This window comes from Falco punctatus, assembly GCF_963210335.1.
Source record: "Falco punctatus genome assembly, chromosome: 9".
NCBI classification, from domain to species: Eukaryota; Metazoa; Chordata; class Aves; order Falconiformes; family Falconidae; genus Falco; species Falco punctatus.
Window position 1 is genome coordinate 24,869,346 of NC_137589.1, and position 72,089 is coordinate 24,941,434.

The 72,089-nt window shown below is 43.5% G+C and overlaps 1 long non-coding RNA gene across 1 annotated transcript; it reads right to left on the reverse strand.

Annotated features, from left to right (window-relative positions):
* Positions 1-9,328: 9,328 nt before the first annotated feature.
* LOC308069475 lies at positions 9,329-48,463 on the reverse strand. The gene is made up of 2 exons (XR_013930401.1): positions 41,798-48,463; positions 9,329-16,007 (listed from the first exon to the last, which is right to left on the reverse strand). It is a non-coding gene; the product is annotated as an uncharacterized lncRNA (long non-coding RNA).
* Between the last annotated feature and the right edge of the window lie 23,626 nt (positions 48,464-72,089).

Genomic DNA, 72,089 nt, shown 5'->3' on the forward strand with positions numbered 1-72,089 from the left:
GGGCTGGTCCAAGCAAATCACCACCTGTAGCCTTGTTTGGATTCAAGAGATCCCAGATGAATGTTTATTTAGGAATAAATTGAAAATGTAATTGGATCTAGAGGCTACATAACTTGATTTGGCCTTGGAAAATCTGTGTTCCTCTCTAGTGGTCCATAGACCAGCAGGTGACTTGTCCAAGTGCCTTTGGCTGTGATACCTCCCTGCCTCCTGAAGAGTCAGAAAAATCCTACTGACTCTTCAGCTTCAGGCAGCAGCTTGTGCCTGATGCATGAGAAGTACCACCTAAAAACTAATAGTTGATTACAAAGAAAATGCCCACCTCCAGGATGCGTCCCTGTGCCAGCACAGCTTACCTTCTCAGGGAATGAGCAAAAAGTGTGGCACAGACAGTAGTTACGTACCAGCTTTCTATGAAGATTGGCCATGTTTTTCCTTCTAGTTTTTACTTCTCAGAGAGGAGCTGTGGCCATCACTCAGCCTGCTGCCCTGCACAGGTGACAATCATCGGTGCAGCCCCTTCCTTGTGCCGGCTCTGCCCGGCTGCAGGCTGGCAGCAGGCAGGGGAGCCCTGAGCTGGAGCATCTGTCGGCTTCGTGGGATTTACACTGTGAACCGGAGCTCGGGAACTTGTCTTGGAGCTTGCTCACATCCTACTGGGCAGGATTCGCTCCACAGACCACCCGATTTTTAATATCGGGTTGGGGATTTAACTCAAATCAGAGCAAATCTGGGCCTGGAATCTGTCCTTCCATAAATCCTCTAGGTTCTTGGCGTTGCCATGGCTTTGCTGAGGGTGCCAGTGCGGGCCTGCCCTTGTCTGGCAGAGGGCAAAACCGTGGCACCTCATGGTACAGACCTTTTTCCCCTTATTACATCAATGCAGAATTTTGCTGGGCAGTCCACCTGGCTCACTAGCCTTGCTCCAACCTGCCAGAGAGCACAGTGTCACATGGGAGGGCGTTTTCTATTAACCAGCCTTAATAGCTGCTGCTATAAAGGCAGGCTGACAGCTGTTGGAGAAGCCTCTGCTTTTGCCCCCCTCCCCTCCACTGTGGGCTGGCTGCTTGCTGCAAGGAGCCAGATTTATTCTATTAAAAGTGTTTTCCCGGATGGAGGGAAGTTCTCATGCACTCTGCCCTGGCCACCCCTGACCCACACTGGCTCCAATGTGAGCAGCCTTTTATTCAGCACAACTGGGTGATTGGAAGCAGACCTGAGCAGGAGACCCACCCACGCTCACCCCAAAATAAATGAGGGTACTGAGCATATTTGGGTCAGGCAGAGGTGGTCTCAGTACTGGGGCTGCATGGGGAAAGCTGCCATCCCAGCTCCTTGGGGCACCAGGACCCTTCAGACACTTTTTGGTGAACATCTCTGGGCCAATGGGCAGGTTGCAGCCTTAGGAAGCCTCTCCAGCTGCCCACTAACTCTTGTAAACAGCAGTTGTATTAGCAGGTGAATTTAATATGGAGTTTTTCAAGGTCTTAGGGACAGAAATTTAAAGTTTTCGCAAAAGCATGGATTTAGCTCTGTGGGTTTTGCAGCCACCCTGGTGTGACCCTGGGTGAGAATACATTCTGCTGTGGGCTGTATGAATGCTGCCACTACTCTCCCACACTCCAGCCCCTGCAGTAAGCCCATCCCTGCTTATCAACATAGATGGGTGCATATCAACACCCACCGTAGCACAGGGAGGCATCAAACGCAGTCACAGAGCTGGCACCTGAGCTGCTTCCCTTGGTCTGGTGAAGAGTGGTGGCCCCAGCGGGGAGCATCAGGCTGATGCACTCCCCTCTTTCACAGAGCTCATGCGTTACGAGATGCTTGCTGGAAGCAATTTTGCCATGGAAAGCCCACTGGGACTTTTTGAAACAAGACTTCAGAAGAAAACATCTGGCTATGCTGTTTTAGACAGAAGGATTTGAAAGTAACTATAGCTCTAAGCTTCAGTTAATAAAGAAAAACTTCCAAACACTAACAAGAAATTAAGAAACCTCCCATTTAAAACCAGCAAAATAGTGTGTTAAAGTGTCAAAACAAATCTGAAATGTGTGAATTATTTATGAGGCAATGCTAGGCAGGCCACGTCACAGGTAGTAAGCTCAGCCAGGTACAAGCTGATGCTATACCAGGATGGAATACTACTCTCTCTGGGTCCCATCACTGCAACTGAACTCAAAGAAGTGACATTCAAGTGTATAAGCTATGTCCCCAGTAACACTTTATTTATGGAGCCAGTGATGCATAATTTTAGCAGGAGGAACTTAGGCGTAAAAGGGAAATGCTCCAGCAAGCATCTCTCAGCTGGCCGGTGAGCAGCAAATCTAGCAGGAGGCAGGAGGCAGCGGTTGGAGTGCAGGGCAAGGTGCCAGGAGCATGTGAGGTCTCACAACAGAGGGAAACGAAGTGATTTTCTCAGTGTCACAGACTGCTGTGGCAGTGAGCAATCACTTCATTTCCCTGCGTCTTTTCATAGCGAGGCAGAAAGCTTTGCTAGTTTCTGAAGCCAAAGTATTTTGATAGTAAAATGTCTCATGTTCTCACATAATTTTGACAGGCTCTGGATTCTGGGAGTTATTTTTCAGAACCCCATACAAAAGGCAGACTCAGTTTCTTCCCAGGGAAGGCTTTTATCAGGGCAACACCCCTCCGATGAATTTCCTGTGCAGAGACATATCCTGAGAAGTGGATTTAATTTTCCCATTGTTTGTGACATTTGATTTAGAAAAAGAAGGAACATTTTCCGTTTACCAGCATTTAAACATTCCTTCACCTGAACGAATCCCTCTGGCCCCTTTCCAGGACTGCCCTCTGATTCAGGTACCTGGTGAGCAAAACTCTCTCCATGTAAAAGGCGCCTGAACCCCTCCAAGGTGTCTTGCATTGATCCTCACTTGGAAGGGGAGCCAGGGAGCACTTCTAGCACTGGTTTACACTTGGAGAATTGGTGTACCAGGTGGTTAAAGAACTTGACCAAGGCCACATGGTGAGTCTATGGCAGAGCAGAGGTTGGCATTCAAGGTTCAGATTCCTGCTCTAATTTGTGGTCACCTTTCCTTCTTCATACCCTTGGTCATTGCTGTCTTTTCCTCCCATATAATAACGACTGGGTTAACTTGTCAGATAAATGTCCACTGAAGTAGCACCTAATTTCGAGTGAGAAGTCCAGGATGTGACACTTACTCCATGAGGAATTTATGGGCAAAATTCCAGGGAAATTCTGCACTCTCTTCATTCCTACAAGAGCACTCAAGACCCATTCTCTTCCCAAGGACAGCAATGTCTACCTCTGTGGGAGACGAAACCACCCCCAACCCCACCACATCCCTGGTGACCCAGAGCTATTGTGGCAGCTGTGGCTTAGCTCGCTCCCACAGCCCAGGTTTAGGGTTAGTAACAAGCCATGAGCTTGTGCTTTCATGACAGGGGACCTCTTCATTATGTCATTTGCCAGACATCACCCTTAACAGTCCACCCGTTACCCATAATAACTGCACCTCATGCGCCCCTACAAATTGCAAATGTTTGTCTTAGGTTAAAAATGTGAATCCCAGGGCATTTATATAAAGACTTTTATGCATCCCTTGAATGAAAAATGGTGCACTGTATACTCATTAGCTTTATTTGTCATATCAAGTGAACGTTTGACAGTCCGAGCAAATTCCTGCCTGTTAGCTAGGAACACGGTTACTCCAGCAGCGTTTTATAAACTTCTTTTGGCAATGGTACAAAACACAGAGAAGTTATCAAGGCACATTCCCTGCAGCTGTTGTAATCTTTACAAACTGATTTCTTATTTCACCAGGGGGATGAAAATAATGATATTCACAATAATAACAATGATGGCGATGATGACATAGTTATTACATTTTCATCAGAGGATCTCTAAGCACGTTATAAACCATAGCTAAGCTTCAAAATAAATAATCCTGCAGGACATATAAGTATTATACTGTATTTTGCATGGTCCCATTAGGCTACAGAAAAGATAGAACAAATCCTAACTTACAGGCTACCTTAACTTTAAATGTTTTCCTATTATATTGTTAAAAATTGAAATATTCCTCCCCCCAATACTTTTCACAATTAGAATTTCTGTCTTAAAATATTTTGAAAAAGTCTAAAGTTGAGTCAGAAGGATGTGAGAAACCCCCTCAAACCTGCTTATGTTGTTTTCAACATATCTACTTCAAGGTGTGAAAAATGGGAATTTTCTTATTTTTGAAACATTACTACTGTGTTAAATAAAAGCACCAAAGTGCTTGAACCCATATGGGCCACTCTGTTTATTCAGAAAACACTTTTATTTAGAACTATTGTAAAGTTTATATTTTTACAAAACTCTGGAAATGATTTCTGCTTAATGCCTTCACTTTGAACAAAATCATCTTAAAAAAACCCTTTCATTATTAATTCCTCTCACCCTCAAATCCCTGAGGGTTCTTTTTTACTATCTCTATTTAAATTATTAGATAGGGTAATATTTCTCATCTTGCCATATATTTGTGCAGTTTGCTTTCCCTTTACTGTTCCTTTAAGCGCTGATCACACAATGATGTACATATGCCATTATGTACTATACTAATTGAAGACATGGTATTCAAATTGAGTACTTAAGAATATAGCTTGAAATATATGCAGAACTCCTTGTAGAATCCATATTATTAGTTTGTTGGATTGTTTAGCTATTCCATGAGAGAGAATAAAAAAACTCTCAAAACCTTTAAAACATGAAAAAGCGTTTGTAAAAAAAGAGACCCCCTCCCTCTCAATCATTCTAATAAAAAATAGCGATTGCTATAAAGCCATAGACAGTAAGTGAGCCTGGCCAATTGAAACTAATAATTACATATTTCCCTTTAAATGACTTGCCCAAGGTCACACTGCAAATCAATGGCAGATTCGATAATTTAACCCAAGAGTCCTGAAACCCAATATCCTGCTCTCACCACTGCACAACTGGCTTCCAATCTGGGAATGATACATGATGTAAGGAGAAAAACTGTAGATGTTTCAGTTTCTTCCCCCTGTGTGCTGCTCATTTATATAGAATTTATGTTTTCCTTGGTCTAGGACCATAAATACTTAGACACATTTTCTGTAAAATACAAGATCTGAGAGTGGCTCTATAAGTGGATGAGGAAGAGATTTTTGTCACTTTGCTACCTTTCCCCACATCGGTGGCCCAGGACAGTCCTAAACCTAATCCTTGCAAGTTGAGCTGGGTCAGCGTTATCACTGTCGCAAAACCAAAGAGAAAATCCTCCCGCTCTGTCCTTTGGGATGCTCTGCCTTCATGACCCTAAGAGCCTCTCAGGGGAAGGAGTTATTTGGCCTCCAGAGACTCTCTGGTGCAGTGAATCACCAGGGACAGATGGAGAAAGCCTGAAGGGAGTAGGAGGTAGGGTACCAGCAACACTGATAATCAGCATCATGTGTGCTCCCAAAGGGTAGGAACCTGGGCTCTGCAGAAGATCAGCTTGCTGAAGTGGCAGTAAAAGCAGAGTCTAACCACGCAGAGAAACTGGATAAAGTGGGTAATGGTAATCTAGGAAGGTCAGGTCATCCTGTGCCTTGAGGGGAAGAAGAGTGCCTTCCTGGCCTCTCCAGTGAGAGGCAGTACAATGCTTGTAGTTTGTAAAGATGCAACAAGGAGCCATGACTAACCATGCTTCTCCAGAAGAATTACTTTCTGTGCATACTTGCCTTGAGACATCTTCTGCTGGCCTGGTTTTACAAAGGCAGTGAACACACAGGCTTCTTTAAGATGTACGGGTGCAAGATGTCTTGTGACTGAGAACCTGAAATTACCCGTCATTTCTTAAACTCATGGCTATGCTGAAAACTATCACACTGGAGATATAAATCGGTAGCATAGCCCAGGGGCAGAATCCAGAGCAGACACAGGACAGCAGAAGAGCCATGCAGATTGCACTGAGTGGACGTTGTCTGCCAGTGTTAAGATCTTCATATATTCCACGGGAATTTCCCACTGTTTGTTCTGTATGAGCCAACATCACTGATTTCTTCACACCAGGTTCACTCACACCAAGCAAGGGTGTGTGAGCTCGTTTGGCTGCTGGGTCATGGGTTAACAGTAAGCCATCAGAGGAAGACCTCTCTCAGCCTTTTGTTGTTAAAGATGGTTTTCAGTGCTTGCCCATGCCTGGTGTATTGGAGGACTGCGAAGCAGCCCATGGTGGACCTGGTGAACACAGCACATTTTTTTGCCTTCTGTAACTAGATGTATGTCGAAAGAGAGACCTGATTGCTCCTGTTGTCTTCCAACACTGGCTACATTAGCATTAGCCATTATATTACTCCTTTTAGTACCTTCCCACTCTTCCAGTTAGAACAGCCATTCCAGTGCAGTACACAGTATTTTCTGCAGAGCATTTAAGTGTTATGGTAGGGCCATTTGAGACCTAAGATGATAGGAAGTAGTGCAGAGCAGCCAGCTCTGGGCACACTCTCTGCCAACACATATATTTTGTTGGTTTTCAGAGTAGCAGGAGAGTCTGGGAAGCAGAGCAGAATTGTGGTCCCTCATCTAAGACTTGTGTGTATGTGGACTTGATATCATAAGTAGTAGGATGAGGACTGTTATTTCTCAGTTTGGCTGTAAGATTTAAAATAGACATTTATTGTTATCCCAGTCTCATAAAATTCATAAGGGCAAGTCTTGCTCTTGGATGTGTGTAAAGTTCCCACTGATGGTAGAATGGCCAAAGGTCTAAACAGGAAGCTGTGAGCAAAAGGTTGGAGATAAAGACCTACCCAGAGCACAGCCTTCAGAACCAGGACCTTGCTCCTCTTTTAATCTGCTTATTCACAAAAAAAGAACTGCAGCCAGTCAATGAAGGTACACTGCTGTAGAAATCCTGGCTGGGAGTGGAAGATCAGATTCCTGAGTTAAACTTCATGGCTTCACAGTTTGGGGGTACTTTGATCTGGGCTGTCAGAAGAGCCCAGACTAAGACACTGTGATCAAGCATTTAGTCTTTGCCCCAGGGGCATCTGGAGCTCAAATCCTCTTCAGGCTCTGTTCTTACTTGAAATAAAATCAGATATGTTTATTCCACAAAGTACAATGGAAACCTCTGAAACTTAAACAGACCTACGGCCCCTGCATGTGTCCTCTAACATGCTGCACATTATGAGAAGGAACACCATGGGCAGCTCTCCTCCCATTGCAATGTGTCTGGCTTGTGTCAGGTGTGCAGAACATCTCACCCCAGGACTGCACCATTTAAACTTCATCAGAAATACAACACCAAGGACAAATTAGCTGAAGTCTCATTAGTTGGGGCCTGCTGTGATATCAGTAGGAGACATCACTAAGATAAGAGGCTGCTTTGCAACCCCATCCTGTGTTTCTCTTTATCATGTGTCTAGGTGATGCTTGGAGAACATGAATCTGTTAGCAGGCAATTTACTTGTGCCTTGCCAGGTCCATCTGCAGGCTTCTCTTTCTCACTGTGAATTATTATAACATCAAAAGTGCCGCCTGCTCCTCCTTGGGAAAAAGCCAGCGTGGAGTAAGCAGCCAGCAAAGCTGTCTGTGATCCATCAATCTTCCTTGTAGCAATGGTGTCCTAAAAGATGTGAAAATTGGGAGATGAATGCCTAAAAGTGGGATGTGAGTCCCTTGGCTCAAGTTTTGGAATATCTTTCCTTAATCGCTTGTAATTGTACCACATTTTCCATCACAAGAGATGAAAAGCCTGTCCACACCCCTGACACACTTCACTACTGTAATGAATTTGGAGAGCAACAACTAGACAATCAGTGAAGTCTGGAAATTACTCTAGAGGTAAGAATGAAATTTAATCAAGGATGGTGAGGATAGATGTGGACTGCTAATAACACAAGATGTTTAATATCTGTGGTTCACACCTGTTCATCTCACCTCAGCATCACCATTTGGCTGGCTCTTTTGCAAAAAAGCAAAAAAACACCCCGGTCATCTTCCCTCAGGTTACATGATTTCTCAGATCCAGAAGTATCTGCAACCAAAGAGCAATTTTACTGCAAAGGTTTGATGAAAATAGTGACCCTAATAATGGGGAAGAGGTTTTGAAGCTAGCACCTTTGAAATGAAATATTTCGTGTTGCTATTTCAATAAGTGTCAGCTTCCAGCAACTGCTCAGGCTCAATGTCTGCAGTATGGTGTGATACTAGCTTATCTTGCACACTTTGATGCAAAATTGTGCTTATAAGAGAAGCAGACAAAAGATTGCTTTGGTCAGACTGTGTTCCATCAGGGTGGTATGCTGGAACTGTAGTGAAAGGTGATTGTTGCTGTTTGTTTAATACAAGAAACCAAACTCTAACAACAGATTTAGGTAAATTACAGCTTTTAGCTTTAAGATTTATTGTTTTGAGGGAGAAAACAGGAGTTTTTCCCAGACTAAAATTTGCTACTGGCACAGCATTCTTTCAAAACATAACTATGGAGAGAAAGCTTCTCTCACTTAGTCTTTGGGATGTTTGCAAGCTATGCTCAGCACCATCTTCTCCTGATGAGCTGGATCCCAGTTACAATGGGGTCCCATTTGTCTCCTAGAGTGAAATCTTCCCTCCTGCAGCTCCAGATTAGGTCTCTCGGGTCTAGACAGATGTCTGCTCATCTGGCTCTAACAAACACTTCCCGTGTATACTGAAAGGGTGCAGCTCCTTGGTAGAAATGGTGCCAATGACATCTTCCTCTAGGCAGCAGAAGGGCTCATCTCCCTGACATAAGCACTTTGCTGTGCTACAAGCAGAACTTTAATTGCAGCATTTTTTAGCTTTCCCTTCTGCACAAACAGCAAACCTTTTGTAAACCTAGCTGCACAAGCAGGGTTTGCTATAAGTTCCCAAGGGCCACCAGACAGGATACCTCATACCAAGGAAAAGGGTAGGGAGCTGAGAAGCTTTTGCAGAGAACACCGTCTTTTGATTCACTGTTGAAAAATTATAATAAACTCTTCTAATAGAACAATAACAATGCAGGCTACCTGGGGAAGCTCTATCAGGAAAGTGGGGCTAACCACCAAAAACCCATGAGGATTCCCTCCGTAGCCAATTTATGCTCTTTTCATTTCACCCTTCTGTTATGAAGCTGATGGCAACTTCCATTAATGTTCCATTGGAGCCTGATTAGCTCCAAAAATGTTTCATCTGGCACAAACCAGGAGTGCTGTAGTAGAGAGCTGCTGATTTACCCTAGCTGAAAAACTGGCACTGAGCGTTATTGTCCCCTAGGACTGATTAAATTGTAGTTTCAGGGAGTATGTGTGGGATGTCTTTTTTTCCTTTAATATTTTTTTCCCCTCTTTCCTCTTTTGTTTTGTTTTGTTTTTTTTTTTTTCCTCTTGTTTTTTCCCTTTCCTTTTTCAATATGGTTGGGAATTTCATTTTGAAAACAAACCAATCTGTCTACTTCCATTGGAAATCATGTGCTCTGCAGAAATCCTTATAGCTTCATCTGCTAGGCAGTGAGCAGCAGCACTTGTATTTTTCCTTATTCCTTACTAATTCCCTTTACTTTGCCCCAAGGAATTGCCACCTATACGAAAACAATTTCAAGATAAGGGAACACTCAGTTATTTCTGTTTTAACGTGAACTGGTACCTCACCCTCTGCTGCTGTTTTCTTTTTGTCAGTGTTTTTGCTGCTCTGAAACCAACATATCAGGTGATTTTTTTTTTGTTTATTTGGCTTTCTTTTATTCCTTTCTGGAAAGGTAAGAAGCTGTGCAAGAAAAGTCTGAAAGAAGTAGAGTTGTGAAGCAGAGGAGCTGTTCTTCGTGGCTGGATCCTGCTTCCTCTGTGCTAATTGGTACAGAATGGGAATGAATGTGGATGCTAGGGTACAAGAAAAAGAGCTGAGTGACCTCAAATCCAGACAATATCATGCTAATTATTTCACATAAATCAGAGCATAAGAAACTTTGGCACACTCTGTTCAGTCAATAGGAATAATTTGTTACAGTACAGGAAAGAAAACACTGGCCAAATTGGAGCCCTGGTTCACACAGGAGTGAACTCATTGATGAAATACAATTGTGTCTGGTTGTGCATGATCTGAATTGGAACTGTTGTTCATAACTTTGTGGTCGCCACTGCTAGACCAAAGTGCATCCTTCAAAATGCAAACCGTGGGGCGCTTCGCTAAGCTGTTGTGCTTCGTGAAAAATTAAAACCTTCTCTCACGTGTAGGCTAGAGACTTTGTGACAGCAGGGTCTCCTTGAAGGGGTCCAGCATTTCGTGCCTCTGGTCACAAAGGGAATACTGAGTAAATTGTTTTCTTGGGCACTCTGAGTCTTTTCCACTGAGACACCCACAAAGTAGTGAGAAAAATGGCCACCCAAAATAAGGACCCTGCTGGGTGTTACAAGCAGAGAGGAGATCGGCAATGGATTCAGGCGCCTTTTCCCCAGTTCTGCTCATTTACAAGGGTGTACAAACCCTGCTTCCCTGGGTGCAAGAGAAATCACACCACTGGAAGCAATGTCTCTGTGTGCAACCTCTGGCAAGGTCCTCAGCCAAAAGCCCATCTCTCCTCTTGAGACAGTATCTGGTTGAACTTCAAGCTGGAAGAAGCTTTTTTGTCAGCCTTTGGTTTCTTGCTTTTCATTCATCCAGACCTTCATTCCAGAAAACCAAAATGAAACATTCACAGCCTTCTGATTTAGAGCAATCAAGGAACTGCATATGATCCAATTTCCCTGTCCTTTGCCTTAATAAGGAGAAACATATAAATCTAGTATTAGTGAAGTTCAGTTAACATGCCCCAAAAACATCACTTCTCTTTTCTTTGCCTCTTGCATGTAACTTGGTGCTTCTGCAGATCAGGAGCAAACAGAAGCATAGGCCCAAGGCAGTGTTTCACAGTTGAAAATCCAGTATTTACTTCTTGTGAAAGGAACAAATATTTCCACCCATCAGCATTTTAACCTCAATTTATTTCATTTTGGAATCCAAAATCGCAGAGTGAACATTCCACTCTGGCTTTGCTGATGTACTCCAGTTTGTATAACTCTTCCCCAGGCTGTGGATTGTTATGTTGGTAGCTTTCTTCCTCACCAGCTGATCTTTTTCCCAGTGTCATGTTGATTTATTTGTCTTCGTTGGGATTCTGATAACATTTCACCAATAAATTAGTTACAAACTAAACTTTCTGTTGTGTCTTTTATGCTGGGCCCAGCACATATGCTGGAAAGGAAATTTCATTTCAGAGATACTTTATTCTTCTTTTTATCACCATCTTCAGCTACAGAATCACCAGCTGTTGCATTTATTTTACTTTGGGTGAAAGTTGTAAAAGCACTGCATAAATTATGAATAAAAATTTGCTGCTAGTGAAGATGAGCAATTGCAAGAAACATTTTAAATAGTCATAAACCAGAAACAGTTGTACATACAACTGAGGGTGCAGCCTAGCAAGGGAACCTGTGCCTAGTTTATGTGACACCTGATAGCAGAATGATACCCCACTGTGAGTGTCACTCCAGGCTTTCCCATTGCCTTGCTGCTAGACCAGTACAAACAGTAGGAAGCAGCGCTGCAACAGTCTGCTCACAGCCTGAGCCCACGCGTGATTTGTCTTTACCCATTTACTTAGGTACATCACTGTTGCCCCATGAGCAGTGAGCACTCTCCCTGAGCAGCTCAGGCAGGGCTGGGGACACTGGCTTTCCCGGGTCCTGGTGGGGTGGGACGAGTAGGAGGTCCCAGCAGGACTGCCCCCCTTACCTGCCAGCTGGGCTCCCCAGCAGCCTGCCCTGCCCAGCATGCCCGTCCTCCCCAGTATGCCCTTCCCACACTTCAACCTCTACTTTTCCTCTGCTGACATGGCTGAACAGCTTTTAGTGGTTAAGCTGAGAGCAGTTTTTCACCTGCTGGGGGATCCTGGGGGAAGCAAGATCCAGGCTGACACACAGCAATACAAGAAAAAGTGTTTTCCTTTACATAAATCTAACAAAAAACCATGAGCAAAGCAAAGCTCTGCAGCTGTTTGTTACATCCCAGCCTCCACAGCACTACAGCCCCACTGCAAGCATGGGCAGAGGGGAGGAAAAGAGGCATGAGACCAGATTTTGTTGTGATTGTGCCAGGCAAGGCTGTGTTTGCTTTTCCTCAACATCACGCTGGCCACCTCCACGCTTTTAAACAAGGCAGGAAATCACTTCCTTCCACAGCTCGTCCGCATGGTAGCAGGACCTCCACTGCTGCACGGGGCTGCTGGGCACCTTAGGCATGCGCCAGAGGGACAGCCATGGGATGCTCTGAGGCTGGGAAGCCGCCCCGTCGATGGGAGACTTGACCTGCAGGTTGGACTGAGTTCCTCCCATTTAAGCAGCACTCTGCAGTGATGAGAGGAGATGAAAAATGCATGTTTGGCTTAACTTGGATCTTCCAAAATGGAGGATTTTATGGTGTACAATATAAAAGCACTGAGCATAATTTCTGTTGTAGTTTATTTTTGTAGCAGATGCCATTCATTCTCCCCTTGCCCTGTCTTTTCAGCGCATTGTAAGTAGTAATGATGTATAGTCTTCTTGATGAAGCACTTATCTCGGGCCCATTACTGTAATGACAGAGTGCTCCATACTCTTTGAGGTTTTATTATCAGAACACAGATTTTCATAAATCGTCATTTTCTCATAAGCTTAAAGGAAAAAAAAGGTCTTTTGGAAACCTGTGACCTACTTTATTGTGTGATTCCTCACCACTGGTCCAGCTGCCAGACCCAAAGGCAGAGTCACAGCAGCTCATGGTTTGCTTCCAGGAGATTATTTTATATTATTACATTATTTTATAATCTCCTGAGTTTGAGTGTTCTTGCTTGCAAGCCTTTACAGTGCCCTTTGCAGTACTGTAACCTTGATTTCTGTGCAGACTGGAACTGCTGCCAGACCCATGCACACAGGAACTGGCTGCCTAAATCACACCTCCCGTCCTCAGATGTGGCTTCATGTTCACAGAGGGGTGACCTGAGGAACACCTGCCTTGGCTACCTTGTCCTCCAGAGCAGGAAGGTCAGCTGGGAGGTGTCTGGTCAGAGGAAGGAGACCCATGCTCCTCTCCTGAGGAGGTGCTGGGAGGGAACCCTGGGAGGATGCACACCTCCCACCAACTCAGTGACTCTTGATCAGCCCACTCAATCTGTGCCTCAGAGCAGAAGAGGCATTCATGTATTTTCCTCTATAATCTCTTATTATTTTTGGATAGGAAATCCAGAGGAATTCCTAACAGAAGCGTGGAGAAAAAACAAACCTCTTTGTTCTAGTCCCCAGGATAAACATTTCCAGCACCGGAAGAAAATCAGGGCTTCTGAGGTTCCCAACCCATGCCTGCATGCCAGCACCCATGTGCATGACACCCCATCCAGCTCTCCTGGTGGTGGCATTTCCTAGACCAGATTTTCTCCTTATGTCCCAACTACTTCTCACCATCTTGTCTGCATATGCCACCTCTCTGCCATAGGGGACTTCTTGAGACTCCTCCTTTCTGTCACACCCCCACCGCATGGAAGGCTACATCCCAGAGGCCCGGGGTCACCTCCCTGCTGCCAGCCCCACGGGATGGAGCAGACCCTGCACCCACCTCCCTCCTGCTGTGGGGCAAGAACTTCATCCCACGCTTTCCGCTGGGCTGTGTTTTCCTAACAGATAATGCAAAGAGATCAGTTCGCATTCCCTGTCGGCTTCAGCGGAGTCACGGGAGTTGTGCAACTCTGTTTCACTCATGTTTTGTGTCTCCTGATGTCCTCTCCTGGCTGGTGATGGCAGCAGTCTCCATGCCACGCAGGCTGCTTTCCTCCCTGGCCGGGCTCACTGTCAAGTGCTGCTTTGGGATCAGCAGGGATCCTGCCCGTTCCGGTGACTGCTCTCTTTCCCAGGCATCGGGTCATTCCTGTATTAGATCTTTGTTAAATGCTTGGCTGCAGTTCATGTCTGAGTGACAATTTGGTCTGATATTTTTGGATGTTAGTTATTATAAGATTTAGGGAGGGTTTGTGTTTTTTTTTTTTGGCAGATGAACTTATCCCACTGTACAAATAAAGGGGAAGCAGAGATATTTATGAATTTGCGATAAACACAAAAAAATCCTTTTCTTTAAGAAAAAAAAAAGAATCTATTTAAATGTTAAGCAATATTTGTTTTCAACTTTTTCTAAACAGAAGCATTCTTTTGCTTCTGAGCTACATGTTCGTTTCTAAATTGGCATCAGTTATAAAAAGATTATTCAAAAGCTTGTATAAAACTACCTAAATGGCCCATTTTTGGTTTCAGTCAGTCTTCATGATTTCTTCCTGCCCCCTAGTTCCTTACCAGAGCTGAAACAAGACCTTGGGTTTGCAAATCGCTGTGGTGTGAAGAGCTGTTCCTCCTCTTTGCCACAGCAGCTTTCTTAGCTTTGGCATCCATTTCGTTAACTCTTCCTTAGCGTGTGGCAGAGGGACAGCCTTCATGGCTGAACTGACCTGGAAGGGTCCTTCCAAAGATGCCTGTGTCCTCCACTGAAGCTGCTGTCAGCCACAATTCCTGGGAAAGAAGCTCATTAAATTTCTTCTCTTAGTCTTATCCAGTGGGATTTTGTTGTTGTTGTTGAGTATTTTTTGTTTTGCTGACATGCTTCTTACATCTCATTTTTTATTAATATATCTCTTTTTTTTAACTTATGCCTTTTTTGCCTGGCTCTATGCCAGGATTTACAGCCGATGTAGATCTCCAGAGCTACACCAAACAGATAATGGAGACACATGAATCAAATCTACTACTGGTTTACTTCATTTTGCTTTTTAGATTGTGGACCACTGCAAAATTTTTAAAGGAATGCACACCTTCTCAAGGAAAGCATATAGTCCTGTGTAGCAAATGTGAGCCTCCTGTGACAGTGGACCCCTTTGAAATTGTGGGTTTTAAGCCCCTTAGAGATTTCTAGGCCACAGGTTGAAACTGGTGGTTTAGTGTGTTGTGTTAGTGATGGAACAAACCAAGGGTGATGTTTGAGTGAAGGGCACACAAGGTCCCACTATTTCACTATTATTAAGAGCTCTATTGCCTCAGGTTCTTCTGCAATGCCTCTTAAATATATGCTGGATCAGTGGTGCTGAGAGGAGCCTCTTATACACCAACCCAAAATACAAAAATTTTAAAGAACTGGACAATAAATGTTCTCTTGATACATCCAGCCCTCTCCAATTCCATGGGATTAATGAATGTAAATTGTCACAGCCAATGGGATTAGCATGTGCAAATTCACTCTAGAAGAAATGATTGGATGAGCTTGGTTGAAGTCACAGTATTTCCTATCTGCAAGCAGTTACAAAAATTTTTAATTGCAGATTAATTTATTCAACTATTGTCTGTGTGCAAAGTTTCAATGAATTTTGACTAGATGGAACATTTTTGTAGTCTGCATCATTTCATTGTTGAGATGTTTCAAACAAAGGAACAATTGGAACAGATTTCTTAAAGGACCAACTTTCTAATTAATTGCAAATCACAAACTAAAAAATTACCAGACCATTCATCTTGCACCCAGAGGGATAAGTGCTGCCAATTTGAGGAGGAGACCATATTTTTCAAACATAACAAAGAAGCTGAATTCCTGTTTTCAGTGCAAAACGGAACTGTGCTTTAACTGTGAAATCCAAAATCGTGTCTGTATTAGAACAGTTCTAATTTAACTATAAAATTCAATTATCCGCTGATGATACTCTCCTGTTTGATTCCCTTGCAGAGATTGCCATCATTTCCCTAATACTATCTTTGGCCATCACCTGGAGGCATCTGTTCTAATGACTGCTGCCACTTCTCCTCTTCATTAGTTTCCTGACGCCCTTAGATTTTGGCACTGATTTAGAGCATTCAAGACAGGAAAGCAGCCTGAGTACCTTAACTCAGTGTCACTTGCAGACCGGTACGGTGACAGGACAAAACACATCATAGCCTCGCAGGAAATAGATGGGCCCCCACAACACGTTGCTTGTTCACCAGATGTTGTAGACCTGAGCAGTTAAGAAAACAAAAGATGGCACTGAAATAAATTAGCAGCAAAATTCCAGCTCTGAAATTTAAACAAAAAACAAAACCCCCAACAGGTTACATTATCAATTTTAAAGAAATACACAGAAGCATATTAAAAAGGGAGAGGGGAAATACATTTTCAATTGATTTAATTTACTCCATGTTTTCTGAACACTCTTCTTCTGACATAGGGAATAACAAGTGCTGGAGTTAAATTATGCCTGGCTGTGTATATGAATTATGGATTCTTGAAGGTGGATGATTCTGGCAGGGCTTTTTTCCCCCACCACTTTTTACCATGCCTGGAAGGTGGTATTAATTTCTGGACCCCTCTGTGTGCAACTGGGCATGAAAGGCACCATCCTGTAAAGTACAGAGGATGGCTGGGCAACACTGAGCCCTTTCCAAGTGGTGGGAGCTGACCAATGCAGCCGCTGAGAGGCTTAGCATCTCAGGGGGTTCCTCTCAGGATCAATGGAGTGATGGCCACGTGAGAGGCTGCAACAGTGCAGGGATCTGCCCACAACCCAGATGTGACCATGGCCACACTGTTGCTTCCCACAGGCTCTGTTTCCTTCCCTGCTCTTGTCCAGACAAGCCCTTGAGGATAAGGATTGCTTGGCTGCCTGGGTCCACCTGCCCTTGTCTGCCAGTGCTTCACCCGAGTCCCTCTGCGGTCCTGGCAGTGCAGACTGGTGGTTTAACAGAGCACACTGTGAAACCTGGCCAGGATGCAGCCCAATCCCTCGCATTGCATTTGGGAAAACTGGAGGCAGAAGTGTACCTGGGCTTTGCCCTAGTATGGATTTGGCATACCGATGGGCTAGGTACCTGGGGCCATAAAAACGGACATACGCTCGGTGCTTATACAGTAACCGACACTGGTTTTTTTTTCTGCCAAGACCTCCTTGTGCTAATATAAGAAAAACCGCGGGCATTAGTTTAATTACTTATATCTGTCTTACCTCCTCAGCAGCAGCAGAAATCTGATAACCAGGAGTATTTGGCAGGGGAGAGCAGGGCTGTTCAGGCTGATCATTACTATGTATAAAATCATTGCTATTAAAGCACTACCGGAGTTACGGCATTATAGTATCAGCGATTACACACCTGCATCCTCAGCTACTAAACCTCAAAGCTGCAGGAACCTCAGGCAGGCTCAGGTCTCCAGAGAGAGAGGTCTCCTGGGGCCCAAACTGGTGTACCTTCTCCCTTCCTAGGAGGCATTTGCCTAACCTGTACCTCAGCCTCTCCAGTAAAGGAGATTGGACAATATTCTGCTCCGCTGCACTGAGAGTTTCCCTGGGCTCCAGCCTAAGCAGACTTTTGCTGCATGTTTAGCTGATGTCTTCTCGTCCTTACTTTCAACCAGAACAGTTGCTCGCTGTCATCTTTAGTAGTTTTGTGTGCTTTTAGGAACCAGAGTCTTGCCTTGCCTTGATCTTCTCTGAACTAAACAATCTTCTCTAGACTAAACAAATGCAGTTCTTTCTACCTCACTGGCTGTGTTTTCCAAATCTCTGATCGTACTTGTTGATCTCCTCTGGCTTGTCTCCAATATATCTAGATCTTTACTAAAGTACAGTGCCCAAAACTTCAAACTTCCAACTGAGACCTCCACACTGAAGTGAGAGCAGAATGATGGCCTTCTTTTTCTTTCATGTGATGCTTCCATATACACAACTCAGGTGTTTATATTTTTTGACATGGCACTGCACTGTCAACACAAATCCAGCCTGTCATGGGCTACATCCCTAAGACCTGCTTCTGCTACCCCACTGCTTATAATTTCTTCCAGCTTTATATTTGGGAATTTGATTTCTCCTTCCTGAAAGTAGCACTTTAACCTAGCGGTTACTTAACCAGGTTGGCTGCGGACCATCTTTCCGCATCATTTCTGCTCTTTGATCCTCTGACTTTGGTTCTCTTGTAGCCTCTCCAAGTGTAACGGTAACCACAGATTTCATTATCTGCATCATTAATGAAAAGAATGGAAACAGGCCCAGAGAGTATCCCAGAGGAATCCCACTTGAAGAATTTCCTATTTGATCGGAAAAATTGGTAACTGTTTGTGGAGTGAAGTTCACCCAGCTGTGCACCTGTCCTGTTATGATTATGTTTTAGATCGTACCTAATGTGACCATATTGGGAAACTACAATAAATCACATCCACTTGCTCTTCTTTATTCACTAAGCCATCCACTCTGTTAAAAAGGGAAATCAGACTGGTTTGACGTGATCTGTTCTTTACAAACTCAAGTAGACTGTTTTTTATCACCATACCATTTTCTAGTTATTTAAAAACTGATCGTTTAATAACTCATTCCAGATCTTTTTGAATTCAGGGTGAGTGTTTTATAGCTTCCTGGGGTCTCATTATTCCTTTTCAAAGATCAGCACTATAGTCACCCTCCTCCTGTGCTCCAGGGCTCATCCTGTTCTATGCGACTCCTTTACAATAATTGCTTTACAATAATTGTTAGCGAGTCACAGATTACTTCATCTTATTCCTTGAATAAGTTCAGGTGAACTTTATGAGGCCCTGCTGACTTGTATGCAGTTGGCTCATCCAAGTGTTCTTTAACTGGGTCTTTTCCTGTTTTGGCCTGAAGTCCTACCTCATTTTAAAAATAATCTAGTTAATTAGCTGGTCACAAACAGCTTTTTTTTAAATAAAGGCTGGATCAAAAGACACACCAGGCTTCTCTGCATCATTTGTTATTTGCTCTTTTCCTGTTTAGCAATGGATCAAGACTTTCCTTTTTCTTCCTCTAATTAAAATGTATTTATAGAACTTTTCCTAGTCCCCATTTGTGTCCTTTCCTAGTTGAAATGCCTTCTGTGCTGTAGCAGGTCTGCTTCTGTACACAGTTGTTTGTCTTATTCACGTGTACTTAACATTAACTATGTGTTTGCGTTACTCCTTTTAGTAGTATCCACTTTTTAAAGTCCTCAGAAAGCTACTGATGCATCTGGAATTGTACCCCTATGTGCCTGGTGTTCTCTTGCATAGGGGTAGGTTGCTCTAATGTTTTTAACTTAGTGGTCTTTTAGGATCTGCTCACTCTTCTATCCCTGCTGAAAACCTTGGTTATTTACTTGAGAGATTTTAGTTAACCTACTTTTTTTTCTCCATAGTTTTGGGTAACTAAAATCTATTGCTACCATATCTTATTGCTTGGATATCTTGTATAAATGCTTGTAAAAGCTGTTTCTACTTCCTATTGGTGGTTGGATGGCCCATAGCAGATATCTGTGCTAAGCTTCTCCAAGGTCAGCTGTGTCACAGCATCCGAACAAAGACTTACAGTTCTTTCTGTTACCCTGGCTCCCTGCATTTGCCTGCAGTGGTCAACACATCACTCCTGTATTTACATTTTTGTCTACTTCACAACTGATGTTTCCGATTCTCAGGCTACAGCTAAGGACGACACATTTTTCTGTTAGCTGAAGGCTTCTGCCACTGGACTTCTCCATGTGTGCTTAAGAGGCCACTGTCAGATCATTGAATAGTTTGGCATAGTTTAACCCCAGTTTGGTATAATCTCAGCCACAGGCACTCCTCCATACCTCTGTGGGGCTGTTTTGGATCAATGTGCAGTGCAGCCTGAACGATTTGATCCCAACTTGGACTAATGCCTTCTTGAAACTGCAACAAGATGCACAGACTCCTAGAGCAGGATGTAATATGACTGCTGGCAAAACCAAAGAGCAATCCACTCCAATGTGTAGCAGCCTTACCTTAAAAAAAATACCCAGAGACACCATGAGGCATGAAATTTTGATACCCATCATTTTATGCTGTCTCATGATGTTCTGCTGGAACAGCAGCTCTTTTTGACCTCGGAAAGAAACCATGACTCCCTCACTTCCACCATCCCCTTTCTGGTAGGTCACCCCCTAAGTCGTCACCAAGCCCACGGAGAAACTAAATTCTCCCTGGGCAGGACACCAGCATGACTTCAGAGGTACTCTTATGCTTCTCAAGTTATGTCTTGATATGTCTTGCAGATCTGTCTGTGCAAGATGGTTTCATTAGGGCTTGCTCTTGCTCGTCTGAGCTTGGGGCCCTGATGACATAATCTGTGCAGGATCAGGCCAGGGGAGTTAGAGTTAAGCACAATGCAGAAGCCCTTGAAGGGCTGGAGCCAACACTGCGATTCTTGTTTTGCCTGGCGCGTCATTTGTGACCCATCCCATTGTTCTGAGCTTAATGCTTATTCACTTCCTCTTCACTTGTGTTTTTGTATATTATTATTTTTAATTTTGCCTTTTTTATTTTAAAGAAACAATAAAAAATAAACTCCCTTGTGGGTCAACACAATCAGGTCAGGGGATCAACAGAATCAGCCAGCACTGACTCTGATACAAACGTGAATTTCAAGGTGAGAGCTTTGCCTAGAAGCTTTTCAATTAGTAGCTTTAGTCCTGGTGCGAGTTCTGGGAACGCAAATACTCCTAGCAGGAATTCAAAAGGACCCTTATTTTAGAAGGAAGAAGGGTCCTTTTAATTATTTTAGACCATTATTTTAGAGAGATGTTTAGATTTATTTTAAACCTTTATTGACCATTATTTTAGAAGGAAGAAGGATCCTTTTGAGATGATAGCTAAGATATTCAGGGGGTCTTCCTCATTGCAGAAATAACAACACACATCCTAAAAAACCCTATATTTACTTCTCCTGTATATGATCAGACTACACTGACTTATTGCAATTGAAGCTCAGACATAAATTGAGGTTCTTCCGTTCTGCCTTCTGTCACTTCTCTGTAGTGGAAGTGAAGTTTACACTGGGAAGGGACTGGAAGGGGTGGAGGAAGAAGGGAATACTCTTGATTTCGTAATGAAGAGAGAATAGCAGTAACATAATTTCCTCAGATTCTTCTCTCCTTCTCTAAAGAGGGAACTTTAGGGAAGTCTTACAGTGGAACAGACAAAGGTGGCTCTGCAAACTGAAGCTATGGTCCAGGCGTATAACTTTTTCCATTAAAAGGCTGAAATACTGTCTCTTTGTAAAGCAGCTGCAGTTACTTAAGAGTCAGGCTGAAAATTAGCAAAGTTAATAGTATTTAAACAATGGCAAGGCACTTTGATAAAAATTAAAGACTGGAAGGGCCATGAAATTATACTTTCATTATTGCAGTTCCACCAAAAGTGTAAAAAAAAGTGATGTGATTTCCCTTGGGCAGAGGCAAAACATACTTGAAAGCTGCTGTTTTGAATTATGATGGCACACATGGAAAACAGACAATGTTGATACCACAAAAATGTCATGGGTACCATTACCAGTGAGCATCGCGCAGCAAATCATAAACTCAAGTGCCTTCAAAATGTAAAAAATTCAAGTCAAAGGATTTGTTCAGGGAAGGAATTAAAAGCATGTAAATAAATTGTGTTCCTTTAGTCCTTACACAGTTTTCCAAGAGCTCTTTAAATAGAAGCTAAAAAAGCTATTTATGCTTTTGACAATAAAACATATGCCCTTTTGTACAGTATATAAAAATAGTAAAATTATGCTACAAACAGAGACAGAAGATGCTGTTATAACACTTTCCTAAGTCATTTCTGTAGCCACATTGAAAGAAGTAGTGCTTGATGCCATTACTGATGTGGAGAACAAGAAAACTTCCTTAGGCAGAGACTGAAAAAAAGTTGAAGGAGTTTACATTCGAGAGGAGATTAGTAAGAGTAGACATTACAAATGTAGGAAGAGAGTGGGTGGGATAGATAAGAGAGGGAGGGATTAATATTCACATTGTCTTTAAAACAAGAGAGTAGAGATTCTGTGAAACCAGGCAGCAGGAGCCACTGTCATAGTGATAAAGGGAATCACTTTTTCATACAATATGGCAACTAGACACAGGAGCCCCCAGTTACAGGATGTTTTTGAGGTTAGGAGTTTATCAGGATTTATGTAGAGAGCATGAACGCACCAAGTCATCACTCTAAATATATAGAGCCAGGAACCAGCAGCTTCCCACCACGATGGGGAAGCATCGCTTCTCTCCCACAGGTGGTCCATCACCCACATCGTGCTGCCAGCAGCAAGACCCCTCCCCAGAGGGGCCCACGGTGGGATGGAATTTGGTGGCTTCTCTCTCCCACTTGGCTGAGTTTGGTGGGATTTCTGGGCTTTGCTGAGTTCCCACTGCACTGCGGCTGGTGCTGGAGCAAGCCCCTGGCAGGGTCAGGGACTGTATGGGCCATGGGCACCATGGTTCCTTTGGCCTGCAAGATACCCTTCTTCTCAAAGAAGGCAAAAATACTTCAGGTCTATACAGGCAGAAGACCTGAACACCATTTTATTGGAAAACTCTTTCTCTGAAATAAGAAATGAAACGGGGTTCCACTCCTTTCCTAAAGGTCACTGATGCAGGTGCTGGTGCAGACACCTTCAGGCTCCAGCCTCTACTTTCCATATTGAAGTGCAGCCGCCTGGGAGCCGTAGGAGAGCTGTGTGGGAGTGGGAGAGGATCCCTTGCTCCTGGGAAGACCCATGATGGACTTTGCATTCCGGGAATCTGTGACCCATTTCCATGACATTGCCCTGTAGTTTACTATTGGGAAGCAATCCTTCACTCTGGAATCCCTTATCTTGAGGGGGAATGTAATATTTATGATTTTTTCCCTGTTTACTGCACATGCTGATAAGCAGCTCTGGGACCAAGGAGCTGTCAGAGTCTATCCCTTTTTCTTCCTAAGGGCTGACTAATTAAAAAATAAATAAATCATTAGTTGAACTTTCAGTAACTGTTTTAAAAAATTCATGCAGTGTTGGAAAGGTCAATGTCCAAAGTAGTTCAGGATTCAGATCCCAGCAGGTCTGATGGCTGCCTGGTTTCTCCAGGGAAAAGCTAAGTGGGACACCTGAGGAGAGGAGGTATTGGTCATTAATCCGGGAGTCAGCAGCTGGCCAAGTCCAGTGAGCTTAGTAGAAACAAAGCATATGCAGAGTGTGTGGTTTCTTAAAGCCTGGTTTGCCTGGCCTGCCAGTCTGAAGAATTGCTTGCTTTTCCAAGTTTAATAATAAAATGGATGCTAAAGGTCAGGGAAAAGGCCAATGGTATACCCACCCAGCTGGGAGACCTAAGGATGCCTCACAGGAATTAGCTGGACAGGAGGATTTTGATCAATTTTATGTGAAACTGATGAAAAAGAATTGCTTTTAGAGAAAGGTCATACGCAAAGCCAATGCAGGCAGTCATTACCAATGTGTCTTCTCCCTGGAGAAACACAGGCAGGGAAGGAAAGGGCTCTGATTTTGACTAATGATCAGTAAGAAGGACTCCATGATGGGGCAAAGTGTGTTCCTGAACATAGCACAATTGCTTTAGGGAAACATTTCTTTTATTTGATGAAAGCAATACTGTCACAGTATATATTGGTAGCTTCATCCTCCTGATTCTCCACTCACTGCAATTGCTACTTGTTGTACAGGGAAATCTAAGAGGAAAAGCAAGCTAAGCACATGAGAAGAAAAATGTTATCATTACTGGGATTAGACCATTTTGTATGAAAAAGGATGAGAAGCTGCAAAGAAATTGTGATTAATGGTCCAGCAGGTGTGCTCTTCTTGCTAAACTGCCATCTTAGTTAATCTAATCTGTATTTTCCAGCATTACAGCAAGGTTAGAGTAATTCAGTGACTGCAGTTTAACAAAACTTTGGCTGTGGCAGCAGTCTGTGAACACGTCCTTTGCCCGCCACAAACAGAAGGTAATCTGGGTGAGTTTAGCTATCTGTCCTTGGAGCTAAACTGATTTCAGTTGCCTTGTATCTGCTGTGGAGTCTGAGGTCCATGACAGCACCGCACAGGAAAACTCATCTGTACAGAGGACAAACTGTTCTCCACCAGCCCCTGGGGACATCTCACAGCTCAGCATTTTGTTTCCAAGTGCCAGGCATTTGGCATAAGCCACATTTTCTACAGTGAACAACGAGCAGGCAAATATTAAAACAAGTTATTTCCTGATCATGTGAATTGATGCAGCCTAGTGTTCTATGGGATTTCTGTATTTCATCCATATAATGACAACCAACGTAACTGTTTCCCATGACCTCATGTTTCCATGCGTTGCCTGAAATATCTCAGAGACCCTCCTCTCTTCTCCAGTAGTCCTCTAACGCCTGGGGAGCCAAAAGCAGTATGTGCCATGGCCTGTTGTCAGCCATGTGGTGCCAGCTGGCTTTCTGGGATAAGTTTGTTCCTTGCCAGCTGGCATTGAAGCAGGACAGATAATTACTGCTCTCACCTTGCAGTTCTTCTCTCACTCAGGACACTAACTGGGGTCTCTACCTTCTACCTAGGCCCTGGTTTTCACCTCTTTATAGGGGCTTCTTACCTCTGATATCTCTCCCACTTTATCAAATGTGACTGAAAGTGGCAAGTAGTTTCAGAAATTGTAGGGGGGGAGGCAACTGAGGGAGGAAGGAACTAAGTGACAGCATATGCAGCATGACAACTGTGAAGCATGACTGGCTGCAAAAATTCATGTCTCCAGAAAAATACTACCCAAACATGTTGGCTTTGTGCACACAACTTTCCCCAGGAGAGGATGTGAGGAAAGCAACCTCACATGGGATGGATGAGCCACATGGATTCATGGACAACTGGAAGATGTTTGGGTTCCTTCATGATGAAGGTATGGGAGTTTGTGCTGAACTTCAGGCTTGTCAGTATGGCATTTGTCATCAGCCCTAAATTAACTTGAATGTAAGCACATACATTCAAGAAGAGAACAAGATATAACAGTCGTATGTGGCATTTGAGTGAAATATTCTGTTCCCTTTCAGAGCTGTTAATGGACAGACTGCACAGTAGGAACTGCTTGGAATTGCTTAGATCTGAAATATTGTTGACTGGAGACGGACAGACGTAAAAGGGTAAATCAGTGCCACTACTGTCTGTAAGACAAGAACAGGAGATACTTAAGGCTTGGATTCTGATCAAAGCTGTGTGAAAAGTCCCAGGGCTCTATAGAAAATTTGTAAGAAAAAAGAAAAAAACTCTTATAACTGCTTGCTTTCTTCTGATTCCTGTTAGCTGTGGCCTACTGACCATCTTTTGCTAAGGTATGAGGCTCGCAGGCTGGCTGGTGGCATTTCTGTGCGCAGGTAACCAAGGCATCTGTCAGCCACCATAATGCCTCTTTACATTTACGTACATGCTTAGCAACAGGAGCTTGCTTCAGAAACTGCAAGCTTGAAAAAAACACTTATCCCAAGCATATTGAAAGAGAAACATTTATTATTTCTGTGTAGAAGAACCTGTAGTATTCAAACCATGTGCTGTTGACCATGATATAAATTCCTGCAAGACTCAATGTTGCCTCTATTCTGCTGGTAAAAGAACTACTACTTTCTTTTTAGGCATTTCAGGTCAGTACATCCCATTAAGAATAGGCTTGCATGTCTAAGTTTTGAAGTAAAATTAACAAATGATGGCATTGCTATTTTTATTGCCATAATTTCTAGGAGCCAAGTTCATACAAAAGCCTGTTGTGACTATCTCTTTTCATCAGTCAGGCAGAATATAGCCAAGTTCTGCTTTCAGTTACAGACATATAAATCTAAACTACCTACGTATTCCTTGCCAGTAGTACTTGTGTATGCTGGAGTGATCGTTCCATAGTATTATTTTCCCAGAAAAAACAAAGCAATAATTCATCCATGTGACTTAGGAGGGCAGGTTCCAAATAAGTTGCAAGCACAGCTAAAAATGGAATATGAAATGAATAGGAAAAATACAAGGAAATAAGAAAATAATTTTAAGATGTCTTGAACATCGGTATGTGTTCACATGTACACATACCAGAAGATCTGTTTGTGATCAACTCCTTTGTCACTTACTGCTTAAGTGTTGGATTTAGAGTCTGCTGCTACGAGATGATGTGTGAGGAGCAATACAGAATGAGGAAGCGGATCTGAGAGCATCCAGATCTAGAAGCCCTGGGGAGAAGGCTTGTCAGGCAGCTCTTCAGTTTGGGAGGTGCTCAGGCACTTCAGTGCAGAAAACCAGAGCAGGACTGATAATGGGAAGGAGACATAGAAAGCAATAAGGTTCGTTTCTTATTTATTTAGGCCCTCAGACAGCATCCCAGCACAGGCAGAGCTGTTCTGGCCTTGGCAGTGAGAACACCTTGTAGATGGGAGGCAATGTGGGCTCAGAAGCTGGCATGGCTGGAGCCCGTGGCACTGGGTGGCTTTGCCAAGCAGCTGCACGTGTGGCTCTGCTCTCGCAGCACGGACACATTTGCGAGGCAGGTGGATGAAAGCCAGTGCTGACTCCTTGCTACGCAGCTGCCATGTGTGCTTTGGCATGGTCCTGAGGCTCCCTTGTTCATGGAGCACAGGTGCCATGGAGGCTTTCAAGGAAAAGTTATTTGAAATGGAAGCAATCCCTGCCTGGAGGGATGCCGTGTGGGGAGGTCTCCAGGACCTGGCCAAGCCAAGATAACACGTGCCAATTTGGCATTTATCGCATATAAATACATGCGCATCCTCTTTTTATATTAATTACAAATATTAGAGGGTTGAAAAGATGTGGCTTGATACCAAAATGGAAGGTAGCTAAAGCAACCACATTGGAAGTAACTGCACACAGAATACAAGCCAGCCAGCAAGAAAGAATGCAGCAAATGGAGAGGTTTGAGAGGAAACATTTCCCATGGATTTGCAAGAGTTACAGCTGGAAAAGACATGATGTTCCCTCCCTTTGCCAATACTAAGCAGTTTTGCAGCGTTACATGACTACATCACGGAGGCTGTGCTGTGGAGGGCTGGTTGGAATGTTCACTGAGAGCACAGCCCTAGCTGTCGTTATGTTTGGTATCACCAGGTGCATTTCCACAGTACATGGGTAGATGGAAGTGACGGCACAGAGCCCAAAGCTTGGCATCTGGTAGAAATGTGATCACTTCTTCTGTGTCCCTTTGCTTGCAGTTTGTGAGCTGACCCTGCTTTCTGCCAGCACACTGTGCATTTCTCATGAAGCTTCACTGCACTAACTCAGTCTTCCCTGACTATTCAGGATGCTGGTGTCTGGGTCACATACTGCTGATTCTGCCTTCATTGGAGGGTTGAAATATTTACAGCTGTAGTATACCAGCCCTCCAGAGGACTATTGATTCCTTTCTGAAAGTCTAATCAAGCCTTTTCCCACTTCTCCCTGCTACATGCAGTCAACATGTTTGAGAAGGCCACCTGCAATATGTCCCTCCAAAAATATCTAAAAGAAAGCAACAGTGAAAGAAAGCGGGGGCTTTAGGTTGTATTCTACTGCTCTCAGTCCCCTGGCTCAGACCAGGAATGTATGGAAGCAGGAAAGGGGGTAAAGTAATATGTATACATCTCATTTTCCCCATTGTATTCACCAAGAGGAGGGTGTGTTTCCCCTTTCCTACTGTTGAAAAAAATAATCCAAAGAGGCCCCTCTCCCCTGTTGTCCCTCGTAGACTGAGACAACCACTGCTGTACAGGATCACCCCAGAGGCTCCTGGTGGAATGAGGTAGCTTGCAAAGGAGGGGCTGGCACGGGCCTGTGGGTCTCTGAAATGTGCTGCTAGGAAAGTGAGTGGAGAAGACAGCAGTTTCTTTTGGAAACTGGATCTTAGGGAAGCTAAACTGAGTGGGTTAGTGGCTTAGCTGCTAGTCCTTGCATTGCCTTGGCACCTGGGGCTGCTAAGCAGCTCTACAAGCAGACATCAGAAAAGTGATTTCTGCCCCACAGAAGCTGTCACCAAAGCCATGAAAGTTGTGTTGCAGCCCAAGGATGAGGAAGGCAGTGCATCTCCTCTGTGGAAAAGTCACCAGGGGATACTTTTTCACAGCTTCTGTGTTTGCACTACAGAGCCCTGACACCCACTGGAGCAACCAAAATGTCATGTCAGCAGAAATGGGGAGCATCTGGGAGGAGGTATCTTTCTGGACACCCCAACAGGTCAGGCTGCAAGTCATGCAGTCCTGGGCTAAAGAAGTTGCATGTACATCACACAGCATCTCCTGCTGCTCACACCACACAGGAAGGCGCATCCTTTGCCCAGTGGCACCTTCATGCAGCACAGATACCCACAGAGAGAGAGTCCACACAACTCAGATCACTTCCCCAGGCTGCCACCCTGGGCTCAGCTTCCCTGGTTCCCCAGTTCTGGCTACTCAGAGATGCTGGTGATTCCTTGCAAATGAATCCTGAATATTTGAAAAGAGACCGTGAATTCTCCCTGGTTTGTTTTAAGTCCTCCAGTGGTGCTTGGTTATGAAGACTTCCCAGAAAGCTCAGTACAATCTGCCAGAGAGACACTTCTTGGGAAAGGGGCCAGAAAGCCAGCATGCTTGGCCCAGCATGAGCCAGAGCATGGCAGGGAAGCTGGGGAGCAATTATGGAGAAAGTCTGGCTCCTTTCCTCTTGCCCCAGGGTGACACATAGGTGCTCAGTGCAGGCAAGATCTCCGGGATAAGAATGTGATGTTAGGCAAGTCCCTGCTCAGTGGAAGGGAACTGAAACATTTCAACACGTCATAGCTTGCCAAATACAGACAAAAACTTCCTGAGAGCCCCAAAAGTTGCTTCCCAGTATCTGTGATGAGTGGACAGCCCAGTTTTGAGACCTTGCTTCCAAACAGGGAGATGCTAAGTGACAAAGTGGTCTTCTGGTAAGAGCATTTAAACCATCCATTTCTTCCTTTTTCCTCATATTTTAATAAATAGCTGAATAATTTAAGGTGGCAGTCTCCTCTCTCTCTTTTCAAAAAAAAAAAAAAAAAAAGAAATGCCATCCTGAGCTGACATTTAGCTTCCCAGCACGGACAATACCAGCTGGCTGGTCCAAGCACAGCAGAGTCATTTCAGACACATTAAAGAATACCTCAGACTCTTCTAACTACATAAAACATTGCTTGCATTGTGCATGCTACAGAGACTCTCAGACATACGTTGCTGAAGGCTCAGTATAGAATAGGCCATCAGCATCCCTGGGTGGAGGGATGTGATTAGTAGCCGAGGCCCAAGAAACAAAGCTCTGGAAGTGAGATGTTGGGAAACACATACTTAGAAATGTATTTTGAAGACTCCCTTGGCTATAGCAGAAGCAACAGTGGCAATGATTGTATGTTGGTTTATTTTATTCCAAGGTTTGTAATTTTCACAGCTTGACTGGGGATAGCTACGTTTCTGATACAGCGATAACACTCATTAATCAGTCATGTTTACAGTAAGTGACACAGCGAGGCTGGAGACAGGGAGCAGCTTTTCGGTGACCAGAGCGTTGCAGGCCCATATGGAGGGATCCTGGGGAAATTTCACACCAGGCATATGTGAGTGGGGGACAGATACTGCGAGATACTGAAGATCCTTCACGTCAGCAGAAATGTCAAGGTGCTGAGAAAATTCAGTGTTTTAAGGGTTAAGACTGACAGGTTTTTCTAGATCTCTTCTTTATTATGGGAAATTCCAGAATTAGGCTCTGAAATAATTTGTTTCTGCATTTTAGATTTCCCTGTTTATTCTCTTTTTGTACCCTTCTTTTATCAATTACATTCTCCTACTAATGGAGTATGCATTTTATTATGAAGCAATTTTTTTAAGTGTTCAATTCCAATAAATATTTTTAGTAAATAAAAGTTCAGCATTTTAATTCAGTGTTGCCTAAGAAGTCTTTGACTGTAGTTAGCTTTTCAGTATTTGGATTTGTGAACTTTTAATAACATTTCATCTAGTCTCTTCCTTTCTTGTAAAAAAGAGGGGAAAGAAATCAAACAAGAGGAGCTAAAAGGAAGAAGCCTTTGCTCCTTCCCAGAAAAAAGGGAGAAACAAAATATCTGAGAGGATATGGAGAGAGAGCTAAAAACTGGCATTTTTCTCCCATTTCTCTCCTCTCCACTTCCTTTATCTCTGGGAAAACAGGAGAGTAATATGAGCCTTCATCCCTCCACCTCCCTTTCACAATGATCAGAGAAGTTTAACAACAAAGTGAAAATCAAAACCTGGGATTGAAAGTCAACAGAATTTTTTGGATTATTTTGCTTCAAATATTTTTGGCAGAAAAATGTATTACTTGGCAGGAGAAAAATGTGCCCTGTTTCATTTATTGGTCAGGTCTATTCATTATCAGTATGTTAGGAATTAGGCACTGCTTGTATAGACCAGATTATGTCCATGCTGGCTAATTACTCCCATCCTACTGAAACTCTTGGGATTTTCTGATTTTAACCTAAAACAAAAGGATTGTCTATCACAAGAAGGGAGAAAGAAGGGTTGAAAGATCAGGTGAGACTGAAGCTGGAGGCATTAGCTCTGGCAGGAGGAGTGCTTGCAGCCTGTGACACCCCCCATCCTCCAGAAGGACTGGGCTCTTCTTCCTCACAAAGCTCCTGGCAGCAGAACTTTAGAAAATTCCTTTATTCTGGGAGTGAGCTGGATGCTGTATGCAGAGGTTTGTGTTGCAGACAAGTATTTATTTTGCACAGATGACTTCAGAGGTCCCTGCCACCCTTGCTGGCCACAGGGTCTGGCAGGCTCTGTGCAGCTCTGCCCAAGGCTAACACTCTTGTTGCTGGGCACAGAAGAACCCAAAATCCATGTACCAGAATCTTGCTGCAGGGTCTGGAGGGCTCTGTGCAGCTCTGCCCAAGGTTAACACTCTTGTTGCTGGGCACAGAAGAACCCAAAATTCACGTACCAGAATCTCACAGCAGCACATCATTTTTTCTGCATGCTTCTCACACAGTAAAGAAGATAATTTATAAATCTCTGGATAACAACTCAAACTGGCTAGTCTCACTGCATCTGTTCTCACTTCTGCATCCATAATGCAGAACTACCGAGAGGCACTGGGAGGAAAGTTCCCCTGAACTATGTCCTCTTCAGCTGACCCCTGCTGTGGAGGGACCCCTGGGTGCAGCAGGTGCCAGTGTGAAACAAAACTGGTGTTCAGAGGAGAGGAGAAATCACATTAAGTCCCATCACCTCTTTGCTGCCGTGAATGTCAAATGCAGGTTTCCTGGCTCCCAGTGGCATGTGCTGTAGCCATGGGACCACGTCACCTCCCGTTCCTAACTTTTACTATGGCATCACATTCTTCTGTGCCCCTGGGCAGCTCATTGAATCTCCCTTTTCCAGTTCCTTCCACTATAAAAAGGTGACAAAGAGACTTGCCAGCCCCATGACTGGCACAGGATTAAACGTGCAAAATGTGATGAAAAGACAAGGTGTGAATGCTGACTGCTGTCAGCAAAGGAAACAGGGTGGGCTAGTGGGTTAGGGTACCACCTACAACTTCTGTATTTACTGCAGCAGGGGACAGGGAGTGGCCTCTTGGTTTCAGGGCTATATTCTACTCATTGAAGTACAATAAAGTATGCGAGCAGTTTTGAAATACATCAGATGTATAATGGTGGTAGCGATGAACACAACAAGTATCGAAGACAATAACTTAGAGTTGGGCTAGCCATGTCAAATTCCATCCTGCTTCAGCCGCTTTCCAGGAAAATAGATTTCTGGTTTTAAATACAAGGATTAGCAGCAGCAGATTTAGGGCTTAAAATAAAGTATGTATTTTAGATTTATTTAAGGGCCTTTGACTCCCAAACACTTTGCTTTAATATATCGCTTTCTGGGCTGACATGGCTTTCATTTTTCATCACTACTTTACATTCCAGCGTTTGAATGGTTTATACAGGGGAAACCTGAGTTTTCAAAAGCTGAAATTCTGCCGCCACTGCTGATGTTTAAGCAATGATTTCTTTTCTTCTCTGCCTGTAGCAGGTTCTTAGCAGAGAGAACTGTAATTCAGAACAATTCAATTTTCCATCATTTAAGAAGCAAGACACAGTAATGGCTTAATCCTGATTATACACAGCCATTTGTGAGGACTGACTTCCAGATGTTAATGTTTTTCTTTTTTTTTTTTTTTTTTTTTTTTTTTGAATGTGAATGTTATTCATTTCTTTGGACTTGGTGCTAGGAAAGAAATCTCTGAAATTCCCAGGATAGGAGCACTGATCAAACTTCAATCCAATAGAAGTCAGAACGTCACCCTGAAGTTCTAAATACTTGCTGGACAGGTCCAACTCAGGCTGCAGCAATGGAAATTTTTCTGTCCCAAATCCTACCCTGGAGGGAATTTCTATTTGGAAAAGCGCGTGTTCACTCTTTGTTTTTCCTTGGACTCTCTTTAGAGATTTCTAAGTATGGCAAGGTCAGAGCTCTAGGATCTGGTTTGCATCCAACCAGCTTTGACCTTCTGAAGGCATTTGATGCACTACCAGCCAAGATTTCATGGTTAAAGGTCAATTAAGATTACTCCTTAAGTTCCAAAGAATTTGAGGAGGGAAATGGGGAAGAAGACAACGACAGTGTTTGAAAGCCAAAAATTAATTTGGTAGCAAATGTTCTGTGTATACCAGATTTTAGACCACATATCTTCTCGAGTCAAATGTCCAAGTCATGCAATCCCCGTAACAGGCTTTTCCTGTAAAACTGTGCTTTCTGGCTCAGTGATGCAGGTTGGCTTTTGGGATGTGATATGCTCTCCCTAGTCTTTTCCAACAAAAAGTGCCGTATTAAATTGAATTTTGGTGCTATCTTCGCACACTTTATTCTAATCATCCCACTGGGAGGGTTCTTTATGTAGAGCAACTGGGAGGTTCATGCTGCGGCTCTGCTGTGTAGATCCAAGGAATAAATTGGAGTTCATGCAGCTGACTTGCAAGCAGGATTGTTAATAAAATTTAACTCTTAAAGAAGGCAGCTTGATCCTGACAACTCTGATTGCCTTGGCACACTGTGGTGGAAATACAATTATAGGATTGAACTGCTCTCAATTTGTTCCAGATAGAGAAAGACAAGGAGAAAAAGTGTTTTTTTAATTAAGAATAAACAAGTAAGGCCAATTTTGAGAGCTTCTTGCCAGATTATTGTTTAGCTCAGCATTCTCTTTTCATCTGCATCATGGTGATCCCAGATACGTAGACCAGCAGATGTCCTCCACTTCAGCAGGTAAATACGGCCTCTTGGCTGCGGTCATGAGCTGGCCAGAAGGATTCCAGGGAGTGCTGCCTGTGAGGCTGTCGCACGGGCTGCCGGAGCTCTCCAAGAGCTGGTGCTTGCAGGGACGGCTTTCGGCACAGTAGCTCGTAAGAGCATTATGGGAACTCACTGTTGATTATAACATAGCTATACAGTAAAAAAATATGGGGCCTTTAATTGTAATGTACATGTAGGTCTCCGCCTGCCAATTTTCACCTGCTTGGCAGCTCTTCTGAGCTGCTCAAATGGCAGGAAGGGGACGGTGTGCTTGCGTTACACCAAGAGGCTGTGCAAGGGAGCAGGCATCTGAATCCCACCCCTGCCCGTGACATGCTGCGTAACGACTGCACTTTGTCTCAGCTCCTGCCAGCAGAGCTCTCCCTCACAGTATATGTCAAGTATTAATTACTACTCATATGCTGCCTGCAAAGATCACTTACTGCACTGTGAAAAAAACACCAAATATTATTCCAGACTCCGTACGGGTGACTGGGCTGAGTTCCCCAGCAAAGCCCTGACTTCAAGCAGAGGTTGTGATTGTGGGGAGCAAAAAAACCTCAAGCAAAACAAAACAGGAGGTGCTCTAAAGCAGCTGAATAAAGACACACAACTAACCTGCCTGAAAAAAGTACTGTTGAATTAATGCAACCCAATCCCTGAGCTAGCTATGGCGATGCATCATATTCATCACCCAGGAGAAGGGGCCGGCACAGAGCTGGGGGGCCAGCACGGGCAGTGTGGATAATTGTGAAGGCCTGCTGGTAGATGGAAAACATCTGGTTTGTGTTTGAGTTAAGAAGGGATATTTAACTCTATATTTGTATCTGTCCATTACTTATTCAGATTTATTAGCATAGGCTCATGACATCAAGGTTATGTGAGGCTGAGACATCTTTGTGTGTTGGGAGCCACAGAAAGTTGATGTTAAGGGCAGTAAAGTTACAACAAACACCTGCAGGTCTCTCAGTGCTGTGAGCAATGGGATCGCTGTGTTAGAAAGCCTGAGGACCCATGCACATTGGTGCCTGCTGATGTAAACATGGGTGATGTGTGCGTGGTGTGTGTGGGGTGTCTGAATAGGGAGGTGCTTGTGCATGTGCCCAGTGGTGGACATGGACAAGGTGACATCAGTGAACAAGGGAATGTAGCCAGGAGACACTAACACTTTCGAGCCTGAATGCAAGACCAGCAGCTCACAGATCCAATGAGTGAGGGTGCCTTTGGTGACTGTCTTCAACATGAAGCTTCCTCTGCCTTTCTTCTATCCTGTTGCAGTGCTTTACACCATCATACCACCTACTTATAGCACCATCCTGCTGCAATATCCCCATGTCCTCTGCCTTGTCTTGCCCCACAGCCCACCCCTGCCCTACCTTCCTCTTCCAGTGCTCCCCCTTCCCACTCTCATGTCTCTTTATCCACTTCCCTAAAACAACATCCTTTCTTCTGCATCCTGGTATCCAACCTCTCCTTTTGCCCTTCTTAGGGTGTGAGACCTGAGATGTGTGTGGGACTTACAAGTACTCAGTCCCCTTGAAAGACAGACCCAAAGCATCTCAAATCAGGTGTCTGAGCTGAGAAGGAACTTCAGAAATGTGGCTGAAGGTAACTTGCCCTGGCTGACCCACCTGACAGCCTTGGGACCTATAATCACAAATTCAGGGCATCAAACTACACTGTGCTGGGCGTGACAGTAACCACAGGACTGTTCTTCTCCCACCTCCCTCCAGCTTCTAGCTTGAAAGTACTCACTCTGGGAGCAGGGACACTGCCAGGTTTCTTAGGCGATCATCCGCACTGTAGGAATAGCAAAAAAAGAGTGAAAGCAAATAGGTCACAAACCACCCCTAACCTGAAATTATTGCCCAGCACTGTCCCATGAATCCCATGAGGACTGAAGAGACAAAATATCGGTACCACTGATCTGTGAGATGGTTCCCACTCTGATTAATCAGCTATGGTTCCAAAGATTGCTAGTCAGCCAGTTCCTGGCAGGTGTAAGCCTGTATTTAACATGGCTCAACCCCAATTGTTAATTTAAATAAAAATAGGGACCTTTTTTCTTTCCGTTCCATTTAATTCCTGCAAGATATTAGTTATAATTCATCATGTTTATAACTTCTGAAATTAACTTCCCTCCCACAGCGTTCAATAAATAACACTTTTCCTGAATAGCTCATTCACAGTGCAAAAACACCTTCTTCCTCATATTTTTCACTTCGTAGAATGAAACCATATGAGGTGGTTAAGATTTACATGGTCAGCTCTGGCAGGCTTTTTATATTTATTTGGGTTGCAAGATATAAATCAGTACTGGGCCATTCTCCAAGAACGAGTTATTTGTTATCTTGCTACATATGTGTTTCTGGGTCAAAATTTGATAAGGTGTTTTTAGCATTATTGCATGGGGTAGGTAGGGTTTACATTGTTCTGTGCCAGCTTCCATGTTTTGACTGCGGACCATTACCTTATACTGCATTTTATCACAACTGATCACTGGGAGTTTGAAAAATTTCCCAACTCGGAAATAATGTATAATTGTGAATCACATAGTTTTCTTCAGGGACAGTCCCCTTTAACTAAGTATCCCATAAACATATGTGTGATCAGAATTATAATTTTTTAGTGATTTAGAGCTATGATTTGAGCCACGTGACTATGGCTTCCTTAAAAACATGATGCTCTTTAAATCTGTGAGAAATCTAATTACTTGCACAGGGAGGCTTCTGCAGGACCAGATTTTAACTTCATGCAAGTCTTTCAGGCATCTTTAGAAATGCCATAATAGAACCCTCTAGTTTAATGTCTATGGTAATGGTCTCAACAAGTCAAAATTCCATGATGGAAACATGATACTATTGATGAATCTGTCAGGAATTTTCTTTAAGTATTTTAAGTATCACACCTGGGTATCTCTGTTGTTTGGTGCAAGCTTGAGCTACAGGTAATGCACCAGACACAGTTCGGGAATAGGACTTTGGTGGCTTTGTAAATTCAAGCCACCAGAAAAGTAGGTGATTGGGATTTAGGAACCTGACACTTCAAGCAGCAGCTGGGTGACTGAATTGAAATCATGGCAGATAAACGTGCCAGTAACTGTAAGGACCTAACCAGGAGTGCTCAAGATCCAAAACCTGATCTTAGGTACACACACAAATAGGAAAAATGCCATGGATTTTAGTGATTCCTGATTCACCCCTGCACGATGACTTGTGGATTTTGTCACTGGAGTTTATTATTTACTGAATGTGTAAGACCCAAAGCACTTTAAGGTCTATGCATAACATCAGCACTCAGCATCCTGACAAGGTTAGGTCCTTCTCAGGACAGGCAGCACAGATGAACGTAAGGCCAAATTCAGAGAATGTGTGGCAGTTTCTGCAAAAGTTGTAGGAGGCACTGAGGTATCTAAGTTCAAGGAGACAGCAACTGAGTGCTTATCATTCAGGACTCTTGGATCCATAAAGTAAACCAGGTTCTCCACAGAGTGATCCGGGGGCCTGAATCATACCCCTGTGTCTCAGCTTTGAAAACACGCAGAGCGTGAGGTGCTGCTTCAGCCCTTCTCTGTCCACTCAGTAGGACAGACAGCTGCATGGATCTTGGAAGACCTCACTTTCTGATCTATTGTGCCTACATGATTACTTGATTTTTTAAGAGAGATTTCAATTGTCTGCTAACAAAATGATCTGGACAACCCTTCACATCATTCATTAGGACACTGAATTGGAGCTGCTATTTAGGTTTTCCTTAGCTTTGCTTTTGTAGACGGGGTAGTGTGGAAGTCCTTGATCTCTGTTATCCATCATGCCTGCTGAAAATAAACAAATTCAAGCTTTGGAAAGTCATGTCTATGTTCACAGAGACCTAAGCCTACCCTTTTGCCTTGTATCTGTACGGACCTCCTAAGCTAAGACTTTTTCTTCACACATATCTCTCTTGTGAGAATGTAATGAAAAATATTAATAACCCACAGACGATTTTAGCATAGTCCAGAACTTGTTCTCTGCAGCTATAAGGTGACTTATGCAAATTAGCAAGGTGACCTCACTCATTAAATGCAGAGCTCTTCAAAATTTTTGTTGTAAAAAATCCTCCAATTTAAACAAGGGCTTGTTCTGGATTTCCCCAGAGGGAGTTAATAACAAAGTACTTCTACTAATGCCAATATGATATATGATGACACAGCAAAGCAATACCAAGCCATTATTTTGTTCAAAACCTGACATTTATAACCCCACTTTCTCAGGCTCTTTCATTCCAAATCCAGTGATTTCACTTTTCATGCACATCAGCTCGTTTTGTGCAACAGAACTTCTTTCGTGCAGGAACCTCCTGGACATTTTCCTGTCAGAATTTAGCCTAAGATCTCATCTAAGCTCAAGGTCTGTGTCTCAAGTGAATAGAAGCAAGACACCAGTATTGCCTGTGTTTGGCCTGTCCGCTGTGAAAGAGGGGCTGTTACTTGATCCCTTTTCCACGCAACAGAAGTGCTTTCCTCCCCTGCAGAAGTATTGTTAGGGCTCTTTCTCACTTTCTTTCTTCATCTTCAGTTTCACTTTGCATTAGTTTGTTCATTATCTCTGGAAGGAAACCCTTGAAGTTCTCCCTGTGCTTTGATATGCTGAAGTTTCCTTTTTTATCCCATACTCCTGCTCTGGGCAGCTTCATTTGTTGACTCCCTGGTAGTAGCCGTCACTGTACATGTCACTGATCAAAAGTGGTGAGAGGAGAAGAATGGAAATAATAAAGAAGGAAAATACCTAGAAGTTTGGTTTGGCAAACGATTCAAAGCTTCATCTCTGATCAGTCATAACCTCCCCTCTGTCACTAACACGTTTCACTACAATTTACATTTAAATGGTGTTAAATGAAGACTTTTATCTTGGCTGCCCACCCATTCTCCACCTCCCCACCCCCACCCCTGAGAATGTCCTTTCCTGCCACTTTCACCTCATACTACTTGTACAGAAACACAAGGAGAGATCAAAACCCCAATGCCTGATGGCTCTGTTTTAACTCCATGTATAAAGCCCCTTCTTTGTAGGCACTGTTGTTAATTGATAGGCAGTACAGGCAAAGCCATGGCGAGCACAGTAAGAGGAGAAATATCATTACAAGGAAAAACACAGGTCACTGCAAAGGATTATGCTTTATGGCCAAGAGGCTGAAGCTATGAAACATTTGTTATGCTTTATGGAAAAGAGGCTGAAGTTGAGAGGTATTTATTAATGTGGAGTTACAAAAAACTAGCCCTGACAATAATTCAGAGATTATATGATGGGATGTGGGTTTGGTTAGGAAAGGGATTCCTAGGGCCCCATCCTGCTGTGTACTGAGTGTGTCATCACCTCTCCCCAGTAAATTAGCCCACTCCCATAGGTAGCTGTGGTGTAAAGGTCACAGTTGGATCCTTCTGTTCCCTATGGGACCTGCATCAGGTTCTCTCACTATTTGGAAACTTCACATTTCACACAGCACCAGAAATCTATCAGCATATGGTAATTAATGATGTGTACTAATTATCTCTATAAACCAAAAGGGCTGGGTGTCTCTAAAAGAGGGAGAAGTGTTAATGTGAAAATTAAGCTCTAACTATTAGTGTGTTTGTACTTAGCCTTCACATGCTCCCAGACTGGGGAAGAACTGAACTTTTCTATCTGTCTGAGCTAATTGTCTCCCCAGGAAACTGAAGATACGAAATTCAGTGAAGTCTTTGCTTTCTGATGGAGATTTTCCTCCTCTTTGCAGTATTTAGTAATTCCTCAGACTTAAGTAATGTGATCCATGTGCATAGTGATCAGATGCACCCAATTATCGGTTGCATCTTGCTTTTGTGGTATTTACCGGCCCTATTTTACAGGTTACTCAGGTATTTCATTGAAAGTGACCTGTGGCTCTATGGGTTAGTAGCCCCCTTGATCCTTGTCCTCATCATTGTGATATCAAAATACCCCGGACCTGCAAAGACTTAGATGGCTCTATTTGTTGGAAGTAGGGGGAAATAGTATCCACCATGCACGGATGGGGAATTGAAGCACGCGCCAGATTAAGTGATTTAGCCGAAGGAAGGAAGTCTGTGACTGCTCCACAAGGAATTGAATGCAGGTTTTACTAGTCCCAGTGTGACATCCCCCACCCCAGACAACCCTTCTCATGTCAAGTGCTCTGGCACTTGATTTGTCATGAGGCAGCAAGACACTCTGCGCTAATGATGCTTTACTAACTCAGGCACAAGGATCACACAGTGCAACACTTCTAAATAAAAGCCTGATCTGAAAAACCGGCAGTACAGGAGCGAAGCAACAGAAAAAAACAGGGCTGAACTTAACACGCTTTGATTTCAGTGTGAGTCAGGCCAGGATCCAGCTCTAGAAAATATCACACAATATTACTTTGAGCAAAGGTTGTTAATGAGACCACACGTAAATTGGGGAGGCCAGAGTGGGTGTACAAGAAAGCAGACCTAGGGCTGTATAGGCTTAACATGCTTTTCAGATTATTCTCCATTAGCCAGAGAATTATTGTTCTCCTTACTACACAAATGGAGCACTAAAATACGAAATAAAAGCCATTATCTGTCCAATCAGCGTCTGGGTCACAAGTGTTTCAGTGTGGGCGGGTAGCTGTGAAATATTTCTAGGTAGTATTGCCAAGAAGAGTTTGAAATCTCACCGGAAACCAGAAATTGCACTAAGGATGAACAAAACAAGAGAAAGGGTCAAAAGACCCCCAGATGAAAACTCATAACAACAGAACATTGATAACTTATATGAGAAAGGAGGCAGGGCTTCTTGGTCCAGGAACATTTTAAAGATTCTCACCACTTTTGAATGTGCTTGACAGATCATAGTAATAAATTTGGAATGAGATTGGAAACGTAGGAGGTGGAGGTAACTGCAGATACCAAAAAGGGGTGCTGAAACAGTCATAAAGGCTTGCAAAAGCCAGGTGCAGGGACCAGCATGCTGCTTTCTGAGGGCAGAAAGAACGCAAGACTTGTCGACAACTTTCTCTGGCAGTGACTTTTTGCTTGCACATCTACTGCAGCACCTGAACCTGGGAGCCAGACGGGAAAAACGGGGTTAAATGATGTATAAATATAAAGCAATAAATCAAAGTACTCATGGCTTGAGTGCAACATGTGATGTTCTGGCTGGAAAAAAACTACAGGCAATGTGTGGGTAATGAGCGCAATTGTTTTCTGAAATTCTTATGGTACAGTGAGGTGCGGTTATTGCGTGCTCCCTACATGTGGAGACAGTACTTTTGAGGGCTGTAGTGGCTGTTCTAATGTGAGAAGTGTCAGTTTTGAAACACCTTATTTGTTCTGTAATATCTATTTAAGTGTTAGTGGAGGCTGCTCAGCTTTCTCAGTAGTACCAGCAGGCGAATTAACTGTTTATGAAATATTCATATATTAGCCCCATACTGGAAAAGTTTTGGATTGTTTCTGCATAAGGCAAAACACATATCCTCAGTACTACCAAAATATTTCAAGAAAATTTTCACAGAATTGGTCACTTCTAAAAATCACTCTAACAAAGCCAGTAATTTTTTACATTTTCAAAAAAAAAAAATTGAAAAGGTTTTTCATCTTAGTAAAGCCTATTTCATTTAAAAATAATTGAAAATATTTTTTAAAAGAAGTTTTACATGTTTTTCAGTTTGTCAAACCTTTTACACCATTTTATTAAAGATCAGGCCAAACCTGACTATTCACCACCACCAGGAAGTGTAAAGCATGCAAACCTCTAAAACCTCAAATGAAAAACCAGAAACCCACAACACCCTCCTACATCACTGTTGCTCCCACAACTGCTGAAAAGCAGTATTACCCTGCAACACAAGGAACCATCCCAATGCCTACAGGCAAACGTTCTCCCCAGGTCCTCTCTGCTATTTTTGCTGGTTGACACTTTTCAGCTCAAGACTGCACTTCTGGTGCTGAATGTTTTACATGTTGGGGGAGACAAGTCAGTGAGTCTGGGGCCTGAAACTGTGTTGGATATATGAGAAAACCATTTCTCTAGCATTCTATTCATCGAACAAAACAGAGCTTTCTTCAGTATTTCTTAGGAGAAAAGCCTTATGACTTACATGGTCACAAGGAACCCTGCAAAAACAGCTGTTACTTGCAGTCCTGGGGGGCACGGGAGTTGTCTTTTATACCATATATGTTCTTGCTGAGGTTTTTACACCTGTGTATTAGATAACCAACAGACTTTCTCATTCAAAGAAAGCCCCTACTTGAAACAAAAGATTTAAAGCCCCAGAAGGATTGTCAGGCACCTCAGTGCACCACTGTATTCCCCTGGGTTTCTTTTGCTTTTCCTGTTCTTTGTGTGCATTTACCTGCCTTTCTGTGGTGCCCACGTGGCTGTGCAGCAATGCACATCACTGCAGGCGAAGTGAGAGGCAGCAGAGCGGGAGGAGGGAGAGCTGGGGGTGACCCCCAAGGATACAGGCAGCCTTACTGCTTCTAGGGTAAAGCCACGTGGGATGATCTAATACAGCTTCAACATATGCAATACGCATTGTCTTTATTTTTAAGTGTGCTTTATTTAGGTCTGGGCAGCCAGAGAAGGGAAATGAGTTTTGACAAACAATAGGATAACATAGACATCTAAAAACAGATTATTTCCTACTCCTGGGTTGTGCTGCGCCACTCCATGTTTCAGCAAAAGCTGAGGATTTTCATGTGAAGACAAAACAATGGATGTAGCATCACCACTGCTTGTGACCCACCTGCTTTTCCTTTGACACCACTGCAGTCTGATGACCCTTCAGTCTTCAGAAATTAATCCAAGTGTCACTGCTCATGTTTGGGCGTGCAGGCTCCCTGATGAGGCTGGGAGCCCACACTGCCTGGCACTCTGAGGGATGTGGTCCACGCATGTGTCCTAGCCTATGGAGGAGAGGAAAGGAGAGGCATGAAGCATCAAAGCTGCTTCTCCTGTAAGGCCTCATGACAGCTTTTCAGATCAGTGATGGTTTGACTTTTGGTCAACTAATTCATCCTTTTATCATTCAAGAAAATATTCCTGTGGAATGTTCATTGATTGGCTTTATTTTTGGTGGACTTGAAAAAAAACCCCAGAAATAGCGCTCCAGTCAGCACCTCCACCATTAAGAAGCATAGGTCCTCCTTTAACTGCAAACACCAGTGCAAGCTGAGCTACTGAGTTGCTCTCATGGCTTCAGCAAAAACTGCACTTCTTTAGCCTTTAGAGAAAAGATGCTCTGCTCAGAACATAGTCAATGCCCAGAAAGGATGGGCTTGGCAGGGGGAGAGCAGGGGGTGTGGGGAGGAAGGAGCTCAAGATGTGGTAGATCTTTGGCCATGTAGCTCTGTATCTGGCAGACTCAGTTGGCTTAAGCCAGACCTTTAACCTCAGTTTCTAAGCCTTTCCCTGTGTGAAGGGAGAGTTGGTCCTGGAATGCTGCACTTGGCTGGCTTCTCCCATCTTCTCCAGTCAACCCCTTGAGAACTTTTATTAAGGAGATTTAGGAAACTTGAGGTTTTATAACAAAACAATAAAAGAGAAGCAGTGCAGTTTTAGAGTGCAAGTCATTTTGGGTAAGTTAGCCCATGACTTTGTAATACAAAGAACATGAAAAGACTCTGAGAATGGAGCCTTGCTATAATAAAGCTTTCTTCAGGAAATGCTTTGGCACAGGGTTTATCTGTTTGCTGCACTGCACCATTTTGATCTGAATGAAGTCCAGTAATTGCATTGAGTCTGCTTTTCTCTGTGAGTAATGAAGCCGCTTGCATGTTTCTTCTGCTTGAAAGCAGCCAAAACGAGTACACGAGCATTTGTGTTGCTGAACAGTTCTGTGCTGTTACTAATCCCACCAAAAGGCACAGGGAGATTTACAGAGAAATGTTTCTTGGCCGGTGCTGGGCTGCTTGTGCCTGCTTCTCATTTTTGGGTAAGTCAAAGGAGGGATCACATGCCTTTTACTCATGTCAGATTATACTGAAATCAAACAATCCTGCATCCCACAGGGAGCCAGAGGCCCAGAGTTCAAGCCTGGGTGGCTGATAGAGGAAAATTCATGCAGAACACCCCACCAGCGAACCTGGCTGAGGGCTACTGTGGAAAGACATTTCAGGGCTCGCCGCTTTGCTTTTGCTATTTGCCAGTGAGGTGACTGGATCTGCTAAATTACTGCTCAGTAGCTTTGATACTAATTTTCTGTATGTTCGGTAGGACTGATGTTAGAGCTATCACACGTGCTCAACAGACCTGTGTGTGAGCTTTGAAAGTTTCTGGAGAAGCCTGGGGTTTTTATAATCCAAGAAAATGACAGACTTGGAACATCCGCATCTTGAGTTTGTATCTGGGAATCAAATAGCTCCCTATCTTCTGCAAAGGAAGGTACTTGTGTCTCTATATCTTCTCTAGATGCAGAAAATTAATCCTCAGAGCTGTCATCTGTGAGCTCCAGGTTTCTCTGGACTGGGCTTGGTCTGCCAGGCAGATGGGCTGGGGCACAATCTAAACATGTCTATAAATCTCTGTGTATTATATTATTTGTTGCTATTATTTGTCAAGTTTCATATCTGAAATATAAGCACTACAGCCTGAAACCCTATAGGTGCAAAAAACTGTCTGTTCTTATAGGCCAGGCAAGTGCAGGAACACTACTGCTGCAGGGAGAGATTCACCTCCGGGAATCTTGGTGGTACTCTATTCCACATGCACTCAGAGGTGTGGATGCAGGACAAGGAGCTCTGCTTTATTGTTTTTCAATAAGGAATATTTCCATGGCCACAAAGACGTTGCTTGGTGGGTTTGTGTTTCTATTGCCCATGTGCTGTTTGGAATACCTCACAGCCTCACAGTGCTGAGCAGACAGCCTTTCCTTGGCAGGGTACCACACAGAAAGGGCTTTTTGGAGCTGCTGCAGAGTAAATCCTTGAGCCTCAGTTAAGTGCTACCAAAAGAAATACAAAGTGAGGAAAATGCTGGATTTAAGTCCAGCAGCAGGGACCCTTTGCACAAGGCTGAGACAGGCCTTGAGCAGCCAAAAGGCTGTAGGAATGTGCTGCTTGCAGAGAGAAGCAATGGACTGTGGTAGAGGATACCTGCCACTTAGACTTTTGTACCAGTGACTGAGTCAATGATCTCTGGTGAGTGCTACCACAAGGAAAGATGTTCATTGCTTTTTTCCTATAAGCACTGTTTCCGACCTTTGACTCCCTATCAAAGCTCATCGCTTGTTAATAAAGAAGTGCTGCCTATTAAAGGCACCCGGAGTAGCTGTGTAATGAGCACAAAATGCAGTAGCAGGGGCCCATCACTGGTGGTTATTAGCTTGAGAAGGGACCTTACCTCCTTTCCCTCTTCTATTCAATCCCAGTCCTCACTGCCAACAATTCCTTACATATAACAAGAGCTTTGTGGTTGCCAAGGAGAGCCCACCCCCACGGAGCGGAGGAGAACGTGTGGAGAAGAAGTAGCAAAGACCATTATCATCATTTATACAGCAATGGGAGACTGGCAGCCAAGTGCTGTTGGCAGTAAAGCTTTCAGCTGCTCTGGGAAGATTGAGAGTGTTCTCATAATGATTCCCAGACATCTGCTTCACAGCAATTTCTCGGTCTCATTCCCTCTTTGGATTGCTTTCCCCCTCTGTTTTATGCCCTTCTGAAAAGCAGGGGCTAGCAGAATGGGCAGAAGGTGGACTCCCAGAACCAGGGGTCGGGGGGGGGGGCACTGTGCCCCAGGCACATAGTCTTTGATGGAACTAGGGGTGGAACTGACCCCCTAGCCTATCTCCAGCCCTTGTGTTGAGACCTGGAGTCATCCATCCATCCTCACGCTGTCTTTTTTATCTGTCTGTCAGGGGTGGCTGCATGTCTCCTGGTCTCTTTATGCCTCAGGCAGAGCAGGTAGGAGAGGCAGCAGAGAGACTGCCCTGCAGTGGAGGAGAGCTCATGCCTTCACCACTAGCTGCCCTTTTGTGAGGAAAGCCTCACCTTCTGTTTACGAATTGCAGCAGTGATGCCGTAGCTCCCCAGGAATGACGCAGCAGCCCATCACCATGGAGAGCAGGGATGGGGCCCAATCCAGAGCCACAGCCATTTTTTCTTACTGGCTTTTGTTTTTTAAGGAACTGGGGCAAAGTTGAGAAGACTGCCCCCGCCTCCTTCCATAAATCTACAACTGGGAAACGAACACAGGCATCTCCATCCAAAAATGTGCAGCTCAGGCTCATCTCTAGCTGAGACAGGAGTGACATGAGATTTCCCAAGCTGCATCAGGCTGGACAGAACAGATGGACTCCAATTTTAATGAAGGCAAAGAGAAGGGGGAGATGTAGAGACCCTGACACACAATGGAAAGGGCTCTGGAGGAAATTTTGTGGCTAAGGACTCTAGGCAGACTTTTTTTTGCTGATGCATAATTGCCTAAATGCAGCTTGTCTGAAAGCTAAAATATACTAGGGATTTTTGCTTTCTGTTAGCCACCTGGAAAGTGACATTAATTCCTTTGTCTCTTATTCCTGGGTGGGGATGCAAAGCCAGAAATTTCTCTGTCATAAGGACACAGGTCCAAGCGTACAAACCCTACTTCCCGGTCACACAGGAATGGACTCGTGTGACTAAAGCGCAGTTGCTCTGGCTTTTTGCCAATACCACCAACAGCAGAGTTTGACCCAGTGTCACCTTTCCACTATAATGTGTTAAGTGGCTGCCGATGTTTTGGCCAGCGCAAGTGCCCTGGGGACTGCCTTGCTGCAGCACAGGACAGCTTGCAGCATGGGTGGTTGGGTACGTCTCCCACCAACATGCAGGGAGGGGACCCCAGCACATCCTGGATGGGATGCTGCTTCGTGGGTGGCTCTGTGCCCCTCTCAGCCCCTGACCTTGCAACCAGGGCTCTCAGCCCGAGGCCAGCCACAGGTGGAAGGACGGTCATGGGAACCAGCCTGAGGCCACCAACTGCTGTGATAGACAATGGCATCCCCCCTTTTAGGGGTAGGGACAGGGCAGTCAAGATCAGGGGTCACAGAGAGCTCTGCCTCTGTCTGATCCAATGGCCAGATGTTCTTGACTGGAGATGGCAGTGGGTTGTCTGCCAAAAGCTCTCTGGGAGAGGGGATGTCATTTGGGAAATAGTCTTCCTTCCAGCTGAAACATTTGGGCTGGCAGTCAAGAATGTCAGTTGTCCCTAGGGCTCTTTGTGGCAGCTACTGTGGCCAAGAGAGGTGCGAAGACAGAGATGTGCAGTCTCAATAGATCAGAGACCCAGTCAGCTCCAATTAGACCAGCCAGATGACAACAGAGATAATGTAAAATAATATAAAGCCTATCAGCATATCAGCTCTGTGAGAGGGGACATGCAGCATCAGCAGGGAGAATAGGCTGGAACATCCAGTGGGTCACTTTGATCACAAGTTTTTATGGGGCCAAAGCCTATGGAAAGAAGTCCACCTTGCCTTTAGGTTCTCTGATGTTTGTGGTATGTCATGCAAAAAATGAAATCCCCCTTCAGCCAGCCATGCCCTCATCTTAAATTGTTCCTGCTGCAATTGCTGTGTCTGTATTCTGGAAGGATAGACTGCCATGGGGCTCTGCAGATACACAGACCATTTCTGAGCCTCTTAGAGAGTCTTTTGCTCTATAAAATATATATATATATATATATGAAGATCCTGATCTGTCTAGTGCAGAATTGCAGCCCTGAAAAGTGAGGTCTTGACTTCTCCTTAAATGAGTTTCAAGATATTTTTGTTATCTACAGATTTATCCATTCCTTTTTTAATAGAGCCAAATATTTTATCTCAATGTCTACTCAATTTTAGAAAGTGTGAACAAGACAGCACTGTAGAAGAAAGTTCACATAGTGTGGCTCCTTGTTTTCTGACAATAGCTAGCAGGCACCCATGCTTTTGGGAAAGATACCTTCCAAAACAGGAGATAATGAAATTATCTGCTCTCAAGAAGGTCTTACATGCCCTATTAAAAATTAGTTCCAACCCTGAAACCAGAGGTTCTAATAACCTTTTAAGACAAATTTACCATTCATTATTTACAACTTTTAATATGCTTATTAACTATAGACAAATCTATTCCTCATAGGATCTTGCCAATTATTTTTTTTAACTGTATTTTGGGAAATTAGTTTTGTAGCTTGGTCACACATTGGCTAAAAAGATGTTTCCTCTGATCCATTTTGAATTTTCCCCTTTTCATTTCCTTACTTTTATCTTGTGGATTAGCCTCTTATTCAAAAGCCTTTCAAAATCCTTTCACAAACATCTGCTCATCCCCAGAGACCTGCAGGAAAAGATGACATGCCCTAGTGAAACCCATCCTCTTCATGAAGTGCGCTATGAAACTTCTCAAGTGAAGGACCAGATAGGACCAGAGTTTTACAGTGTGAACTGTGCCAACTGGCAGGGAAACAAGCTGTTCTGTACTCATTGCCCTGGAAAGCTGGACATTTTAGTTAACCTGAAAGGAATTAAAACCAGAGACTGAGAGAACTAAGAGTAATAATAACATCCCAAGAGAGGGCAGGTAGCTGTCTGGGATATTTTTTTTTAAACAATGTACAGCTTAAATAACACCAACATAACCTAAAACACTAATATGAAATTAATCAAGATTTGTAATACAATCAAAAAGCTGATATGAATCAGAACAAGAGCTAAAAAGAAACTCTGACACTACTGAAAACAAGTTTCTGCTTAAATTGACATGTTTTCACAACCCCTCCATCACTCTCTCCTTTCTTCCTTCCCTCACTCCTTTCTTTGAACCAACTAGAAATTTTTCTCGGAAGAGATTTCCAGCCAGCTCAAGATATTCTTTGGAGAAGGAAAACCTGATAGTGACGGCTGCCTTCATTTACAAGCAAAAGCTGAGTCGCCTGTCCTCATGTAGATCTACTGTTTCGGGCTTCTGAAATGGGACAGCGCTGCCGGATTTGAGCAGAGTTCCTGGGTCATTTCTGCCCTGGGCAACAATCAGAGCATGGAAGTGATTACTGTGGTATGAAATAACATAGCACTTTGTCATTCAGGCAGTTGAGAGTCTGCCCTGAATAGGTTCGGCCGCCCCTCTGTCCCCATCAGCATGAGACAAAGGTCTTCCCCACTTTCAAAATCCTTGTGTTGATTTAATTTAAACCATATGCATTTCCATCTACATCCAGCTGTCACCCCAGACTCTGCGCCATCCCCTGTAGGTGTTATTCCTAGTCTAAGCAAATTACTCAAAGCCTGGTCTCTGTTATACTCTTCTGGTGGTGTTGAAAAGTGTTATCAAAACCCACTTTATGATCCGCTCCTCCCTCCTCCCCCTATTGCCACCTCTGACAAGGTGCCGCACTGGAACAGGCTCCTGAAAACCTGCTGGCAATTCGTCAAGAGTGAGGAGACCATGGTCTGTGGAGAAACCTCTGAAAAAAAAAAACCTTTTTCCTGTCTGAAAAAGGGCTCGGTGGCTACAGAGCCCCAAGCTAGACATGTCTCACCCAGGTGACAGTCGTAAGAAGGCCAACAAAATGCTCTTGTTACATGTGGCTGCTCTTCTCAGCAATTCTCTTCCCTGCTGGACAGCCATGTGGAGTGTGCAGCCCCAAGTTCACAGAGCGCTGAAATCAGCTCCTTGGTCCCCATGCCAGATCGGCAGAGCAAGACTGCAGAGCTGACACTAGCCTGCAAAGACGTGGCAGGGAAATGGGCAGCTCTGAAATGAAAATGGGCTCCCAGAAAAGGAGCTGGTGTCACCTTGACTTGGTGCATTTCCCTGCCCCTAGGCAGCGTAAGGTATTTTTTAGGTAATTTTTGAGAAATGTTCCTCTAATCTTTTGAGGCTCTTCATCAAAGGAGATCCTGCAACAACCCCAGACAAATCTTTCCTGGTATGTAAGTAACTGTGTCCCCAAAAGATTTTCCTGATATCTAACTTAACATCCCTTCCCTGCATGCTAAGCACATTATGAGCCTCTAACTTCCAGCTGCCAGTGGGGTCTCACTGACCCATGAGGTGCTGACTGGGGGGGCACAAAGAGGCCAGACTAGGGTCCCTAATGAGAAATGCTTATTACTGACGCTTCTGCAAGAGGGTTTTCCCATTGTTGTTTCTGGCACAGAATGGCAGGGCAGGCAGGGGCCACGCAATGCCCTGGAGCACTGGAAGAGGTGTCCACTGATACCAGTGGGAGAGGTACGGGGATCAGGAGTCAGACACAAGCCTTTGTCTCTTACCTGCCCCAGAGGGTCAAGTTTCCTTCCACTTTAGATGCATTTATTGTTCCAGATGAAGGATGGTAGAGGGTCACAGGGGAGGGGGAACAGTGAGATAATAAAGGATAATATTGCTTCCAAAAGTGTGTCTGGTTTTTCCAACAGTATTAGCTACTCTAATAAAAGATGTTATCTCTCCCTACAAACCTTGACTGGCTTATATCCTTTCATCACGGCTTCAACAATGTTACTACTGCAATAAAAATATTTGCAGGCAAGTGAGCCTCTGGTTCTTTAGTGATGGGTTGCATCAGCAACTGGAAGGGAAACCTCCACAGGGAAATGTTCTTCCACAGCCCTTTCAGGCAGCCCTATTCCCAAAGGAAACACAGCCAATCTACCATGCACTGGATTAGGAAAGCAGTGTTTAGGAAAACAATGATTTTATGATTTTGTTTTTGTTCTTGTACCTCTTGTGTTAGTATAAGAAAAGAAGAAGGAGCTGAGGGGCAGAGAGGAGCTGGGCTGCAGTTTTCAACGTTAGCCCCAGCTTCTGCCAACATGGGCTGCTCAGGGAGCCACAGCCTAAGCAAATATCTAAGCACATGAGCTGTCAGGGGAGGAATGAACCAGGTTCTGCAAAGGGTGCGGTAATCCCCTGGGAAGCGGAGATTCTCAGTGGTTTACAGCTGAGCACCCTGCAGGGTTGCCCTTCCCTTCATTCAGAAGTGGGACCATTGCAGCTATAGCTGACAAAGACCCATGTCTTCCTACAAAATTGCGCTCAAGAGACCTCTGATCAGCCTTGGCATACTAGCCATGGTGGGGATTGTGTTGCATGGGTTAAGGGGCAAAGAGCAAATTCAGGGCTGAGATTAGAGCTATTCAAACACCTCTGGAGTCTGATGGGAAACAGTTCCTCTGTACTTTCTACTGACTACAGATCTCTTCCTTTTCTAATTCTAAAGTTTGAGAAGAGCTTGGACTAGAATTTGCCCATCTATAGGGCAGGTTTATATTCTGTCCTCTGCAAAAGGAAGTAATGAGGAAATATGTACATCGCAAGCTCAAGCTGAGGTGGACTCTGAATGGCTCAAAGGTTTGGCTGCAACCATAGTTTCCTGAAAAATGTTGTGCTGGGGCAAATGCTGCCAGTGGCAGAATTGTATTGAGTTTTGGCTTCAAAAAATGATCTGAGAAGGTTTCAAAATATGTCTTTTGTTTTTCAAGGGAATATGTTTTCATTCCCCATTCTAAAGCAAACTTGGGATGACAGAGACTGATGTTTAATTTCTTTAAAGAAAGAAAAGTGCCAGAAATTTAATGAATCATTGCTTCTGGGCAGAGAAAGTGCAGTATGGCTGGGGGGCAGTGCATTTCTGAAAAGAAAGCATGTTTCTCATTTTGGGATAACACTAGCTTTTTATTTTAGCAGCCATAGTAGAGAAGTCAGTTGTTCACAAAGCTCCTCTTCCTCCTTCTTTACCTTCTTTTCCCAGCGCTATAACGTGAAAAGCAAATCTCACTCCAAGAAAAGAGAAGAAACAGTTAATGTGTAACCATCCTGGGTGCCTGGAAGCAAAAAGCCAGTCACTCAACAGGGAGTCAGAGACCGATATACCAACTTTGGAGAACAAAATGCTTTCCCACAAGACCATGGTGAGAAGAGTTAAAGTCTTAACGCAGCTGCTACTGCTCCAACTTAATAGATGTCCTTACACAGAACACTTGAGTCAAGATTTGTTTCCCAGCAGAGAAGTTTCACCCCTTGGATACAAGGCCATTGACCAACCTTTCCAGTCAGGAAGCTCCAGTCATCTGTTTGCAGCTATCGAAAGATAGAGAGGAAGGGCACATTTTAATTAGAACATTTGAACTCAATTTGAACTCCACAAAGACTGGTGAGGTTCAAGATGCCGGCTCAGGTGCTGTTCAGTTTACAGAGCAAATGCGAAAAGGAAGTGAGAGAGAGAGGGAAAGGGAGAGAAAAAACCTAATAAGGGCTGTGTAGACAGGAGTTTGACTCCATTTAAGGCACCCTGGTGGGCCATCATAGCTTTGGGTGACTTATCTCTTCCTGACACATGCTGGAAGCTGCTTATATGCTGGATTTTATTTTTAAAATTGAATCATCCTTAAAAATTAAATAGATTTAAGTGATTGGTGGGGGCCTGCAAGGAAACTGGAAGATGGAAACAGTTTGTGAATGGGTTTGAGCACCAAGTTGCTCCAAACTTCAGAATAACTGTTCCAGCAAATGTTCCCCAAAGTATGTTTACAGAGTCAGGCTTTCACCTTGAAGGCTTGCAGGAGTCTCTGAACTTTTCCAGTAGTTTTCTAAAACTCTTTGCTGCTGTCAGGCTTTGAAGTGGCAACATATATGGACTTCATGTTTTGCTGATGGGTTTGCTCTCACATTATGCTGATTTACACCCAGAAAACAATTACGTGGGTCCTTCCTAATAGCACCCAGGAGTCCTGACAGCAATGTTCAGCCCTAGAAGCTGATTTGCTTAAAATCTCAGTGGAAGTGAATAGAACAATTGTGGAGCAAAACTAGTGTCAGTGCAAGGAAACTCAGGCCCAGAGTTACACTATAGTACTCATTTTGTGAGGTACCATTGGGACTGAGTCATCGCCCTCCCCAGTACCACAGCTTGAAGTGAAAAATCCACCTACTTTCACAGGTCTGTCTGTAACAGCCTATTAAGCTATTTCATTTGGACCCAGAAGGAGAACCTGTTCCACATGCTTGACAGTGGATCAGTCTATGGTTTTTCACATAAGGAATTTATTATTTCAGAGATGCAATTAGCCAAAGAAAGGGCTTCCTAATGAAGTGTCTGTTCTCTGTACCATATTGCATTGGAATCCTGATGCAATATTTAAAGGGGAATTTAAGCAGGGACCTCCCCTCTCTCTTCTACAGAAACACTCTATGATTTCCATAGGAACTCTCCTAATTTATACTATTTGAATCAGGACCACAGATTTGAAATGGAATTTTACCAACATCAACATGTAAGATACCCTATGCATGGCTCCCTGACACATTCAAACTAGCCTGGAAGAGCATGTCTGGACTCCCCTGGTGGCAATGGAAATCTGTTCAGTTTAATCATTGGAAACCCCATGAAAACCACCACTGCCCAAAACAAGCCAGGAATGTGACCATCTGATTTCATTCTGTGAATAAAATAGGGCTCAACAGGGAAATCAACCTAAGGGGTTTGTATGTCTGTAATGTATGTATGTATGTCTGTATGTAAAGCTGCATCATTTTACTGAACCACGTATGCTGCACATGAGGTCTGCCTTCCTGATAGTATGACTGCAAAACCTAAGGAGGTGGCTCCATCTTCAACAGCAAAACTGAGATAAGAGGTTCTGAGCCTTGCCTGTGTCTGGGCTTTATCAGGGGTGCTCAGCTAGGGCCACCTCATAGCTTCTGTCAGTGAAATGACCCATGTTGCCAAACCAAATCAATTGTTATCTAGGCTACCACCAAAAGCTGCCCACATGCAATGTCAAGGAAGTGAAGCAGACCTGCCAGAGCCAGGAGCTTCTCAGACCTGTTTTGCCAGTAGATAAAGTATTAACATCTCACTCACGAAAAGCACAAAGCAGAGAAGTCTCCACAACTGGTCTCAAAAGAGACTCTGACCTGCTGCTGGATGTTTCCTGGTCTGCAGAAGGACTTCTTACTGTGTAATAGACAGTGGTCCAGTTGCATGATACAGGCTTAGTGCTATTAAAATGTCTCATCATTAAATGGCCTGAGTCACCCTGTGCAGAAAGCAAAGTCAGGGCCTCCATGGGCAGTCCTAGCTCAGAGCTTGTGAGGCTGGACATGACTGTGTTCTGATTTGCCTGTTAAGAGATGGCAGTACTTGTGTTTCTGGTCTTAGGGCTAGATCGTGTCCCTTACCTTGTAGATGTGATTTGGAAGAACTGAACTGCAGCTGGAGTCAGCTATAAACTTAGCTGCAGAAGTGCTGGATTTACAGCAGTATAAATTAACTTGAAACCTGTCCCACTGCAGCTTCTGAGAGAGAGGGATGTATGGGTAGGTCTGGAACTGTAGAAGCACCCTGAGATAAGCTTTATTTGAAAGGCAGCAAAGTGCTATGACCTACTACCCAAAGTCTGGAGAGTGGCAGTGATGGCTTATGCATGGTGACAATCTCCTGCAGCCACATCTGTCCTCCCTGTGACCAGCCTCACCCTTTCCTTTCATCAGACTCTGGGCTTCAGATTGATGTTTAAGACAAGACATTGTCTTCTGCCTAAACTTCACAAGCTCTTCAGAGCAGGCAGGAACCTTTGGTCAGGTAGTGGGTTTTATTTTGTTTATTAAAGAAGTTTACCGAGAGAAGCACCAAAATGAAATCTGGGTGCTGCTGAAGTCAGTGATTAAACTGCAAGTGACTGAACAGGGCCAAGGTTGCAGCCTGTAGGCTTCATCTGCAGTACCAGTAATGAATAGCAGACACTGACTTTGAAGTCACTTTATACGCTGATGATATAGAAACCCAGAAAAAGCTGTTGCTAGGAAGTAAAAGCCCTCAAATACCTGAGCAAGGTTGCGATCATTAATCAAAGGCTTTTTTACATCCATGTCAGAATGGAGATATATTGAATCCATGAGCTAATCTGGTATTTGAAGGTAATTAATTACATCTCCCTATAAATTTCAGTGGATCCAGGACTTGTGCCAATATCCTGGGGAAAGAGGGAATATGGCTGCATTGCTTTCTTCCCCATTTTTTGAAAGAAAACAACAGATTTTTAAATTAGAAGTCACATATTTGTCAGATATATTGTGTAGTTTCCTTTTCTCCCTTTCCCTCCTATTAACTACCTCTCCCAGAAGTTTAAATTTTGATCCAGGACACAAGTATCCTGAAAGCAATAAGTATGTTATAATGAAAGAATCAAATACCTGAGAGCTGTGGGACAAATTACACTTTTGTTGTGCTGGGGCAATCCCAGTAAGGCAGGGGGCAGAACCTGGCCATGTATCTGAAATCAAGTAGTTGAATCTACAGTATTAGAAGTTGGCTCAGCGTGAACATGTTTCTGAAAGCAATTATAGATACGCCAAAGGAAATGTCCAAGGCTAGCCAAGATAATCAGCAAAGTTCCTTGAGCCAACATCCCATATTCTCCTAAGATAAACTTAAACAACAATTCTATTTATTGTTTCCCGAGTCTCTTGATAGTCCCTATCAAAAGGCAAGAAGAATGAGAGGAAAGGACTAGAAAACAACTGTCTAACAGTTGCAAGGGCAACATTTTGAAACTGGATTCTCCAGTACAGTCTGTACCAGCCTAATGTGAAGAAGTTTTGAAATAAACCAGAGAAACCACATTCACCAGCAGGCATCAAGTGGGCTTTGGGCATCAGGACAGAACTTCTTGAAGACTTTCTACGTGCAGTTGCAAAGGCCTAATGAAGAATGGGAACAACCACTTCTTCTGTGCCACTCTACATAGAAAGCTGGGCAGAACAGATGCTTCTGCTGAATGGAAGTTGATGCTTCTGGCTCCATCTGAGCTGAATGACAGATACAGGAGAAGGGCAAAGAAGGACTTGTCCATGCCCTGCAGGCATACACAACTTGCTTTTTCTCTACACCTGCCCTGGTCCCCTGATACGAATGAAGAATACTGCAAACTGGAGACACAATACATTTGTAATCAGGGAACGCAGGAAGACAGACCTGCCAACACGTGTGAACATGTGAGGCACAAAACAGTTTCCCCCTTGGTTTCTAAAAGAAATCTGCCTCACTAGAAAATTATAGGCAAGGATGTGTATGGCACAAACCCAGCTGTACCAGTGCTGCTGTCTTCCAGATGGGCCATTAAATCACGCACAGTTATTAAAATACCATAGCAACTTCTCCAAGTGCAGAAATGTTCAGCATAGGACCATGCCCAGATTCCAGCTCGTGCTGCTTCACTCTCCTTGCTCCTTCGGTCCCTGCGTGGCAGCCCCCCCCCTCTCCAGCTGTACTCCTGAGGCTGCAGCTCGAGCACCAGCAGTGCCCAGGACCCTAGGGGCCCTGCAAAGCCTGGCTTTGCCAAAACACGGGTAGTCACTGCAGCCCATGACAAGGCTCATGTACATTCCCTTTCCCTTTGCAGGTGCAGGACTCCAGCAAGCGCAAGTCCTGTCACAAGTGTGGTATTTCAGCAGAAGCAGCCCCCCGGGGACAGGAGGCCCGCCAGTTCCAACTGCATCATCCCTAAGGTGTTTTTCACCCCCGAAAGCATGGAAGGAAAGCAGCATGCACTTGCCGTACCATGTGAAACAGTAAACCAGAAACAGTGGAATTTCACATGCAGGGACCGAGAGTAGAGTTGTCCCAGGCAGGTCCGTTGCCTGCTCTCTGGCTGTCCCTCTCCCAGTACTCTATGTCTTTTGGGAAAGTCAGTCACCAAAAGGACTGAGGTCCCCATTGTGAGCCCAACAATTTCACTGTATGTTAGGTTTGGTTAAACCGTTCTGCTCTGAAGGCAAGGATAGTTTTATGCACATATTGAGTGAACTCTTCACTTGGGTGGTGTCTGAGCTGACACTGGGAAGCCATGTGCTATATAAGTGTCTATAAGTGCTTGTATAGCACACCTATAAATGTGTTTCCTCTTGTCTCCAAGTCAGATGTAGTTATTCAGCCCCGGCAGGGGCCCTGCTTGCTTATAAACACAGAATTCCCATCTCCACCTTACTGCCAGCTGTGGCTTGATGCCTCTGGCTGCAAGTGCCTGTGGCAGACCCAAGGGACAGAACCAGCTGTGGCTGCCTGGCAGAGTGGCTGTACTGCCTCCAGCTCTCCTGGGGACGCTGTGATTCTCCAGGAGTTCTAAGAACAAAACTGATATTTCCTTTGCCTCCCTCATCCTTTATTCCTGGTTCTTTCCGTCCCCACAGTGCATTCCCACTGGGGCTATGGTGCAATAAGGAAGTTTTGCCATAAAACATCCAAGAGCAATTTTGGAATCGAAGTATTCTTAAAGAAGTTTGGAATCTTAGCACCAGAAACAAAATGTTGATTCACTGAAAACCCTGTTCATTGCCAAGTAGCAACAAAACCAGGACTGATGTCCTCTGTGCATCGGCTCCAACCGAGGGAAATGTTATCATTGTTAGACTCAATATTCTCATCACTCCTATGACCTGTTTTCACTCACATGTCTGCCAAAACTGCTAAGCTGGACATGAACAATCCAAGTGGGTTTTTTTGGCTAAAGGCTGCTGTTGTCCACCACAGGAGATGCACAGACCCACAGGGCTGCAGGAACCCAGTGGAAGTGGATTTGTCCCAGATAAGATGTCTGTCAATCCTCTGCTTGCTGATCAAGCTTGTGGAATCAACATGCAACATACCAAGCCTAAACTAAAGCTTTCTGAACAGCATGTACTGAAAAATGAAAACCAAGCCCATGCATGCCTCCTCCTGGGGTGAGCAGCACCCAGCACAGCTCAGGTGTTCCTCCCTGATGGGAACCTCTCCTCATTGTTAGAGTGGAAACATTTTACTTCTGTGTCCTGCACGTTGCAGTCTCCAAGTGATACTGCTGCACGTTAATTGGGGCCCCAAAGGCATTTCTTTACTGAGTAGTAAATTATAAAATAAAATAAACTGGCCCACAATACGTTTTTCCTCTCTCCAAATTAAATGACTCAGAGAACAATGCTCCTCAATCAGACCACACACACAAGACTCTTTTTTTGTTTTGTCTTGTGAATTTGGCCAATCTAAATACCTGGAAGCCTACCAGCAGTCACCTAGGTCCGACTGCAGCAGGTTTATAACAGGTACGGCTCAGGAAACTCCACAGCTTGTCCTTCTCAAAGAACTGCTACAGCTTTCTGTGGTAACATTATTTCTGGGTTTTCCTCATTAAAGCCTATTTGCTGACTTTGATCATGAACCCTCTGCCTCAAAGAAAAAATGGGAGTAATGGAACAGAAATACCTCCCCCACTACACACACACACACACACACACACACACACATATATTTCTAGGCAACAGTGGGATGGGTCAGCAAGACAACAAGACTGATAGTGAGTGTGCAGGATTGTACCATAAACAGAAATATTTTCTGGACTCTTTAGAAGATATCAGCACCCAGCAAAAAAACGAAAAGTGACAAGGCAAGTGTCACTGTGATCTGATATCCTCCTTCTGCCAAAAAAACCCAACCAAACCACAACCAAAAAAATAATATTCAACCTTACAATGAGCTGAAAACTAGAAAGGATGCTTGGATATGCTGAGTGTTAGGTAAGGTGTCCAAGGCACACTGACAGGGCAGGGTAGGTGCAGCACTGGATCTGATCAAATATGTGTAATTGAAAAATTATCCCGACAGAAAATAGAGCTTTATCAAAACCAGAAGTTTTCTGAAGATATCGAACATTAGGAAAGTCAAATTTTCCAGATGGAAACTAAAAAGAGAATCTGTATGTTGGAAAACCAGTTTAGTGATAGTTTTTGACTGAGACAGACACCCTTTTCTGGCCCCATATCTGGAACTCGAGCTTTATCTGGAGCTGAAGTTTGGAGCAGGCAGGGTTTCACTTTTCCTTCTTCTCCACCCCTCTGCTTTCACTTTCCTTCCTCCCTTCTCCACTCAAGGAGGTTAAAGAATACAAAGGGGTGAAGATGGGAAAAACCCAGACTGTGTAAATACACCTACTGTTTCCTAGAAAGGGAGACTCAGAAAATAGGGAGGTGTCTGAAGAAAGAGCATTAGCAGACAGAGGGCAGAGACCTAAGCAAACAGAAATGTTACAGGAAGGCTGGAAGGCTGCTAAAACCATAGAAAACAGAGCATTTCATGACTGGTCTTGTTCCAGAATTGTGTAAAGAAATAAATGTTGTTGACTTCTTGATTAAGCAGAAGGAGAAGCTATGTTTATTTTCAGACCACCTTCTAAAGTGAAAAGCAAGTGCACATTTCTGCAGGAAAGCCAGAAAAGTTTGAAGAATGAAATATTTCAAGAAGATATTTTTGTTCAGGATGTTAATGGAGTAGCAGTGAGGGAGGAGAGACACAGGCTTTGGTCCTTTCATTTAAGCAGGGAGGCTTGGGGCTAGTCCTTGGCACCAGGGTCAGGGTGGACACCCGGCCAGCATGTTACCTCTCCCCTCAGACTGGAGGGGAAGTGCAAGCGCCAGCATGAGCTGGGCAGATCTGTGCAAGGTTTCCAACTGGGGGAAGGTGTCAGGCCTCCCTTGGTAACAGTATCTGAGCCTGCTTTGCTAATCTGCTGCTGCCTGCGACTAATGGTCCCGAGCAAAGCTTCCAGCACAGTACCAGCTGGGGCTGGCACATGCAGGAGCTCCATCATTTACAGATTTCACTAAAAGAAACACAAATGTAACACAAAAGGTTAACGCCAGTCCCTGGATGGCTCAGCTGTGATGGGTCTCACAAGCATCGCTCAGCAAATATGCCAATTAGACCCTGCACATTATCAGTGGAAAAAAATCCCACCTTTCCCTGCATCTCTCTGGCCAAAACAGCCTGTGCTGGCCCCAAGCACATGCAATAAAATACATGGGTTTATTTTTTTAAAACGGCACCAGAATGAACTTCTACTTTAAACAAAACAAATGATTGCTAATGGTCCTTTCCCACCTTCAGTCCCTTTGGCCTTTTTTCTCCCCTTTCCTTCTTGGTCCTAGACATTTTACAAACACTTGTAAATAACCATACCCAAGCCAAACAGAGAGTCATTCTTCATTCTAAACAGGACGTCAGGGATAGTGGAAAAACAATGTTTGTGGCTGGAATGCATTGTACAAAGGTGGAGGGAATATAGGACTGTTTCTGTATCTAGAAACAGATGACAAGTGTTTGTTTTTAACACAGTATGTCGGAGAACAGATTAGATAATAAAATCCTAAACAGAAGACCTCATGCTCCACCAAATCTGAAATAAACTTCGAAGAGATGTCTCAGCGAACATTCTCTCCTTCTGGGCCCTCGCAGTACCATGAGGTCAGAGCTGCAGGGATGGATCATTTCACATCATTTGCTCAGTCAGTCACCGGGTGAGTATAAATGACCCCTGTCCTGTGGCCTGGTGTGATCAGGAATAGTAGGTCTAGTATTCCAGTCTTTTGGGGGGAGTTAGTATGGCTTGCCGCAGCTGTGCCTGCTCTAATCATCCATGCATTTCTAATAGGGTGTGCACAATCATCAGCCTGCCTTGCAGGAAATATATGCAGAAAAATAAGATTTTCTGAGTTATCCAAGAGATTTAGGAATCTTGTTTCCAGGTGTGACTTAAGATCTTCTGTTCCAGAGAAGGAGAAGTCTCATTAAAGTTGATAAGCTCTGTTTTCTTAAGTATATTACAAATTGCATGAAATTGTAATCATTAGAGCTGCATTAACACAGCTTGGCCCAAAAATGTTTCTGATTTTTTCAGAAAAGCAAGACATACTGAAAGAATTAACATGGATCAACCTGAAACATTTTGATCACCTTGAAGCATTTAAAAAGCTATGCTGAGTCCTTCCAAAGCAGGTCATTTTATTAACTGGCAACACACAGTTTTGAAACCAAACAATGAAAAATTAAGGCTGTCCAGCAGTATAGCTCATTGTTTTCGAAGTTATAGTTGCTTGTTAGTTTTGGATGAAAAATGAAAGCAAGCTGAGTTTTATTCCTGATTCATTAGTGGGTTTCGTTGCCTGGAACTCTGTCTAACAACAAATATAGTAAATCCATTGTTTTTAGACTAACAGTTAGATGAGTAGTTGTTCTGTTAAGCAGAGTTAGTTGAAATATTTTGAGCAGAGCATCCTTCCACCCCCGCACTTTCTTTTATCAAAAATGGGTCTGTTTCAATATTACAAACATTTTCCATTGAAATGGATCATTTCCAGTGGAATTTTCCACAAAAGATGCAAAACGAAGTCCAGAAGGCCCACAGCATTTCATTTAGAGTTGACATGATGCCGGGTGGCTGCGTTGCACCGTGGGAGCCTTGCAGGGACGCGCCGTGCAACCCTGCCGGGCAGCCTCTCCTGTGGCCCAGCCCATGCTCCAGGACGAGGGGTGGCAAGGGGCGGCCACGAGACCTCACGGGCCATGGGGGACCAGAAGCCCTTGTGGGAAAAGGATATGCCAAGAATAAGGTCAAACCTAAAACTGAAGGGAGCTTTTCAGCATTTCTAAACCCATGATTTTCTTTAAAAAATAAACTCAGTTAAGTTTTATTTCAGCTGCTTTTCCCAACTGTTTGTTTGTCCTTAGTGCTGAAATTACATTTTTCCCATGGGAAGGTCATTATATTTTTCTGTACACTTTAATGTCAGTCACTCCACTGCCCTAAATTGTATTGAAACACCGTAAGCATAACCTTAAACACCTTTCAGAGCCTGTATTCTTAACACTCTGTGTTTCTTTTATAGCATGCTTACATTTTCTATGCATTTGCTGAATTCCTACCTGCACCACAGCAGTACGTACCAAATCAAAATAAGGCGGTCCAGTTTGACAAATACAAACTGAGGTCACCAAACAAAAAAAAAAACCAAAAACAAAAATAAAGTTTGGGAAGTAAGAGAAACTTTAAACAACAAATAATGACCATTTCCTGATTTTCAGACCTACATTTCAGAGCTTTGCAAGCAGAAAATCTTTGTTCACTTTGACAGTCTTATCTTAAGCTGTTGCAGCTCAGATTCACATGGCTAATATTCCATCTGATTCTTTGGGTTTCAGTGTTTTTTCCTACCAGCTTTTGCTGCACCCTCTAAAGTACTTTGTCCACAGAAACCGCCAGGCTGAGAAGCTTAGGTGGAATTTGAGATGAAAGCTTTGATTAAAGTTTTCTGTAGGATGTCTGCTTTCTTTGGTGATTTTGTCCTTTTCTCATTCCTCCTAGTAGGCTAGAAACCTGAAACATCCTATTCTTGCTTGTAAAAAACTTGCAGTTGTTGTTTTTGGTAAATAATTGCTATTTCCCACTGAAATGTCAAGTTATTTTATTGAAGATTACCTTAAAAACGCCACTCCTAGTTTCTGTCTACTGCTATTCCTGGAAACATGAGGATGAGCTGATACGAGCAGTAGCTGTCAATGCTCCAGAAATTGTGTACTGCTGGGCATGGGGAGGAGGAAGCCAGTGGCCTGTGCCAGGAACAGGAATTAAACAAGGAACGGGGCACATGGGTACATTGTTCATGGAATCAGCCTTTTCCACAATGAAACACAGTAGGCTACCTCAGTGCTGTGCTTGTGATTCACCTCCACTAACATCCTTGCATGGAGTCAAGGCTGGAAAGGGAAGGAGCAGAAGCTGGGTAGGGTCCTTGATTTAGCATCCTGAAGTCCTGAATGGAAAGCAAGGTGGTAGAGAATAAGGGTTTCCAAAGAGGAACAGAATGCTATTATTTTTGGCCTTCTCAGAAACTTTCACAAACTGAACAACTTTCAGCTGAGTAAGCGTCAGGAGCTCAAATAGGAGGCCCACCTCCACATTCTCAAAACGTTCACTTTTCAGGTTATTAAGTTTGGTCTTTGCCCTCTTGAGACCCGTGAAATGAATCAATGTCTCCTGCCAACCACCAAGGGATTTGCTGTCTTCATGCCTCATTGAGACATCAAAAACTAACCAGTGAGGTGAGACTTTCTCAGTCATGGATTGCACAATACTCCAAACGCTAATGCTCTATGTACAGAAATAATATCCTGAAGGCAGATCTCTTTACACTGTTGTTGATACATTTTTTTGTCACTATCACTTTTTAATATCCAAGTTTATACTGAAAGGCCAGCACACCTAAGTGCTGTTTTGCCTGCAAGATGTCATACGCAGACAGGCAGCTGCATTTTGGCAGCAACTGTGTGAAAATGCCAAAATCCTTAGCTGGTACAGGTACTGTACAGAATGAATGCTCTGAAACATGCCAGTATCATACACAAGAATAGATTATTGCCGTTGGTGTAACTGCAGGACAATTTGTTTAAAAATGAAGCTCCAAATATTCACGTGGGTATTCTTCAAAATCTTTTTTTTGGGGGGAAGACATTACTTAGCCCTTGTAGCATAAGAAATGTGGGCGATAAGCCAGGTTAATGTTGATGTCTCTCTTGAAACCTAATGATGATGAAGTTCTGTCAGCAATTTCTCTTTCTACAATTTGTGAATTGAAGTACGTTGGCACCACTGTTCATGTCTAAAAAACACTACACGGGCTGCATAAAGCCAATGTTACCTTCTAATATGCATAACAACTTGCTAGAAGATGTTCTGAAGAAGTCATTAGATCAGCAAGTTAGTGCTAGAATTGTGATTAACGGTGGCTGGAAACAGACCAGAGGTTAACTCGGTATTTCCTCCTCCACATTAAAAGCTGCAAGTTTAGAAGCATTTGGTTTAGCCCTTTTCATGAGCTTAGCAGAGCTAGGAAACCTTTCAGAGAGGGGTGATGGACTATGCACAATTAAGCCACTGGACTCTTTCCATTAACTTTAAAAAACTATTGGAAAGCACTCATATGTATTGGTGTTCTGTGGCAATTCTCATCGCTCCCTCATTGGTGTGTGTAGAACAGATATATTTTCCTCAGGAAACTTGTTGGCATGAACATCTGGCCCATGATAACTCCAGGAACTAAATCTAGAAGCCTTTGAGGGTCGTTAACAGCCCATAATTTCAGTTTCATATCTCACCCTTATCACTTATTACTTCCTTCAGAACAGAGACTTGATTTTGAACTTGGGCTTGCTTCAGATCAGTCCTGTTCCCCCAGCGTAGGGAACATCCTCCAGCACCACCAGAATCTCAGAACAGACACTCTTGACCACCATCCTAATTTACAGCCTCCTACTACATTGATCAGTGGCTCCACCATGAGTTTATGCAAACATCCATCATCACACTTCTGCGGCTACACAGACTGCTCCATCTGCTCCATGAAGGTGCTTGCCGTAAGGTTCACAGTGAGTTGAGACAGAGAAGCTCCAAGTGCTTGCCTGGCTGATTTCAGGTACACTTGTATGTCCATTCGAAATGAGGCATGCAAGTGCACATGTGATATTTTAATTTTATTATGACCAAGGGACATACACCTCAGAAGCCTAGCATTAGGCAGTTGAGGAAAGGCAACAACACAACTGCGCTTCCTTGAAATCACTGCAACAACATATTCCAGACAGGTCTATGTTCTTTGCTTCTGGCATGTTTCAAGGTTGCTTATAAGCAAAACCTAGAGCCTCCCTGCCCACTCTACCTGTCTGTAGCAACAATAAAAAACTGTTCATAGAATCATAGAATCATTTATGTTGGAAAAGACCTTTGAGATCATCAAGTCTAGATGTTAACCCAGGACTTCCAAGTCCATCACTAAACGTCCCTAAGCACTGCATCTACACATTTTTTTAAACACCTCCAGGGATGGTGACTCAACAACTTCCCTGAGCTACATCTGTATAATGTGGCACGTCTCATCATAAACCACTGATCTTACTACAATAAGCTTTAGACAAAGTTACTTGTTCTAATATCCAGTTTTGAAATGTTTCAGTTGTACTCATTCCTCACAAAGTACTTCAGTCAATGTAAACGAAACACCTGGCAAGCGAAGTACTATGACTTTTTAGACCTGAGCTCCATCCTGGAACAGCAGAGGAGCTGTCTTAAGCTGCCTGATGCAGACAAAAAAGTAATAGCTGACTTCAGAGAGGTTGTGTGAAATGCCCCGTTTCCCCATGTCCCATTTCCTTTTTGGGGACTAAAGGGCAGACATAGATTCCAGTCCAGAGAGGATCAGAGATTTGAGATCCATCTTTCCCATCAGCATTTCTCCTCTGATCACTTAGCTACTCCTCTCCCAGCATTCTGGCCTGAAGTTGACTCCTGCAGTGCCAAGCCCTCCCGTGCAGTGAGCAAGCAGTGCGTACACTGCACCTGGGGCTGGCAGCTCCATTACGCGCCTGCAAATACCATAATGCTATTACAATATGAGGTTTTTTGTGGCTGGATGCCAAAGTCTACTGGCTTACCCTTCACTGTAGTGAGGATAAGAAAAGCTAACATTTCAGTCAACCATCAGAAACATGAATTGACCTTGATAAGTAGATGAGTGGAATTTTTCAAATTTGGGGTAATAATAGTCACTGACTCCATGATCACTGGTGGTATTGGGAGGTTTAAATAATCAATCTTCATAAAGCTCCTAATCTTTGCCTGACAGGCACTATATACAGTGTGTGGAATATTAATATTGCGTTCAGTTTTGGACAGCTCAGTAACAGTAGTGAGAACAAATTGGAAGGAATTCAGAGAAGCACAGCAAAATGATGGAGAGGCTAGAGAGACTGATTTATGTGGAGTTATATCAAAAGAATTGTGTGTTCTATTTTGGCCAAAATGCAAGGGAGAACAAATGATCTGCAGAGTGGTAAGACAGGCATCTTTGGGTGTCTGAAGGGGAGACAGGAGGAAAGGAAATTATTTGGAGCTCTCTCAGGATGTCCAATTAGAATCAGTAGAAGGAATTAAGTGACTGACAGTTAAGGCAGAACATCAAGACAGTCTAATTTCTCTGTTATCTCCCAGATTATATGGCAAAAACACATCTCCCAAAACTGAAGGTAAGTGGTGGGTAAAATATTAAAAAAGATGAGGAGATAAAGAGAAATTGGGAGAAGTAAGAAGGAATCAGCAATACATCATGTCCCAGGGTCTTCCGAACCTCCTGTTGAGGACTCAAGAGATCCTTCAATGCAGGAAGGAATGAAAATATCAAGAACCAGTAGGGAGGTGCTGAAAGACCATGAGGTATTTGGAAGAGATCCACAAGTCATTTCCCAGCCCCTGACGAGAGAGAGACAGCAAAGTTTGGCTGGGGCTGGAATGCATACTCCTTGGGTGTCCTGACTTCAGGTCAAACCTTGCTATCAAACAAGCCTGAACTAAAGGTCCAGACTCAAGAGGACAGCCAAAATCTGAATCTTAAGCATTCAGCTCTGGCTCATGTCTAGTTTAAGGTGACTGTTTTGCATATTTTAAAGGGTAAAAAACGTGATATATCCAAGATGGGGACTTCTGTGCTCTGTCAACCCCTCCTTCCTGCCAGTGACAGAAACTTGTAGTGCAGCTGTCAAAACCCCCAGCACAACACATAGGAGTAGTGGGGAGGGAGTATGCACTTCTCCTTGGCAAACTTGCTGTCTAGAAACATGTGTGCAGAGGAACACCCACCAAGGGTCTGTGCTGTGTCCCGGGAGGGAGGGCTTTCTCTGACAGGACAGCAAGTTCCCCTGGAAGGGGATGAGTAGAAACCGTGTACAAACAAGAGATCAAACAGGACTCTTGCATACTGCCCAGAAGGCCAAGTTTTAGTCACTCTGCTCTAAGAGAAGGGTTGGGATACACACGGCCACTGCACAGCCACCATTTGTGAGGAGAATCATACCTGAAGGAGGCTGACCAAGGCAGAACCTCGCTTCCCAGGTGCGGGCTGTGGTGCACCTAGCGCTGCTCTCTGCATGCAGCCCTCCTCACGGGGAGAGCGAGGAGCACAGCGGAGCTATGCTGGGCTGGGGAGGGGGAGGCACCTCATCTTTCAAGTGTCCTTATTTTATTTTAGGTTTAGGAGGTTTTGAACCAAAAACGTTCTTTTGAGAACAAACATTTTGAAAATAACACCGATATTTCTGTTTCAGTTTCTCAAGCTCTCAAGTATTCAGGCTGACTGTGGGCGTAGTTCTATCATACTTACTGTAGGATATTGCTCCTTCTATTTTCTGTTGAATGTTACAGGGATTTTGCTCAGCTCTTCACCATCACTGGAGAACGAAATTGTGTTTAACCTCTGAAATAATGCAGCCTGACTCCTGACAGATCAAGACCTCAATGTGCCAGTGCGATACTCTTTGGCGCAGAGGCCTTGGTGTAGTAGGAGAAAGAGAACCATGGCTTCTCACATCTCCCTCCCTGGAACATCGACTACTTTTCTTACAAAAATTTGCTTTTTCTTTTACTAAAGGGGGGTGGTAGTAACTCAGCTTCTCCCCCTGCCCTTTCACACACCAGAGCATGCCGTTCTGGGCAGTTACCTCCCAAATGCTCCTTGACATATCCCCAAAAGCAGCAGCGCTGTGATCTCCTGCCACTGTAAGCACCGCAGTGATCAGCAAATATTGCTGATGAAAGCAGTCCGTGGCCCACACACATTCCTCTTCAGTGACACTCAGGCCAGCTGAGCCAGGCACATACTGTACTGAGGAGATTTAAAATGGGTCCTGACACAATCCGACACTTTTCCTGCTCTCAGCACCAAAAAGTAGAGAGAGCGCTTTGAATCCTAAAATAAATGAAAACTATTGTATGGATGTTTGATTCAGAGTAACCCTTCCCTGTACAATTCACACAGCTCATGAAGTTTCACTGGTGAAAAGGCTGGGGAGTCCTCACTGGGTCTAGATTTACATCAACATACAGAAAAAATTGTATGTAAGTGCCAGTCACCTTTACCCTGGTTGGTGACATGATTAATATCACATTATCACTACCTCATGGAGTTGAATCTGAGGAGATAATGTTGGAATTAATTAAGACACAGGTCCTCACCATGAATTCCCATGCTTTTGAGACCACTTGTAACAAGGACCTCAAAAGCTAGAGTATTTAGAGTAGTCCTTTGCTGTAGGATGCAGTACAATAGCTCTTTATGTCTTGGACATCAGATTTTGTTTGCATCCTTAAGCTAAAGGAAAAAAAAAAAAAAAGACAGCCTGGCATGTAATCTCTTTCTACTAAAAAGAAAAAAAAAATAAAAGAAGAAGAGGAAACCAATCTGGACACAGTCATTTAATTAATTGAACACTACAGAAGAGATGCTGAGCTTTACATTTTCCTGACCTTCCTCACTTGTATTACCAGCCTAGTACTTTTTGAAAATTCGTCCTAGGGGCCCTGCCTTTCTGGAGGCAGCTGCTGTAGATTCTGGAGCAGCATTTCCCACCACCTCGCTGCAGAGCAGAACCTGGACCTGCACACATGGAGCCAAGTGATGCTGATTGCCAGCCACAGCTGAAGTAGGATCAAAGTGTCAGTGATCAAAATACAATAGAACTTGCCCATAACACCATCTGCATTGGCTGGAACATATAACTTACCACCAGCCATATATCATTTGATATCTTGATCCAGCAGCATACCAAAGAGATATTCCTGCTAGATGAGTAGTCTCACTGATTTTAGTAGGACTACTTACACATGTACTATAAAGAGGTGTGCCTAAGTATTTCTCTGAAGCAAACTTAAGTTCATCAGCAAAGTCTGTTCATTTTGGTATGGCGATAGCGTTTAAAGGGAATGTTGCTGATTTGCACAAACTGGCAAAGTAAAACTCAATTTAAGCCTTTTTTTGATTAGGATTGAGAATATTTTTTGTTCTAGGATTTAAGGCTTGACTTTTAGCTGAGATTAAAACAACACCTCCATGCATGATATACAGAGAAAACCACAAGAGTGTTCCAGTCCCCAAAGCAAACCAGCTGGCAGGCTGACACACTGCTTCTGCCCTGGGACACGCTTACCTGGGGGGGGTGGCTGCTGACTTCCATGCCACAAGTGTGACCAGTTTGCCTGGTGGCAATGGCAACCCTGCAGTAAGGATTACCCGTGTCAGGAGACCCATTGTCTGCATTACGCTGACCAGTGTGTTAGTTGGTCATCTTGACCAAAACAGTCTTAGCTTCCATCTATTTTAAAATATAGGTTAATTACATAAATGCTATATCTACCAAAATGTATGTTCTCCTTCGAGACAGATCAGAAGCATTGCCTTGTGCACAAATGGTCCTGATCTTGGGGAAAGTCTGGTGAAGCTCAGAACCGTTTCACTCTTTAATCTTTTTATTAGCTGCCTTAATCACTAGAAATCACCAGCATACCTATGCTGCAATGACACCCCAGCTTCAACTGATCATCACAGACAAAGATTAAGGCAGTATGGACCTCTAAATCCACTGAACTGTGTAACATGTTACTTTTGGCCTCCTGTATTAAAACCTTTTAAACTCTGCATCAAGCTTTAAAACAATCACATTTCCTCAGGGCTGCCAGAAGCAAACGTAAATACAGGAGTTCAAAAGAAGAATCCAGTTTTCACAGCTGCATCTTAGTTAAATTAAAAAAAAAAAGAAGAAGAAAAAAAGGAAAGACAAACTGACCTAAAATCTTTTGAAAATACAGACCAGGGCAGACAAAAGTAATTGTTCTAAAGCTGTTCTGGATGTTTTAGGAACTCTATCATTTCCAGATTTGAAATTTTTTTTTTTTTCTAAGAAAGCATCATTTTAAAGTCATATAGGACTTAAAAACATCTTGGTTAGAACAAGTATCAGGGCTTCAAGGGGCTATAAAATATACCGCAGTTAGGAAAACATGCCATTTTGGCTATAGTGTATGACTAATTGATTTTTGAGCATTGCTTAATTGTGTGACACTGGTTAACCAAACAACAATGCGTTTTTTCACAGGCTCCGATATTAGCTCAGACCATTCTGTGACCTCCCCCTGTTGAGAGACACATCGTATTTTTGATCATAAATCTAACAGGGTAAGGGCTGGAAAAGGGATTCCTGCTTTGTTTTTTCATTTTAACTGAGGTTAAAAAATTCTAGCTGTTGTCGTTTATATAGGGAGTAATATATTTCAGTGAGAGCTATGGCTCAGAGAAATGTGGATACCAAAGCTGTGCTGCTGAGCTTTGTGTTTATTTAGACACAGCAATGGGTTGGATTTGTGAGTAGTCATGCTTAAGTCATGGTTAAATTCATCTTTGATGGCTACACTGAAGTGATTCCTCAAATTCATTTCAGGAACTGGGAAAAAACTAGTAGAAAAACTTTATGTGAAAGAGTATTTTGAATATGAAAATCTTTAAGTGCTCAAAACACTCCCTCTGCTTCCTCCATGTCACGGATGCTGAGCAAAGCATATCATCTTAGGCAAACTAATTTCCACTGAAAAATGTGGTTTTGTAATGACAAAAACTGTACAAATTTATATTAACTAAATTTTGAGAAAGACTACCTTGAGAAAGATTAAAATTTTGCAGTAATATAGTCTAAACTATGGGGGTTTACTTTTTAAAATTGTTACTGGTCCCTGAAGCTAATCACATTATTATAAAGGAAAAAATCAGGACAACAAAATTAAAGACATTATTCTACAAGACCTTTTTTTTACATCTTTTAGTAGTAAACCTAAAAATACTCATAAGTACTTCAATGTGATTTGAAAACCTATTGTTTCTGTTTGGCCAGTTAACTGAGAAACTGCTATTCCTAGTTTCACAAGTGAGATGCTAATAGGATTTAAAACACTGTTTGCTTGGGGGTGTGTGCCAAGGAACTAACCTGCTGAATTTCAAAGCAGTTTTACACACTGCTGTGCAGCTTCGTATTAATGTTCCAGTGAAGAAAGATGGGCAAGTTATTGCTTGTGACTAGACTGTGAAGGGGATTTTGATCTATTTTTGGAGGTTATTTTCTAACAAAATAAATATCTCATAATGCATTTGTCAAACTCAATTTGAAATATGTTCTTTGATTTACTTGGGACTGAGCATTTGCAGTAAGCGGCTAGTTACCGGGGCACTAGAGTGGTGCTACAGATATGGGGGCTCCTTTGGTAGAAGAAAAAGGTTTCCCATTTAGAGAAACATCGCTGTTAATGCCTTGTACACAAGTCCTGGAGTGAAAACGGCGTCTGTACATTCAGTGGCTCTCTCACTGTGCTTAGCTCCCTGATTTGTTTTTGTTTGCTGGTAAGGGGGACTGGAGAAGTGATGGGAGTAATTGATGAGCTGTGATATAAATTCCCATCTCACAAGCTGGTGGGTAAATAAAAACCCATCTGCAAGACTAGCCAAAAAATTAAAGAAAAAGAAAAAATGAAAAATAGAAATAGGAAAAAAAAAAAGGGGGGGGGGGGGGGGGGGAACCCACAAACAAAACAAGAAGACAAAAAGAAAAAAGAAAGAAGAGGCAGGGACCACTGTGTTGATCACAGACTGTCTGTCCGTGATAGTAAGTAACACAACTGTGTGCATTTAACCAAATGAATTCTCTAAAGGGAAGAGTCCAAAACACTGAGGTAAAATGAAATTCAAGAATGCCCATATTTTATGTTTGATTGCTTTGCCATGTGTTCTTCTGCTTTGTTCTCTGTGTGGGTGGGTGTGTATGTGGATCCTCTGTATTTGTGATGAAACTGGACTGTGAAGGTGGAGGGTGCGCTCTTGAAATGGTTTGTGGGAAACTGGCTCCCTGACATGTTACTGAAAGCTACCTGGACACATCCCAGGTCCTGACTTGGAATCATGCCTTAAGAAGTCTTCCTGGCTTTTCCCCAATTATTTCCCTCAGTGATAATGAAGAAGAAAAAGGAAGAGTGATGTGCTGAACGTAAGGTGCTTTCGCTGCCCATCGGCATTGGCTGCAGCACACATGGCACGAGCTTCAACAGAATGCGATGTAATGGTCTGATCCAACTGGGAAAAGACCATAAAATTCTGCTGCAAACACTTGTATAAATAGGACTTTTTCTGATGAAATTGAAACCATATTTTGACTTGCCGTTAGAAAAACAAATCTGAATAGATAGTTATATATGGAATAACCTTAGAGCTTTTCAGAGCCAAGAAATCAGCTGCTGGCTGTAAGAGTTAGATGGCAACATGAAACATGCTGATCCAGGCTGATTCTCTTAGCGCTCTGTGGCTCAGCAGCGTATTCATGTTGTGATTTTGCTCTCTGTCGCAGCCATTAAGGCATCCTTGGGACCAGCAAGTATAAAACTGACCCTCTTACCTCAAAAGCACAGGTTTTTATCAAACAAAAGAGGAATCTCCAGGAACCATCAACAATATGGGGCAAATGACACACAGTCAAGCCTTCCAATAGTGCCAGGAGACCATGGTGGCACAGTGTCAGCAGATAAGCCCGTGTCCTGTGGTGTACATATTTTATACAAGCCAGGAGAATGCTTCAGTGGTATCAGATACATGCTTCCCTCCAGGGATGTCAGTTTTGCCTACAGTTTATTGGTTGGCAAAAACTAGTCTGAACCAACGCAAGGGATGTGCACAAGAGGGGTGACCTACTGGAGCAGCTATCCCTCACCAGCACATGGCTGGTTTTACCACGTGTGTCTATGGTCATCTCCTTCCAGAGGCCAGAGCTGAGGCAGCCCTGAAAAAACATTCCTCGTTCAAGAAGTCAGGAAATGCAAAAGGCACCTTCTCAGCTTCCCAGAGACTTCTGCTGTCAAAATGGGCACCCAGGTCACAATCCTGCCTGCTGTGATTTGCAGATAATGTATGTCCTGTGACAGTCAGTGCAGGCACCTTTGTCCAGAGCCGTAAAACAATGTGGACAGTATATTAGTATCTCATTAAATACATATACTGGGGCTCTTAAACACCCTGCTCAAAAGGAAGTATGTAAGATGTGTCACATTATCCAAACTTTATTCACACTGCTATGATGAGGTGTGACTGCCTGCAAATGGAGCAAGAACAAGGTCTCCAAGGAGTTTCAGTACTGCTGTAATTTTGTATTTCAGTAGCACCTAAAGGCCCTGAATGAGATCCGGGTCCCTGCCCAGGAAAGCTTACCATCTTAGGGAAAACAAAGGGAAACTGAGAAATGGATAAATGAAGTGCCTTGACACAGATTATAGAGCACATAATGGCAGAGGCAGAAAGAGAATCCAGACCTCAGGAGTCTCATACCATGTCTTGGTGACTAATTGAGATAAACAGATTGCTAACACCCAA